The sequence below is a fragment of the Phalacrocorax aristotelis genome, chromosome 1 (genome assembly GCF_949628215.1).
Source record: "Phalacrocorax aristotelis chromosome 1, bGulAri2.1, whole genome shotgun sequence".
Lineage (NCBI taxonomy): Eukaryota > Metazoa > Chordata > Aves > Suliformes > Phalacrocoracidae > Phalacrocorax > Phalacrocorax aristotelis.
Window position 1 is genome coordinate 192,464,118 of NC_134276.1, and position 72,089 is coordinate 192,536,206.

The following is a 72,089-nucleotide window of genomic DNA, read 5'->3' on the forward strand; positions in this document are numbered from 1 at the left end:
ATGCTAATGCAATAAATCTGTACAATCTGAGTGTTAAGTTCAATGTCTACTGTGCCAGTGCTTTCCTTCACTGTTCTCAAAAAGCTGCTCACCACTTCAGTGAGTAGCTGGTGTTGCGCTAAGGTGAGTTCATGGCAAAATTCATTACATATCAATGCAAAATTAATTCATATTTGAAATCTGTTACAGGCCCTGAAAATTATTGAGTTAAAGTCTGCTAGAAAGGGGAAGATATGTGGTCATGCCATTGCAGTATTTTGGGCAAAATTTAGTTGAAATACCATGTCTTAAATTTTATTGTTGTTATATTTTCAAAATATATAACTCCAACTGTAGGAAACTAGAAAAATTTAAAGAAAAAGGAAAAAAAAAGATATTACTTTCTCTAAATCTGGTAACTTATTCAGTATACAACACTTGTGGTTCTTTCAGAAGCAATAACATTTTTTGGTTTAATAGTACACTTTTAAAGTGACTCTTCTGATTATGCCCTCTTACCACATTTGGCTCATGGGGTCATCTCTGAGCATGTGAACTGAGATGAGAAGGTGTATCCCAGGAAGGTTACAAATGCAGTTTCAGATCAGCGCAGGATGTGTTGTGCATCCTTGGGTCTTAGATGTGCAAAAAAAAAAAATAAAATTAGAGATTTTACTCCCTATAAATGTTCAGCTGTTGAAATATTTGACCAGATATTATTTAATGCACTGCCACCCACATATTTACACACTCAGCTATCACAGGGACAAGGCGCAAAGACTGTCTAGTGAGATAATGACAATATGGGAACCATCCTTCGCGTTCTTTTTCTGTTCTCCTATTCTCACAAATCTCAGTTCAAGGAAAAGTCTTAGTGCAGAATTTATACTAGAAAGTGTGGTGAGATAGATCAGGATTTTCTGTATTATCAGTAGATGATGGGAATGGAATGGTATTCATGGGCAGTTAAGCAGGCCAGTTATGTCAAACCCGGTCTAACTATTTTTACTCCATATAACAAGAGTGGAATACAAACATATCATCTTTCCAAATAAAAATAAAAAGCATTAATCATTTTAACCTACTCCTCATTTAAGAGTATTGATTGCCATTAAAGTATATTGTATAGATTGTCTCTTATGGCTTCTTAAATAAGAGACAATACCTTTCAAATGGTGGGATTTTGTAGTCAATCTTTCTTCCTGAGATAAAAAAAGAGAAAGAAGTAGTTAAGGATTCTTTTTCTCTATAAAGCAGAAGATTAAAGGACTACTCAGATAAAATCTTCCCTCATTTTCTATGTCTTTGCTTCTTTTTTGCCAGAAGAAAAAAAAAAGATCATGTTATCTTGACTTTAAATGTAGAACAATCCTTTAAATCCTCATTATTCTTAAGACTACAGAGATTACAAGTCCATACAGTATTTCCTGAAAACAGATGCAGAGAAATGACAAGCAAGTATCTAACTCAGAGGCCGAGAATTCTTTCTTTCAAACACTGAAAAAGGTAAAAGACACATAGCAATACTGGTTCTTTGCCATTCCGCCGTCACAGCAGTATGGTAAAGATAAACATGAATCAGAGAGAATAGCCTAAAAGGATTTTAAGTAGGCTTCTTAATACAAAATATGCTAATTTTTAGATAGCAGCTTCAGCTGCACTTTCAAAAGTGTCTTGTGTTGAAAAGATATAAAGAGCAAATGGAAGTAAAAATCTTGCTTAGAAAAATGCATGTGCAAACTCTGTATTCTGAACACTTACTTGCTTTAAAAATCTGGCTTTTCCAGTTTTCCTTATTGCAATTTATGATTATTTGAGGTCAGATTCTGCTTTTGTTTCATATAGAGTAGATCTTGGCCATTGAATTTACTACAGAGCAACACAACACTATTGCTGTAGGGGATGATTTGTTTCTTTTTCAAAGTTATTTCCAAATTTTGCTTTGAAAAGTGATTTAGCAACCAATTCTAGCAAGGTTTTCATTTGTCTAACATGCTGCAACATTTATTGAAGTAGTTTGCATCAGTATTGCACAAATTAGAATGTACAGAACATGTCATAGCACTAAGCTGACTTGAGTTCTTGTTCTCTTATGCTTAAACTACTTTTAGAAGAAAATAAATTGAAATCGGTGAAGAAATGATTGTGTATTTTGAAACTAATACATGTACTTTCTAATAAACAATCAGGAATGCCAGGCCATCCTGCTAAAAATCAACAGTTCCTGGAACATTTGCCTGCTTTCCAAGGAAATTAACAGAAATGGTGTGAAATGCAGGGACTCGGTGGAGTTTTAAAAAAATAGAATTCACTGACCTACAAAAAAGTATAAAAGAGCAGTAATATCTGTTACAATTCTCAAATAGCAAGTTGTTCCTGGGGTTGTTTTTTTTTTTAGGTTCTTGTTCCTGATCAACTGAAACTTAAAGCCCCACACTGTGAGAGGAAAACCTAGTAATGGAGTCTTGATGTTTGATTAATTAAGAAAATTAAGTATGCTGGGTTGCTCTACCTTTTGCATCTTCCCATGTAATTTAACCGAGCAATTTCTATACAAATTAAAATGTAAAAATCTTAGACACAAAAAATCTGAAAAATTTTGTGGAGATTTGGAGGTGAGTAGAATCATAGAATCATTAAGAAAGTAGTAGGAGTAGAGAATGGAGACCAAAATAAGGAAAAGGAGGTATGAATTTGGCCCAGTGAATCATTTCAAGAAGAAAATAAACACATATATACCTCTGAGGTACTGATAATATATCCTGACACAGGAACACAAAAAACTAAGACAAAGCCAGCCCAGTATCATGGCAAGGGACTTATTAAGGAGACCTAAACACAGTCAGTAGGAAACAAGTTGTCACTCATTCTCCAGCTCATGGGAATACCTTGGCTTTAAATAATTTTCCTTCTTGAAAACATAAAAAAAAGGTCATCATTATTCCACTAGACTGACTAGTGCTTTTTCTGAAAAGTCTTCAAGTGTTTATGATTTTGTGTCTGTTACTATTCATGGCTGCTTTATATGTTTACAAAATAACAATACTACTTAAAGTTAAAAGGATTTATTTAAGATTTTAGAAGTGCCATATATATGGGGGATGATGTATGAAGTCAGTTTCTATTACCGTCTTTTAAGTAATGTGATAGAGATATCAGGAACCTAAAAGCTTTTTTTTTTCCTGTGGTTTACCTTTTAGTTTTCTTACAAAAACTGTGGCAGAAGACTTGATATATCTATTTCCCTGATTTAGAGGTCTATTGGAAAATGGTTATCTTATAACCTAAAACTTATATTCTAATAAATTTACTGCTTAGACTACACATGACTGGTTCTAATATATGCATATATTATTATATTTTGTTTGGTGGGTGCTTTTTGTGTATAAAATATTTTCATATGGAGAATAGAAGAATTTCCACTTACGTTGTTTGCTTGTTTGTTATTTTTCTCTGGGGTTGGAAGAGATTATTAGCAGAGAACTAATAACAGAATGTTATTGTTACATTTGAGACGGCAGCCCCTTATCTCAATGACTAAGCTGAAAGTTAAAGACAGAGTAGTCTCAGGGAAGACTATAAGGAAGCAATAGAACACCTGCTGAAGGATGTGAAGTCTTTCAAAATAATTAGTTGACTGAGGAATCCAGAACTTTACAAAAGGAAATCTTTCACACCGATACTTATAAAGAGAAATGAGAGCAGGAGCAGGAGAAAGAGCTCTGCATAGGCCCTAAGATCTTGAAAGGACTGAATAAATCTTGAAATGTAGACGTTTTGAGAGTGGGTTTTCAGTAGAAGGTTTTATTGTTTTTCCAAAAGGCTATGTCCTTCCTGGGCATATCTGTGAGTTATCTGTGGTTGTTTAGAAATCCTTTCACTACTCCATTATTATCTTGTTCTCATTGTTATCTTGTCCCTGAAAGTATCTTAAAAAATATATAAATTTTTCAGAATCACCATTTTGATGGAGCTCTGGAAGCAAGAAACAACTACTTCCCACTTTGTGGGAGAGCTGGCATGAGAGAAGATGGTGTCAGGATGTAGATGGTTAACATATAGAGTCCCATCCTTTTGGGAAGGGGTGCTTGACTGTGGCTCTGCAGCCCAGGATGGTGTCTATGTGCCTACAGATGCCTAGCCTTGGCCAAAATAAAAATACATGGGATTCTGTGACTGAATTTGTGCAGGCCAACTTGATAAGTATTGAGACAGTTTATTTACCATTATAATAGTCAAAATTTCATGGCAAATATGTACTATCAGTTTTCTCTATAGGGGTTTTCAAAAAATTTTACTTTATATTTTGCACGAGTAATATCCTTTGAATAAAATACCTGCATTTATTGACTATCTGAATATACTGTAAGTATGAGGTTTCTGCTTACTCTTTTAGAAAACATCAGTCCTTGATTTAGTGATACAACTTTATGCAGAAATTAATTCCAGTGCATGCTGCTTTTTCTTGCAGTAATAGAGCCATTGTATGCGCGGATTCCTTAGCAATGATCTGGATAACTAGATCCATATCTCTTTTTCAGATACATCATAACTACATGCTCTACTGGAAGGGGCTAAAGTGGTTTGGTTGTTTGGTTGTTTTTATAACTTGAATTTAATTTTCTTTAATGGAAATTAAACTTTGATTCGGTTTTAGAGGAATAACAAGAACACATTCCTCTCTGACACATGTCAAAAATATTTACAGAATCAACACATAGAAAAGTGTTGAGAAACAGAACTTAAATGATGACCATTTCCAAAATAATATAAATTCCATGTATAGATGACTGTCTCCAGTTTAACAACATAACAGACACTCATTAAAACATATTTCCTTCTTTTTCCTTCCCAGAAGTGAACAAAAAGCCACTACAAAATGCCAGATTGACAGCAGTGGAATTAATTCTGTCTGCCTAGTAGACAAAGCATAAAAACCAGGCAAGATTTCTTTAAATTTTTATTACCTTTGTCAGACTTGGCTTTTTCCTGTGCTCTACAAAAATTGGCTCTTTGTCCATTGAAATTAATGATATAATTTCCATTTACTCCAAAGACTTTTAGTTCAACTCTCAAACACAGGAGTTAACAGCATGCTAATTAACATTTCAGTTACATGCACGTATGCGAAAATATATGTTTGTCAAAATACAAATATATGAGAACTAGAAATTGCATTGTTTGAGATTATTGGTTAAGGTAAGTCCTATTCTTGGGTCTTCCACTTACTGCTAGTAATTCGAAGTACTTCATAGCACATTATTTTTGAATAGTGACTCTACTAAGAAGTAGGAAGGGTAATCCATTAAAAAATAACTTGGGTCTTGCAATAGTGGGTAGAAGAATGACTAAGTATATTGACATTGAGGATGAAAAGTTTGTGTAAGGACACCTCTAGCATAGCTGTGAATAGAAAAAGTTTCTAGGATGACAAGTATCTTATTCTTTCCATTTCTCACAGAAGGCGTTGAAGTATTTTAGATGTAGGAATGACTCCCTGGAGAGCTAAATACTAGCTAAGAGTAATTGGGAGGGAGGTAAAGAAGAAGGGAAAGGAGTTCACATTTTTTGCCAGTGAAAAATATAAACTCTTCAATAATTTTGGATAGTAAATGAAAAGAGTAATAATTTCTGTAACTTTTAATAGTATTAAAATATACATTTTAACTAAATAAAAAAGTTAAAATCTTCAAAACTAACCAATGACATATAACTCAGATGCAAACACTGTGCCAGGTTCCACACATGCTTTACAAGCAGCTATTTCCCCCTTTCCATTAAAACTTCCTGTGGATGGTTCTGTTACATTTTTCTTATGTCTCATCACATAAACCATTATGATTCATATTTCCAAGGGAATAGAATTAAGGTTGCATGAACAAGTTGTGTTTTACTTTTGCCTAATCTGAGCATGCTTGATTATGAAATATTAATGTACTTTTAATACAAGGTGTGGGGAATATTTCTCACTAAATGTAATCTTTAATTTTATATAATTATCCTCCTTTTTCCTTTACTCTTGCAGAGCAGCAAATTGGCCTAAAGTTTATCTGGCAAGATACAGATTAGATGGGTGGTCTGCAAAATCAGTAGGAAATTGTTTGCAGGTCACTCTCAGAAGGTGGTGATCAATGTTTTATTCTCAGGCTGGCAGCCTGTCGCAAGTGGAGTCCCCCAGGGATCGATACAGGCCCCCCGCTGTTCAACATCTTCATAAACAACCTGGTCTATGAGATTGAAAGCACCCTCACCAAGTTTGCTGACAGTACCAAACTGGGTGGTGAGGTGAACGCTTCAGAAGGGAAAAATACTGTACAGAGAGACCTGGACAGACTGGAAGAGTGGGCTAGCAAGACCAGTATGAAGTTTAAGAAAAACAATGCAAAGTCCTGCACCTGGGACAGAATAATCAAAGAGTCCAGTACAGGCAAGGATCTGGGTGGCTGGAGAGCAGCCTTGCTGAAAGGGACCTGAGGAGAACAACAAGCTGAACATCAGTCAGCAGTGCACCACTGCAGCAACAAAGGCAAACTGGATCCTCCGCTGCATTCGCAGGGCATTACTAGCAGACATAGACATGCAATCATCCCACTATACTCAGCACTTGTCAGGCCACACCTGCAGTACTGTGTCCAGTTCTGGTCCCCACAATTCAAGAAAGATGCATACAAACTGGAGGGAGTCCAAAGAAGGGCTACGTAGATGATCGAAGGGCTGGAGAACCTACCTTATGAGAAAAGACTGAAGGAGTTAAGTCTTTTCTCTCTGGAGAAGACATGTCTCAGTGAGAATGTCATCACAGTATTCCAGTACTTAACGGGTGGCTACAAGGAGGACTGGGGGTCTCTCTTCACAAGGCACCACATGAAAAAGACAAGGGACAACAGGTACATCTTGCACTGGGAGAGGTTTTATCTCAACATAAGAAAGATATTAATTTCAAGATGCTATTAGACAGGACACTAGATAATCTCATCCAGGCTCCTTTTCCCATGAAAGTTTGAACCACATAATCTTTCAAGGTCCCTTCCAGCCTGGGCTAATCTATGATTTTGATTCTTTGATTCTTTGAAGGTATATGCTATACATACTTTTTTTATGCATACTTTTTTTTCTTACCCCCCCACCCCCCGCCCCCGAAAATAATGTGCAAAATTTTCAGGAAGACAAACCAGTTTAGACAGTTTCTTGGCATCATAACACTCCGTCAGACCTAGGATACTATAATGACTCAATTGCCCTGCCAGCAAATTTGGAGTGGAAGTTACTGAGTGCAATTTTTTTACAAATGTTCCTTTCCCAATTTATAGAGGGTTGAAAACCTGAAGAAAGATTAGGATCAGAAACTAATATTTGAATTGCAATCCTATATCCAACTGATTATTATTTTTAACTAGCTTGATAATCTGACTAAATAATACTTCATTGGACACTGAAACAACTAATCTATTTTTCATACTTGGTTATGCATGTTCTTTTCAATTTCTAATCTTGGTGAGACTGAGTTACAGAAGTTTATTTACAGCCACACCCCTGTAATAGACTTGCAGGATTGCAAGCAACAGCACCCTGACTGAAAAAAAGTCTTCCCTGATAGGTCATTGGAAGCAGCTTTTCAATAATATTCCCTACAGGGATATACTGGGAGAATGAAAGACAAAAATTGAGCCATTCTGCTGGTAATAACTTTAAAGTTAGCAAAACCAAACAAACAAACAAAAAAGCCTAGATCAAAGTCCATTAATGTGACCGGATATCTTCTCACTGGATTCAGCAGGCTTTAGATCAGATAAATGGAAATGAATAGCAGAAGTTGTCTCTTCCAGATAATGAAAATCAGGAAAATTTCAGAAACAGACAACAGAAGGAAGTGCGAGAAGTAAGATCCAAATCAAGCCTTTTATGTTATTTTTCTTGCAAAATATTAGACAAATAGATCTATGAGAGCTATTTAACTTATAAAATGCTACCTGCTTAATAAGACTCTGCTGCCAGTTTGGCAGTCTCAAGATCATTTAATATTTTCTAATTAGGGGCTTATAATATAAATTTTTACCTTACAATGTTAAAGGTAATTATGTATATAATATAAATAATTATTATACATATACAATTATCTACATAATATCAAAATTTATATTATGTAAACATACATAATATAAAGCTACAGATACCAGTTTCTATTAATTGAATGTATCATTTTATCTGAGAAAAAAATAGCGACTTTGACCAACCAGTTTCACACTAAACCCCACAGAATTTCTTTCTGTACTCTTTATCCTTTTCATTCTTGGTTTCAAGAGCCTTAGATCATCCATTTTACTATTTTACTTGGGATGATGTCAGAATCATAAGATCAGTCCTTCTGATAAGTGATCAGTCCTTCACAGGAGTTGAGGTATTCCAGTAGGCTTAGAATCATAGAATCATAAAATGGTTTGGGTTGAAAAGGACCTCTGAAGATCATCCAGTCCAACCCCCCTGCAATAGGTATGGACATCATTCATTAGGTCAGGTTGCTCAAAGCCCCATCCAACCTGACCTTGAACACTTCCAAGGATGGGGCATCCACAGGTTCTCTGGGAAACCTGGTCCATTGTCACATCACCCTCATCATAAAGAATTTCTTTCTTAAGTCCAATTTAAATTGACCCTCTTTCAGTTTAAAACCAGTGCCCCTTGTCCTGCCACTACAGGCCCTGGTAAAAAAGTCTTTCTCTATCTTCCTTTTAAGCCCCCTTTATATATTGAAAGGCTGCAATAAGGTCTCTTGTTCTCAAGCCTGAACACCCCATCCCTTTCAACCTTTCCTCATAGGAGAGGTATTCCAGCCCTCTGAACATTTTTTTTGGCCCTCTTCTGGACCTGCTCTAAAAGATCCATGTCTTTTTTATACTGGTGACCCCAGAGCTGGATGCAGTAGTCCAGGTGGGGTCTCACAAGAACAGAGTAGAGGTTTCTCAGTCACCTCGGCAAAACTGTTGAGTGCAAGACACCAGATCTGTCAATTAAGAGAATAAATAAAACCATTCTGAAAGATGCTGAAAAGAGTCATCAAGCAAAAAGATTATATTTTTGTTCTAAATATGGAATGTATGTCTTTACTGTAGAGAAAAATCTAAACTACTGTTGGTACTACTTTTGTTTGCATTGGTCTTAGGCACAAGAAGACAATATAATTTTTAAAGCCCCATACTTCAGGGAGTCCTTACCTACTAATCACTTCTATTTTTCCTTCTAACTGGTTGCAGTAACTGAATACCAAATGCTCAGCATTGATCACCCATATATAAATAACTATATACACAGACATCTACATGAGGACAATAGCTGATACACTCAATTTCATTGAATCATAGAATATCTTGAGTTGGAAGGGACCTTAAGGTCCCAGGACTCCGGGAATTTAATATCTGAGAGAAACAAGAAGTTTCTGTGGAGTTTAAAAACCCCTGGCCCATGACTTAACTTTTTCTTTGAGTGGAAGGTGTGTGATAGAGGACTGATGGAAAGACAAAAAAAGTGTAGGGAGTGCTGGACTACAGAAGTAGAAGGGTGGACATGAAAGCATGATTGTAAGAGATATATTAGGATTATATGAACACCAGAGAATATTGAGCTGAGGTCCTGCTTTGAGGAAAGAGAAACAGAGGAGGAGGAGAAAGGCAGATAGATATAGGGGACATAGGAAGTTGGAAGCGTGATGGAGCCAGAAGATGAGCTTCCAAGGATAGCATCCTATGCTGTATAAGGCCATGCCTGATGTATAGATAGATAGATGTACAGACAGAGATATGTCTGCTGATGTTTGGATTGGCAGTTCAAGAACAGTGTGGAGAAACTGGAGACAGTCCAATGGAGGGATAGCAATATGGTCAGGAGACCAGGGCACATGAGCTATGAGAAGATAAGCTATTTCACTAGAATACGTATATTAACTCCATTATTTAAGCTACTGCTGAACTTGATCTTGCATACAGCATCCGTCTTCCCTTCTTTAACAGAGCTTCCAAAGAAACTGTCTTTCAGATGTGATTAATGTCAAGATTAAGTTAGGTGAAAGCTTCCTAGAACAGTAAATAAATGTAAAACAAACCTAGTAAATTACTGCATCCCTTCACAGCTCTAAATTCTGTCATTGTCAAAGACATTTATTTGCCTTTATTTCATTGAGCCTCTAGTGAGGTGTTTTGAGCAAGCTGTTGAAAATTTACATACTGAAATACTCAAAAGGACTGTATAACATGTCTGAGGAACTTCCATTTACCTTAGATAGTTTTAAATGACATATAAAATAGCCATTGAAATCACAACTTACACTCTGTGTTATGACATTTGTGGTGTTCCCAATACTGTAAGAATCAGTGAAGTAAGCCAACGTGTCTCTTTGAGAAAAAATATAGGTTTAAACGTATACATGAAACATTTTGGTAGGACACTAACAGCAAAAAATCTGTTAATATTGAGGCTGAAAAATGGGAAATGTGTACCTCAAAGATTCTGAAAACTATAAATATGAAATCTTCTTTGTGAAGTGAGGTTTCTTAAAGGATAAGCCTAAGCCTTTGGGCCACATTTTCTGTTACAGTATGGTACATTGACATAAATTGACAGGTCCATTGTGTTTGGGTGGGTTGAGGAGGTATGGTTTTAAATGAAGATGATACATGGGCTTTCAAACCTCTCCAGTTGCAAAAGCTGAATATGCAAATTATTTTTGCACATTGTCATGTTTCCCCTGTACAATACCTCCCCTGGCCACAGCATCTGCTTTTTGATGCTAAAGGCAGCCATGATCAGTCATCGGGGGGAAGAAAATCTTCAGTACTCTGATGGGGACAGCTGAGACTGGAGGTGGTGGAATGAGGTTCCTCTAGGGCCATGAAGGCGGACAAATCCTCCAGCATAAAGCTTTCACCTTCCTCCTGAGGTGTCCACCAAAGCTGCTCTATCACTCCCCCTCCTCAGCTGGACAGGGGAGAGAAAATAGAATGAAGAGGTTGTAGGTCGAGATAAGAACAGGAAGACATCACTCACTAGTTACCATCATGGGCAAAATAGAGTCAGCTTGGGGAAATTAGCTTAATTTATTAACGATCAAATCAGAGCAAGGAAATGAGAAATAAACCCAAATCTTAAAATACCTTCTGCCACCCCTCCCTTCTTCCTGGGCTTAACTTTCCTCCTGATTTTCTCTACCACCTCCCGCCCAGAAGTGCAGGGGGACAGGGAATGGGGGTTGTGGTCAGTTCATCACATGTTGTTTCTACTGCTCCTTCCTCCTCAGGGGGAGGACTCCTCACAATTTTCCCTTGCTCCAGCGTGGGTCCTTCCACAGGGTACAGACCTTCAGGAATAGACTGCTCCAGCGTGGGTCCACTGTGGGGTCACAAGTTCTGCCAGAAAAACCTGCTCCAGTGTGGGGTCCTCTCTCCCCAAGGGCCCACAGGTCCTGCCAGGATCCTGCTCCAGTGCAGGTTTCCCACAGGGGCATAGCCTCCTTCGGACACCCACCTGCTCCAGCATGGGTTCATCCATGGTCTGCAGGTGGATATCTACTCCACCGTTAACTTCCATGGGCTGCAGGAAGACAGCCTGCCTCACCATGGTCTTCACCACAGGCTGCAGGGGAACCTTGGCTCCGGTGCCTAGAGCACTTCCTCCCCCTCCTTCTTCACTGACGTTGGTGTCTGCCAGGTTGTTTCTCTCACATATTCTTACTCCTCTCTCCAGCTGCAATTGCACAGGCTTTTTTTGGTCCACCTTCTTAAATATGTTATCCCAGAGGCGCTACCACTGTCACTGATGGGCTCCGATTTGGCCAGCAGTGGGTCCATCTTGAAGCCAGCTGGCATTGGCTCTATTGGACATAGGGGAAGCTTCTAGCAGCTTCTCACAGAAGACTCCACTGTAGCTCCCTGGTACTTAAACCTTGCCACACAAACTCAGTACACCTGCTTATGTAAAACAACTTACTTGCAACTATTGGCCACGCACTGTGTTCTTCAGGCATGTAACTTGACAAACCAGTGTGGTGGGTTAGCCTGGGCTAGCAGCCAAACTCCCACCCAGCTACTCCCTCACCCCATATAGGGAAAATAGGAAGAACAGGGATGAGAAAGCTTATAGGTCAAGATAAAGACAAGAAAACTGCTTACCAATTAATGTTGTGGGCAAAACCAATTTGACTTGGGAAAATTAACTTGATTTATTGTCAGTTGGAGTAAATACTTAATTACTGATTCAAGTAGTGGGAAACAAAAAGCCAAACATTGTAATAAAACTTTCCTCCTCCCATTTGAAGGCTTAACTTCACTCCTTCAGTCCAAACTCCTCTGCTTATCACCACAGATTACACTCGGTACATTCAGCGAGCAAAAACATGAGGAAGGGCACCATATGGTCAGTCCTTAGTAGTTTGTCTCTGCCATTCCATTCTTCTCAGACTTCTCCTCTGCTCCAGCCTGAGCTCTTCCATGGGCTGCAGTTCTTTGGGAAAACCCTCTATAGAGCAGGTCCTCCATAGGTGGCAGGGAATATCTGCTCTGCCATGGAATGACCTCTCCGCACCCTCCTCCAACTTTGTATTTCTTCTGCTGTTTTGCACTACTTTTGTTCACTCCTCCTCTCTCTGTCTGGTGTTTTGCCCTTTCTCAAATACTTTCTTTCAGAGGCACCACCATCATGGCTGCGGGGCTCATCTGTGCCCTGGGCCGGGTGGGTGGAGGCCAGCTGGAACTGTCCATGTCCAGCACAGGGCAGCCCTGGCTTCTCCTCACAGAGACCGCCCTGCAGCCCCCGCTGCCAGCGCCTGAGCACCGTCACCCAGTACAAGCAGGAACACAATGTCCTCATGAAGATGCACCAAACCTCATCTGGGAATTCTGGGAGGTTAAAAAGCCAATAACCAATTATCTGCTTGATTCCTTTAAATATATATGAATAAAAGAAAATTGTTTTTAAACCAATTTACTGAATTTTATTTACAGATAAGATACACTATATCTCTTTTGCCATGAACAATAAAAAATTAGTTTATTACAGCTGGGTGTAACAACCCTTGACACACCCATTGAAATTAGACAATAGAAAGGTGGTGTTGTTCACTGAGAAAATTCTTTCTCAGTATGTAAGGAAAATATTCAAAGGCTCACAGACTTCTTGCAAGCATACCTCTTCAGATTTGTATAAAATTTGACATGTAAATTAGTTAACATAATTTTTTTTTCAGAGAGGGGAGCTGAACAAGAACAGAGGATGGATATCAACTAATATATCTGGTTTAAATGCAATGCTGAGTAATGGCTTGAAAAATGAGGCAATTAAGGTTTGTTTGTGAACAATAAGCTGTGATACAATGGGATCACGAACTGCTCAGATGAGCAAAAAAAGTAAATTAGGTACATAAAAAGAGTATATAAGAATAATATTAGATTTTTTGAACCAAGGAAGGATAATTATCTAGGAATTTATCCTGAAAACTCTGGATATGCCAATACTCTTATGTGATAAATGTAACATGAAAAATAACTGAAATATGCATAAATTATGAAGAATTAATAAATACATTTTCAGGTTAAGCCTAGGTTTAAGGTTTTCAGACACTGACGAAAACAAGAATATCTCAAATACCTGATAGTGAAATTTGTCACTGGAATATTTAGTTCTCAGTCACCTTTTCCCTAATGAAAATTTATCCGTTTCTGAAGAACTTCACAGAATAGACTCCCAGAGGTTTACTGGTTAGGCACTTTAAGGAATATGGAAAATCTATAATCAAGTCCCAGCACCACCTCATCCATAACTGGATCTGGACCTATGACATCCCTAGTAACGTCTAATCACTTGGCTATTGATGATACTGCAAAGATGACTGAATCTTCTTTTCTTTGAAAAAAATTTCTGATGTAGTACAGAAACTTTTTTGATCTCAAGGAAACTTAAAATTACTATTTAATAATAATGTTTCAATTATTTACTGTTTAACAATAATACTATATAAATAATCATAAAATGACAGGTGGACTGTTTGGTGGAAAAGGAATTGGTTGGATGATCACATCCAGAGGGTAGTGGTCAATGGCTTGATATCCAGATGGAGACCGGTGATGAGTGGTGTCCCTCAGGGGTCTGTACTGGGACCAGTAATGCTTAATATCTTCCTCAATGACATACAGAGTGGGATCGTGACTACCCTCAGCAAGCTTGCAGATGACACCAAGTTGAGTGGTGCAGTTGATGCTCCAGAAGGATGGGATGTCATCCAGGGACACCTCAACAAGCTGGAGAGGTGGCCCTGTGAGAACCTTATAAGGTTCAACAAAGCCAAGGGCAAGGTCCTGCACATGCATCAGGGCAACCCCAGGTATCAATACACGCTGGGGGATGAAAGGTTTGAGAGCAGCCCTGGGGAGAAGGACTTGAAGGTGTTGGTGGATGAAATGCTGGATGTGAGCCAACAATGTGTGCTCGCAGCCCAGAAAGCCAACTGTATCCTGGGTTGCATCAAAAGAAGCGTGGCCAGTAGGTCAAGGAAGGTGATTCTCCCCCTCTACTCTTCTCCCCTGAGACCCCATCTCGAATACTGCATTCAGCTCTGGGGCCCCCAACATAAGAAGGACACGGACTTGTTGGAGCGGGTCCAGAGGAGGGCCACAAAAATGATCTGAGGGCTGGAGCACCTCTGCTATGAGGACAGGCTGAGAGAGTTGGGGTTGTTCAGCCTGGAGAAGAGAAGGCTGCAGGGAGACCTTATTGTGGCCTTTCAGTACTTAAAGGAGACTGTAGGAAAGACAGTGGCAACCTCTTTCACAAGGCCTGTTGTGACAGGACAAGGGGTAATGGTTTTAAACTAAAGGAGGGTAGATTTAGACTGGATGTAAGGAAAAAATTTTTTACAATGAGGGTGGTGAAGTGCTGGCACAGTTTGCCCAGAGAGGTTGTCAAGGCCCTATCCCTAGAAACATTCAAGGTCAGGTTGGACGGGGCTCTGAGCAACCTGATGTAGCTGAAGATGTCCCTGCTCACTGCAGGGGGGTTGGACTAGATGACCTCTTAAGGTCCCTTTCAACCCAAACCATTCTATGATTCTATGATTCTGAGAATACAGAGACAATAAACAGGGATAAATAGGGGGCTTGTGAACACTGGACTCTCAGTTGGTGAGTTTGCTTTATTGACTGATTAGAAATCTAGTGAGGACTGAGGGCTGATTTAGCACAATGTCTAATGGTTTTAGGATGATTCATCCACACTGCATCTTTGCTAGCAATGACATTTATGCAAGAACTTGCACCTAACTCTTGGAGGACCTTGGATCCACTTGGCCCCTGATTCATCTTCTTTCTGATTTCACCAAGAGGGAAACTACTTGGAGCACATCATTGGTGCCTTTGAGTTAGTGTTGCAATACTCTAATATAGACATAAGCTGTTGCAATATAGACATAAGAAAACCATGCAGCCGAAAAGAATGTCACTGGCATCCTAAATCACTGCATAGATGCACCCCATCCCATGATTAAAAAGAGACAAAAATTTTGCCTGTTGCTGTTCTCTGTGGTCTGAATGGAATGAACTATCTAGCTCAGGGTGCAGCAAAGAAACTCACAGAAGCTGCAGTTCTCAGAAAACAGCTTTTAAATTATGGATGGGAACATACCTTGTTTAAAAATGTCTTTTTTTAATAAAAAAAGATTTACATATCCTTGGTCCCTCCTTTTTCCTCTTTTGCCCCACATTTCATGTGTTTTTGCCCCTTTGCTCTACATTTCATTTTTTGCTTTTAATTTATTTTCTTCCAGCCATTTATTTGTTCCTGAAAGTATTTGTGCTGATTTCTATTTCAAGGGCACTTGATGCCCACAACTGGCTTAACCTTTGCTACACAAGATGATATTAAGTAATGTGAAGAATGAAAACCACAGTGTGTGATGTCCACTCTGAAAAACACAACAAAACAAAAACTATTTGAAGAAAGGTAAAAGGAAATAATTTAAGGCCTGGCACTGATCTATACTGGGCAAAAAAAGGCCTTTAGCCTCCAGTGAAACAGAGGTAGGCAGAGGTCTCGAGCTGGTGTTAACCTTGCAGCATTGTTTAGTGGACCTCTGGAATTTATTCCCTCACCCAACCAATTTCAGTAGTTTGTACAATCTGAATTACTGTAATACAAGGGCTTTTGGTAATTCCTGTGGTTGGTTGTTCTTACCACCAGCTTGTTCTGAGTAGCCCACCTTCTATACAGATGACATACATCCAGAAAAAAAAGTCAGTAGGGAACCATGATAATTTTCCTTAGAAAATGCATTTGATAAGTTGATGTGAAAGGATACTTAAGGGTATTTTGATAGGTAGGAATTGGTCTACTAAACCGGCTTCATAAAGGAGTAATTTGAAGTGAGCCAAGACTGGCATTTTGAGCCTACCCTAATAACTATGTTAACAAAGAATCTAGAAATCATTGAAGACCTATCTTTCTGGATCTGCCAAAAGCCCTTACCGGTAGTTTGCAGAAGGAGACATGAAACACAGGATCAGAGAATCATAGAATGGTTTAGGTTGGAAGGGACCTTAAAGATCATCTAGTTCCAACCGCCCTGCCATGGGCAGGGATACCTTCCACTAGACCGGGTTGCTCAAAGCCCGATCCAAGCTGGCCCTGAACACTTCCAGGGATGGGGCATCAACAGCTTCTCTGGGCAACACATTCCAGTGCCTCACCACCCTCACAATGAAGAATTTCTTCCTTATAGCTAGTCTAAATCTACTCTCTTCCCCTCTTTTAGTTTAAAGCCATTACCCCTTGTCCTGTCACTGCATGACCTTGTAAAAAGTCCCTCTCCAGCTTTCTTGTAAGCCCCCTTCCGATACTGTAAGGTCTCCCCGCAGCCTTCTCTTCTCCAGGCTGAACAACCCCAACTCTCTCAGCCTGTCCTCATAGCAGAGGTGCTCCAGCCCTCAGATCATTTTTGTGGCCCTCCTCTGGACCCGTTCCAACAAGTCTGTGTCCTTCTTATGTTGGGGGCCCCAGAGCTGAATGCAGTATTCGAGATGGGGTCTCAGGGGAGAAGAGTAGAGGGGGAGAATCACCTTCCTTGACCTACTGGCCACGCTTCTTTTGATGCAACCCAGGATACAGTTGGCTTTCTGGGCTGCGAGCACACATTGTTGGCTCACATCCAGCATTTCATCAACCAACACCTTCAAGTACTTCTCCTCAGGGCTGCTTTCAATGCATTTTCTGCCCAGCCTGTGTTTGTGTTTGGGATTGCCCCGACCCATGCGCAGGACCTTGCCCTTGGCTTTGTTGAACCTCATGAGGTTCACACAGGCCCACCTCTGAAGTCTGTCAAGGTCCCTCCGGATGGCATCCCTTCTCTCCAACATGTCGACCGCAACACACAGCTTGCTGCCATCAGTAGACTTGCTGAGGGTGCACTCAATCCCACTGTCCATGTCGCCGACAAAGATATTAAACAGCGCTAGTCCGTGTCAGTCCCTGAGGATGCCACTCATCAACTGGTCTCCACTTGAACATCCAGCTGTTGACCACAACCTTATAAGTGTGACCACCCTGCCAATTCCTTATCCATCGAGTGGTACATCTGTCAAATCCATGTCTCTCCAATTTAGAGGCAAGGATATCATGCAGGACAGTGTTAAATGCTTTTAAAAACCTGTGGGATGGTTTTAAGAAGTTCCTTCCAGGGCAGTTCTCGGTTATTCCAGACAGTTAAGGCTTCAATAGCCTTTATTAATGCAGCTCTGTGAAGGTGTCTGGGTATACCAATCACAAATTTCATTTGAAGGCACCCACTACTGTAATAATACATTATTCCTTGAACTCTTGTTACAGCACTGGTTCTCTTGGGCTTCCAAATTGTTTGTGACATCCTTGAGATCTAAGTTTGCTCAGAGGACTCCATGCAGTCTCTGTTCTTCACCTACAATCTATTGTGATCACAACATGTACAAATTAAAACAGTGGCAGGAATGATCGAAGTGACCTGCAATATTTCAGCTGCAATGTGATATGTCATTAAGGTTTTCCTTCATCTACTGGGGAAAAAAAAAAATCAATGAAATGATACACATTGGTTCAACAACAATGTATTTCAAAATAGTAGAAGTAGACTACCAAATTATATGACTTATACTTGAATTCTATTAATTCTATGCAACATAGAAAAAATAGCATGGAATGATTTAGCAAAATCTAATTTTGATTAGCAGCTTTCAAAGAAAAAGCAAGCCATTGGTTTTCTCATTCAATATAAAATCTCTGCAAGTCAAACTGACTTATGCAGCTGAAAAATGAACTAAATGAAGGACTGTTTCTCTCCTTCGTTGCATTACAAAGGCACAGACGGTCTTTAAGATGGGCTTGAAAGAAACAGATGATATGTTTTTGTTGGGTGCCAAGTAATATTTAGTTCCAAAAATTACTGGTCTAGAAAAATAAGGAACAAAATAAATTTTAACAAGTCTCTGTTAGTGCAAATCCAGGGTTGAGGCACCATTATTTTAGCTACATTAAGTTCTTTTCTTTGCCTTAGGGGACACCATAGTTAGATGAGCAATGTAACCACAATTAACTGACTTATTAAAAAGGAAACAATTTAAACAAACAAGCAATAAACAACATTTTTTTCATTACAATGTTTTCCTTATGTCTTTTTTTTTTTTTTTTTGCAGGGAGGTTTTAAGAGGGATTTCAGCTTTGAGAACTGTGAGAGGAAAACATATCATATTGGATCCAGCAGCCTGAGAGACCAGTCTGTGTCCACTCTGTGTCCCCAGGTCCAAACAGTGGTGAGGCTGAATATGTGTTCTCAGCAGATGCGCACACACAGAGCACATATATATACCGCATATACAAACACACGTATGTCCATACATATATAAAAATATATACGTGGTCAGCCACAGATCAGACAGATCTGCAGAGCACACACACGAACACAGGGAGCACCGACAGCCTCATCCTGTTCCCCTCTCTGGCTAGACAGAATAGAGGTCCAGTAGTGAGAATATGTATATAGATATGTTCAGTGTGGGTCCCTCCAGCAGCTGCGTTTACTCAGTGTGCTCAGTAGCTGTCCCTGGATCCCAGTCTGTCCAGTTGCTGGCACCTGGACATACAGATCCCCAAAGCCACTGCCCCACTCCAGTTGCTGGTACAGTCACACAAACATAGCTGGCCTAAATGAATTTATTAGTGCAACAGCAATCTTACAACAAGGCTGGTGAACTCTGTTGATTTCAGGCAACCTGAAAGGTAAATTATTTTCTGTAAAGGTCACACACAATATGACTTTTAAAATGTAACGGCAATGATAAACACAAACTGCAAACCAGACAACCTCTGATCAGCTACTGTCAGCTCCAAGCTCCCCACATCAATAATCAGAATTACCCCTCTGTGCACAGCACAACAATTTACCTCACCTCTAAACCTGATCAGAATTAGACCCACATACCAGGATTTCATACCCCAGGTTTCTTGAGGGGATCGAGCTGTTGAACATTCTTTGAGCACAAGTAGTAAATGCGGATGCAATTGCAGCCAGTGTTTTCCATAAAAATTGTTTGTATGGCATCAGCTTTTCGTAAATGACTATAGCTATTCATCTCCCCAGGAAACCGCAAACTCAGCTCTTCCTCCCAAGAAAGAAAATTCAAAGTCCAGTCCTGTCCTACAGCTATGATAAAAGGATTAAACATGATTCCCCCTTTGCAATTCCATGAGCAAAGAAATGAATTTAAAATTCACCGAGCCAGAGATAGTACGAGTTTGTAAACAAGTGGTTCCAATTCTCTCAAAGGGATAGTGAATTGTGGATCCTAATTCCTACCTAATCTTGTTTGTGGATTTTATCCAGTGACTCGTTAACATAAAATATAACAATCCTAGGGCTGGGAGGAGAAAGGTGGATTTTAGCTGCTCTAAAAATCTTCGTTGTATCTGGTTGTTAGTTCTCTGAATAAAAGAATATCTCAATTCACTTTCCAAAGAGCGTTTGAGACATGAGTCCACAGAGACATTTCAGAAAGCTCTTGATCTTGCTATCTGTTTTTTCTAAGTTATCACCTTCACTGTACTCCAGCAGTCTATTTTCTAGTGATTACAGCAGTTGTTGACAGGTTTGACATGTGTCATACTACACTAAGCCTAGCCAATCGCCTCTCACCTATGTGAAGCAAGATACAAATCTCCACAACAGTATGACTCAGTCAGATTTCATATCCATTTCTCATGCCGCCTTCTCAGGACTTTGATTAACAATCTATAACATGTACCGTTGCCTACTGTTTCTTATTTTCAACAAAAGAGTATTTTTACATTGCACTCCCTGAGTTTTGCTCAAATTTCATGTCTTTGAGTTAACATTTAGGTTTTGATAATCTTGTCCTGACACTCTTAATGTTTTCATTCATAGTTAGTATTTTCAGAAATGCACTGATTGCATCATGTTTACAGAAGATGCCGGCACCCATTTTGAAACAATTTTCTGCTGGAAACTCTTTCTGGATAGTAATTTTGAGGAAAATAATGAACATTTTGCCACAATTCTCTAATTTCTGGAACATCTGTCCTTGAACGAATCCTTTGCTTTTTTTGATCTTCCCTCTCCCACCACCCACCATTATCAGGGAGGTAGTTTTGCATCAGATTCTAAATGTGGCTGTTCTGGGCACTAGTTTATTTCCTTAAGGGCAGTAAAGATGAAATAAGAACTGTATTTGATGACTTTGCAGTTTTCAACAATCATATGAGAGGCAAAATGTGGTGCCCATCTGCTAAAAACAAAAGAAGAAGGATCTGGGTATTTATAAACCCGTAGGTGAACTTCAATTCCTAGAAGAAGTACTGGTATAAATAATCAAACTGTTTGGTAAACACCTACAAAAGCACAAGGTGATGAGTAAGTGTACATAGGTCTGTCAAAATCGGGTACTGTCAGACCAATCTTCCTTGCTCATGTGACAGGGTAACAGGCATTGTGAATATAGGAAGAACACTGGATGCCAATTATCTTGGTGTTAGTAAGGCTTTTGACATTGTTTTACATGACATTTCATAAGCAGACTTAGGAAGCAGTGTCTGTTTTTCAGAAAGAACAGGTGCAAAGCTGGTATGAGAGCTACATTCAGATAGTGATTATCAATGAGAACGGTAGGTTTCCACGGCAATCTGGTTTGATGTTCTACTTTTCAGTAATATTTTTCAACATCTAAGTTTTAGATAACAAGAAATTAAGAAGAGTGTAGGCGTGTTGCAGAACACTAGTAAGGTAACAAGAATGCTAGAGAATAGGCTGGCATCCAAAATATTTTTTTAAAAGTGGAGATATGGTCTAAAAAAAATATTGGATTCTCTTCAAATAAGGACAAGCACAAGATCATTTACAATTAATGAAGAACACATCTAGGTGTGCTGGTGGATTAGAACATGAAAAAGAAAAAGAAAACAGACGTCAGAGACTGCATCAAGGAAAGGCATTTTCAGACACAACAACTGCAAAAGTAGGTTTATGTAAAAAGCATTGGTGATATACACAGTACTCGCCACCCATGTTTGCAGAAGATTTATTCATATTGAAGTAGATTCGACACAATAATGCTTCTAGGAACATGTGGAGAAAAGGATGCCTGCTTTGAAGAAGAAAAATGGGTTTCCTTCTTTTGCCTGCAAAACAAAGGGTAACAGAAGATATAACTGAGGAGATAAATCACTTTCCTACAACCTACATTACATACATAAACTTCAGGGAATAAGAAAAAAAGCATGATTTAAGGTAAATGATGATGTTGACACAAGAACATGATGAGTATAAACTGCCCATAACTTAAGTTAGGTTGTAAATTATAACACTTCTAACCGTCAGAGGAGTGGCACTCTGTGGGGGGTAGGGGGGGAAATTCAAACCTAATAAGCTGATTAAACTCCACCTTGAAGCTAGTTAAAGAACTTATGATGAAGCAGTTGCCTGCTCTAGTAGCTGCGGCTGGTTTTCATGCTTCAGGAGAGCCCTTCCAGTTCCAAATTCTTCATCTTAAATCCAAATTTAAAGTAAGCATATATAATGGCTGATATACTTCCTTTAGCAGTATGTACCTATATGCCCTCAGTAATAAAAATCTATCTCTATACTCTGCCACTCCCTGGCACTTCCCTGGGAGTGCAGTCTGGGTTCAGGCCTCTGACGTGCCATCAACTGCAGGGGGTAACATGCCTTGGCATCTCACCACCACCCCTGCACTGACTTCAGCAGCCTTGTGTAGCAGCTCTGGGCCCCTATGCACCCCCTCCCATGCTGATACCCAAATTAATTGCCTTGCATTAGTTTGCACATACTGATGGCAGCACTCCTGATCACTCGTGCTCCCTGGGCATGAGTTAAATAGGAAGCCAGACACAAATCTGCTAGTCCTACCTGTGAGATATCCTGCTCAGCAGGCAACATCTCACATAATTTTTTGTTTCCTGGTTGCAACTGACTGTGTCCACCTCCCGCTTCTTCATCCGGTGCTGTGCACCAAATGTGCCTGAGTGTGCCTTTCTAGGATTAAATTACATTCCACTGAAATCGGTGCTACTGCAGTTAGAGTGCTTTTGGTAAGCAGGATAGACAGATTTAAGGTGAGGAAGTGAGGGATGTCATATAGGAAGTTGCTTACTGATAACGTGATCTGATCTTCTCAGTTAACAACTCTGCTGTGGAATTAGCTGAACACTTGAGAGTGTTGGAACAAGTGCTGCCATTTCAATTAAAGAAAAGCTCCTTCAGCTGTTCTTTCAGCTCAGAAATTTACACTCAAGTATTTGGTGCTTCTTTTATTATTTCAAGGAGAAAGACTTGTGTAATTAATATTTTTAATATTTTCAGCCTCAAGAGGCGCAAGAAAGTTTTGGGAGAGGTTACACTTTTAAAGTTTGAAAACTTTCTGAACATTAATGAATAATTAGTTTCTCAATTAATATAAAATTTTAACAAATATGGATTGTTGGTATAGTAATGAAAATATTAACTCTTTGCTATACTAATACGCAAAACTTATTAGATACATAAATTGCAAATGTAGAACTCAAAAATATATTCTTAACAATGTAAGAAGCAAAAAAATGCAAATACCTTGGACATAATGGAAATATTTTCAACCTACTCATGTTATCTTTTAAAGCAAAGAATTTGAAATAAGAAATTATTTTTGCTACAATATTCCTGAAATCTTTTGCAGGAATTTAAATTAAGATAATGCAAAGTGGAAGACTCTATTTATTGCTTCTGAGCCTCCACTTAAGAATTATTCATTCCTACATTCTGTACTTCAAGCACTTCAAAGTTGCAGCTGCGGATTTATCACTGTTCCATGCAAAGTTACTCCCAGTAATTAAAAAGTATATATATATACACAGACATATCACTGAATCACAGAATGGTAGGGGTTGGAAGGGACCTCTGGAGATCATCTCGTCCAACCCCTCTGCTTGAGCAGGCACACCTAGAGCAGGGGGCACAGGAATGTGTCAAGGCAGGGTTTGAATGTCTCCAGGGAAGGAGACTCCACAGCCTCTCTGGGCAGCCTGTTCCACTGCTCTAGCACCCTCACAGGAAAGAAGATTTTTCTCATGTTTAGCTGGAACTTCCTGTGTTCCAACTTGAGTCCATTGCCCCTTGTCCTGTCATTGGGCACCACTGAAAAGAGTCCAGTCCCATTGTCCTGACACCCACCCTTTAGATATTTATAGGCATTGATGAAACCCCCCCTCAGTCTTCTCTTCTCCAGGCTGAACAAACCCAAGTCTCTCAGCCTTTCCTCATCAGGGAGATGCTCCAGTCCCCTGATCGTCTTCGTACCTCTCCACTGGACTTGCTCAAGCAGTTCCACATCCTTCTTAAACTGGGGGGCCCAAAACTGGACACAGCACTCCAAATGTGGTCTCACTAGGGCAGAGTAGAGGGGGAGGATATTCTCTCTTGACCTGCTGGCCACACTCCTTTTAATGCAGCCCAGGATACCGTTGGCCTTCTTGGCCACAAGGGCACATTGCTGGCTCATGGTCAGCTTGCTGTCCACCAGCACTCCCAGGTCCTTCTCAACAGAGCCGCTTTCCAGTAGGTCAGACCCCAGCACGTACTGGTGCATGGAGTTGCTCCTCCCCAGCTGCAGGACCTTGTGCTTGCTCTTGTTGAATTTCATCAGGTTCCCCTTGGCCCAGCTCTCCAGCCTGTCCAGGTCTCGTTGGATGGCAGCACAGCCTTCTGGTGTATCAGCCGCTCCTTCCAGCTTGGTATCACCAGCGAACTTGCTGAGGTTACGCTCTCTCCTATCGTCCAGGTCATTGATGAATATGTTGAACAGGACTGGACCCAGCACAGACCCCTGGGGAACACCACTAGTGACAGGCCTCCATCCAGACTCTGCTCCATTGATAACGACCCACTGAGCTGCTCTGTTGAGCCAGTTCTTTATCCATCTGACTGTCCACTTATCCAACCTACACTTCCTTAGCTTGCCTATGAGGATGCTGTGGGAGACAGTGTCAAATGCCTTACTGAAGCTGAGATAGACAACATCCACTGCTCTTCCTTCATCCAGTTGGTGGCCAGTCATGAGTGGTGTTCCCCAGGGCTCAGTGTTGGGGCCGGTCCTGTTCAATACCTTCACTGATGATCTGAATGAGAGGATTGAGTGCACCCTCAGTAAGTTTGCAGGTGACACCAAGCTGGGTGGAAGTGTTGATCTGCTGGAGGGCAGGAAGGCCCTAGAGAGGGACCTGGACTGGTAGATCGTTGGGCAGGAGCCAATGGCATGAGATTCAATAAGGCCAAATGCTGGGTCCAGCACTTCAGTCACAACAATCCCATGCAACACTACAGGCTTGGGGAAGAGTGGCTGGAAAGCTGCCTGGAGGAAAATGACCTGGGGGTGCTGGCTGACACCCAGCTGCACATGAGCCAGCAGTGTGCTCAGGCAGCCAGGAAGGCCAATGTCATCTTGGCTTCTATCAGGAATAGTGTGGCCAGCAGGAGGAGGGAGGTGATCGTGCCCCTGTACTCAGCACTGGTGAGGCTGCACCTCGAGTACTGTGTTCAGTTTTGGGCTCCTCACTACAAGAAGGATATTGAGTTGCTGGAGCGTGTCCAGAGAAGGGCAACGAAGCTGGTGAAGGGTCTGGAGAGCCGGCCTTATGAGAAGAGCTTGAGGGAACTGGGAATGTTTTGTCTGGAGAGAAGGAAGCTTAGGGGAGACCTTATCACTCTCTACAACTACCTGAAAGGAGGTTGTAGTGAGGCGGGGGTTGGACTCTTCTCCCTAGTAACAAGCAATAGGATGAGAGGGAATGGCCTCAAGTTGCACCAGGGGAAGTTTAGGTTGGATATTAGAAAAAACTTCTTCACTGAAAGTGTTGTCAGGCATTGGAACAGGCTGCCCAGGGAGGTGATTGGGTCTCCATCCCTGGAGGTATTTAAAAGAAGGGTAGATGTGGTGCTTGAGGACATGGTTTAGTGGTGGACTTGGCAGTGACAGGTTAGTGGTTGGACTCGATGATCTTAAGGGTCTTTTCCAACCCTAACGATTCTATGATTCTATGACCCATTCAATCATGCCATCATAGAAGGCTGTCAGGTTGGTCTTCTGGCATGATCTTCCCTTTCTGAATCCATGTTGACTGTTGCTGATAAACTTCTTGTCCTCTACATGCCTGGAGATAACCTCCAGGATGAACTGCTCCATCACCTTTTGCGGTACAGAGGTGAGGCTGATCGGCCTATAGTTTCCCAGGTCCTCCTTCTTGCCCTTTTTGAAGATGGGAGTGACATTTGCTGTCCTCCAGTCCTCGGGGACCTCTCCTGTCCTCCATGACTTTTCAAAGATGATGGAGAGTTGATCAGCAAAAACATCCACCAGCTCCCTCAGCACGCATGGGTGCACCCCATCAGGGCCCATGGATTTGCAAGGATCCAGTTTGCATAGGTGATCTCTGACCCAATCCTTCTCAACCGATGGTAAGTCTTCCTTTGTCCAGATTTATCCTCTCTTCTCTGGGGGCTGAGGTGCCTGAGGGCCAGCCTTAGCAGTAAAGACCGAGGCAAAGAAGGCATTCAGTAACTCCACCTTCTGTGCATCCTGCATTGCCAGGGCCCCTTCCCTGTTCAGCAGTGGGCCCACTGTGTCCTCAGTCTTCCTTTTACTGCTGATGTATTTGAAGAAGCCCTTCTTGTTATCTTCGACATGCGTTGCCAGATTTAATTCCAAGTGGGCCTTGGCCTTCCTCGTCGCATCTCTGCATACCCTGACAACATTCCTATATTCCTCCCAAGTGGCCAGTCCCTTTTTCCACAGACTGTGAACCTCCTTCTTCCATTTGAGTTTCTCTAATTTGAGACCTCTTTGCTCATCCATGCAGGTCTTGTCGCTCCTCTGCCTGACTTCTTCCTCCTGGGGATGCACCAATCTTGAGCTTGGAGGAAGTGGTTCTTGAATACAGTCCAGCTCTCTTTGACCCCCCCTGCCTTCTAGAGCCCTATCCCATGGGATTCCTCCTAGCAGCCTTTGAAGAGGCCAGAGGTGGCCCTCTTGAAGTCCAAGGTTGTAACCCAACTTATAGTCCTGCTTCTACCTTGCAGTATCCTAAACTCGACCATCTCATGGTCACTGCAGGCAAGGGTACCCCCAACTTTCACATCCTCAACCAGCCCTTCCTTGTTTGTTAGGATAAGGTCGAGCAGCACATCTCACCTGGTTGGCTCCTCCACCACTTGCATCAAAATGTTGTCCTCGATGCTCTGCAGGAACCTTCTGGATCGTGCATGGCTCACCATGTTCCTTTTCCTGTAAATATCAGGGTGGTTGAAGTCCCCCATGAGGACCAGGGCCTGCAATTGCAAGGCTACTTCCAGCTGTCTGTAGAAGGCTTCATCAACTTCCTCTTCTTGATCAGGTGGCCTGTAGCAAACGCTCACCACAGTGTTGTCCATATTTGGCTGCCCCTTAATTTTTACCCACAAGCTCTCAACTTGTTCTCCTTCCACTCCAAGGCAGAGCTCGATGCATTCCAGTTGCTCCCTCACATAAAGAGCAACTCCCCCACCTTGCCTTGCTGGTCTGTCTTTCCTGAAAGGCCTGTAGCCATCCATGACCACATTCCAGTCATGCAAGCTATCCCACCATGTCTGTGTGATTGCAATGAGATCATGGCCCTATGACCGCACACAGACCTCTAGTTCCTCCTGTTTATTCCCCATGCTGTGTGCATTGGTGTACAGGCATTTCAGAAAGGTGCTGGATCACATAGCACTGGGAGGTGGGGGCTGAGGCAGAGCCCTGCTTTTGTGGGTCACCAGGGTCCAAGGTGCCTCCTCCTTCTCAGTGGTGTCTGCTACGGGACCGTGGTTCTGAGACTGCGTATCTATCTCTGCCTAAGTTCTACTAATATTACTCAGCCTTCTAACTGTCTCCTGCAACTCAGTCACCTGGCACAGCAGATCATCAACCTGTGCACACCTTGCGCAGGTACTTACCTTCTCACCAGGCGAGGGGTTGGGGCACAGGTTGCAACCTACCGTCTCTACTGAAGCCTCCTTCCTTCCCAGCCTCATCTGGGTGGATGCATCAGACCTCTCTGGGGCTTGCACCATGGGAACATTGGTATTAGCTCTGGTATCACCATCCTGGCAGAGACCTAGAGAACTTCCCGGGCTGTGGACCTACAAGCTGGATGCACTATTTCTGATTTAAAATCATGTATTTTAAATCATGGTATAAATGGAAATGATAAAGAATTATAAAGAATCTTTAAACAAAACAGTTGTTCTGGACCTGTATGTCTGAGGTTCTATAACCAGGAATTATTTTTCTTGACTTTCTGGGAACCTGTCATATTAACAGAAAATGGAAGTCTCTAGGAATGTCTGCAATTAGACTTACATTTTATATAGTTAAATATGGAACTAAAATAACCATTCGAAGTACCATAATCTTCAAGAAGCATACATGTATATGTGCATGAAGAGAGAGAGAAGTATCTCTTAAAACTGTCAGTAAAGACAAACTGAATGTTGCAATATGCAACACTGTAAAACATAAGATGAATAAATAATTTGATTTTCCATGTTTAGATATACAATCTACAGATATATTGAACAATGCCAATGCAATCAAGGATTGGCTGGTCACTGGACCAGGCTTCCTAGGGAAGTGGTCACAACACCAAGCCTTTCAGAGTTCAAGGAGCATCTGGATAATGCTCTTAGACATATGGTCCAGTTTTATGTAGTCCTGCAAGGAGCAGGGATTTGGACTCAATGATCCTTATGGGTTCCTTCCAACTTGAGATATTCCATGATTCTATGATTCAGTAATGAATTCTCAGCTTTTCCAGAGGAGAGACAGAAATGGAAAGGTGATCACATTTCCCAAACTATTCTTCAGTGCTGATAAAAGCAAGCAAAAGAAAATACCTTATATAGCTTGGAATATATGAGAACACTAGTAGTATTCATATGGCATAAACACAGTATGAATAATACCGACATTCTTGCTAAAACCACAGATAACTAAAGCTCCTGTTATTAACTTGCCCTGTTTAATTAGTATACACTTTCTGTCAGTTAGTTGATAGGAAATATTTGGGAACTGATTCTTTTCTCAGATGTGCTGCTATAAATCAAGACTTATTCTATTATACACAGCTTGTAAAATAAGTGTGAGAGGAGAGTAAAGCCCAAAATAGCATAACAGGACAGGGCGTAAATGTGAGAGTCTGCACATTTTGAACAGGTAGTAGATTTTCAAAGACAAATGTTTTTTAAAAAAATGTAGTTTGAAAAGTTTTTTGATTCTCAAAAGGTTTATATGTATATGCACACACGTATACGCCGCTGGCCACACAGAAAAACACAGACAAAAAGCACAGCACTCATGCAAACATAAACAGCACAAAGGGACTCATCCTGTTCCCCTTTCTGGCTAATAAGGATGAAAGCCCGTTATTAGCAAATATATATATACACAGCTTGCCCTCTAGCAGCTGGGCTCAGGCACTCAGGCTGGCCAGTAGAGGCCCTGGATCCCAGCCTCCCAAGTTGCTGGCAGCTGGACGTAGGAGCCCCCAAGGTCACAATCTCACTCTGGTTGCTGGTACTGTAGCCTGCATGCACACACATGCACACACATTCCCCCCTACACTATAGATCCCCCCAGTAACCATCCTTGGACACTCAGTTTGTTCAGTAGCTGGCCCTGGACACCCTGATGTCCCAGCTGCCTCACACATAGATGCACACACAACAAATGCTCTGCTAGCTGGGTCAGATCCATGAGCCCTCCCGCAGCCCACACCCACACTCCACGGTCTCTCCAGCAACTGGCATGGACCCCCTCATCCTTCAGGTAGCCAAAATTGAGCCCCCTGGTCTCTCCAGGATCCAGCCCAGACTTACGGCCACTGTGATACCCATCTGTTGAGCCTCTTGTTCTACTCATCAGCTACTCCAGCTTGATGCACACCAGTGATTACACACTGAAATGCACACCTGCACACATTGCACACATTCTCTGGTGTCTACATTTCCTACCACCATAGACATGGAGGACCCTGAGACCTGTGGTTCCACTCCAGCTACTGCACTCAGACTCCTAGACACACATGTGCACACAGAATAAAGTTCCCTGTACTTGAAAAATAGAAATGGAGTGTAGTGAGAAGACAGGACAGACAGCAATGTTCAGGTGCAGGGCATAGCCAGACAACAATGCTGACCAGCCCACTGCACATGACTGGACCTTTTTATCCCCTTTTTCCTTTGTTTTCCCTTGCTCGTTCCTCACCAGCCCTCTTAGATCCCTTCCTTTCCTTGTCTTTGATCCTTCTCCTGTACACCCCACAATAAATCTTGCACAATGGCAGTAGGCTATTCCTGATGTCCTATAATGACTCCCACATCCCCAGAGGCAGTAATCACCTCCTGTTGGTTGACTGAAGGATCAGGTTGGTGGGTGCCACCCTGGGGCCACAGGCTGAGGCTCCCCTGGGATCTCCTGGGGAGGAGCCACTTTAAGAGATCCTTTTGCCCTGATGAGGCTGTTTGGGCTCTTCCAACTGTCACTGTTTCCCTGAGCTCCATTGGGTTCATGGAGATGAGCCCTTAATCACACAAACTAAGCATTACATGCCCACCTCTAATCTCTGATATATACCCTTCTGTTTTCAACATGAACTACTTAAAGGCTTTCCCAATGACAAATATTTCTCTTTGAAAAAAAATCAAATTTTGAAAGAAATCGAAAGTTAAGGAAGATAGTACTATGAGGGACAAAAATGGATGAGAAAGATATATTGAAAAATGTTATTATATCAGAAGCCAGAAGCAAGATTCATGTCAGTATCTGAAAAGAAGAGTGATATAGAATGCCGAAACGTAGTATTCCTAAATAAGCAGGTAAAAGATATTTAAGGCAGTGAATCTGTGTGAATGCAAACATATCCGGAGGAAAAAAAGACAAGTGAGAATATAAAAACAAGCAAAGAGGATGTAGAAAAAACAAATTGTGGAAGGAAAGTAAGGGAAAAGGACAAAACTCAGCACACTTGGAAGATATTTCAAACAAATCCTTTAAAGACAAAGAATAAAAGAACACACAAGGCAAGTTAAAATTATTACACTGATGTGTTCACATTGTACTAGAATCTGACACGGAAATCAAAAAGTACTTCGATGTGAAAGGTACTAAAATAGATACATAGTCATATATAGATACATCAAAGCTCACTGTTTGTTTATGGATAACAAAAACAAGGTTAACGCTGCAGAGAGGAAGGATTACTAGAACCAAATTAACAATTATTGAATAGTTACAAAAAATGGGATTCCTTCATGGGTAGGTATGGTAACATAGAAACAGGTAATTAGAAGTAAGGTCCTGTGGGGTAGATTCACTGGTCCAGTGCCTGTAAGGAGCAGATACATAATACTGAATATGAGCAAACTTCATCTGAAGACAACTGAAATCTTTAACAGCTACCATCGGCCAATCCTGAAGCCATCACTGTAATAAACAGCTATGAACCTGGGTGGGACTTTATCAATGGAGAAGAAAGTTAAACCCCTTCTTCCCCAGTTTCTGCCCTAAAAGGTTGGTGTCACTCAGCACGAGTGTGCTCCAAGGCAGTGTGGTGTGGTGTGAGCCACCTGCTACGCCAAACCTGGGAAGACCAGGTCTGTAGCCGACCAGGAAAAAAGACACCTTGGCCAAGAGTTAGAGAGGCAGCAAGGGGAATCACAAGGCTGCTGGCGACTTGTGGCAGGCAGTTAGATACCCAGCTGTGACCTGTTAGCTGAACCAAACCAAACCTCATATAAATCCTGCTGTAAAAATAAACTGTTTTTGAAATTAAGCATACAACTTATAAAGAAGCTGCTACTGCGTGGGCTTCCTGGTGCTTGTCTTTGTCTCTTTGTACAATCCATACTTTTCTCTCCAAGTTTTGTGTATGTTGTTAGATGTGTTCATTCAAGGCTAAGATTAGTTTTCCTGCAGCTGACAATGAGCTGTTCTTATACTCAGTAACAGAGACACTTACTTCAACAGATAAAGTTGCAGGAATGGGTATGATAGATGAGAAGCTTTAGAAACCAGCCCAGTGTAGTTCTATTACTTTCACTGTGAAAGCCGCCTAGTAAAAAGCTACAAAACAAATTGCCATGAAGAAAAATACTGAGCAGAAAATGAGGGCGAAAAGGGAGAATAACAAGCTTACAGGATAAAAATTATCCAGAATTCTTGCACAGCACTTTACAAATTATTTACGCAGTGGTGAGTGTGCTTTGGACTCTATCAGGAATATTTGCAACTATAAGGGGGAGCAGATATTTTGTAGAATATAGAAAGGCAGTAAGCCTCCCAGAATGTAATTGGAATAGGACAGATAGGACCTGCCTGCTTAACTTCAACTGCATTGGAGGCCAACGCAGGAAATAATATCAAAGGGATTGCCTGCTTTTTTAGAAGGGTGAGTTGCCTGTCAGCTGTTCTGTTGCTACATATAGCAAACATTTTCACAAGGTGGACACATCTTATGTCTGATAAAATAATCATTTAACCATTTCCTGTGGCAGGTCTAAAATCCTAACTTTCTTCCCTTCTCTGTCTCTGAAAGGTAAAACACTTTCCTCAATAATGGAGGAAAGAAAATTGACTTTTGAACAAAAGTAAAATTCAATCAAAGGTGAAAGACTACTTAAAATCAATAGAGCACTGCAGATGGACATTTTACATGTGAAAATGGAATAGAAACAGTGAACTGACTTGCACTTAATGCAGTAGAGACTGATGAAGAAAACTGACCTAGAGACATCTTTAAACAAATCATAGAGATTAATATATAGCTGTAAGGGAGTTTCTAGTGCTGAGTATGCTCACTTAAATAAATTTTAAAAGAAATTTTAAAATTAGATTAATTAAAATTACAGAAGTATTAATTCTGAAATGGACATACTAGAAAAACCTTGAAACATTTCTGCCACTGGCAGCAGCACTGTAGCTCAAACTCCACTGACTTTCTTTTTATTAATATTCTTTTGGATGACATTAGTATTTCTGCAGCTTCAGACTTCATGAGACTGAAATTTAGCCTGTCAGTTGAGTAGATTTAAATAGCTCTATTTAGCTATTTGTCACTTTGATTTAGCAATTGGCAAAACATTAAATTTTTGAGATTTCAAGCACTTTTATGGCATCTTAATTTTGAAAAGTAAAATTTAGTAGACAGACTCTAAAGCTTCAGTTGCTCTTCTTAATTGTATTCCTTTTCTAAAGTGTGCAGCTGTACAAAAGGCTTTCAAAAGAGTTCTTGAACATGCAGTTGAAACTGATTAGCATAACATTTGTCCATTTTATCTTTGGAGAATCATCACTGTGCTTAAACGCTAATAGGCAGAATATGTATTTTCAAACTCCTGTGGGGTTTTTTTGCCCCATCTAAAATGGTTACACACACTGGAGCATTTTCATAGGTTCGTTTGAGGTAAATGTTGGAGCTGTTGTTACAACTCTGCCCGTATTAACTTGGTGCAAGGCAGCAACGCTGTTGCAGTATTCTGCGCAGTGACCTGATTAGTCCAGCATTTTCAGAACAATGAGGGGAAATTGTAGTGGAAAGCAATCATTTCTATTAGGTTTTTTAAGTGCACAAGAGACATTACCAGCTCTAGATATGGTGTGAACAACAACAACAACAACAAGTACTTTTTCCCCATCCTGTCAACTTGATTCAAGAGCAGACACAAAACATTCAAGTGCTTTCCATGATATATGAATTTCCTTTTTGAGCAGCTTTCCACAGCTCTGTGCTGAGGGTTGTTTGAGAGGCTTTTGTGAACACCACATAGAATTTGTGTGTTTTTTTTTTTGTTGGGTAGCTTCTGATATGACACAGGGTCAATTTTTATTCAAGAGTTTACAACTGATTTTGTGGAGTACACCTTCTAAAAAATGCAAACATCTGTTAGATCCCTTGATTCTGAGGCTGTCCTGAACATTGTCTAGCAATAAATTAAAATGAGTGTGAAATGAAGGAGAAGGTTAAGGCCTCGTCAGAGTTTAAACACTTTAAATAAAAAGGGTATGTGAAGAAATTTTTTTCTCTGCAAGTGAAAGTTACCAACACAAGGGTTAATAGTCAGAAGTTAATAGTCATCACGTCTGGCAATAACTGATTCTGAAGTACTTGATCTAAAACGCATTCATATTCACAGGAGTAGAACCCAGGACACCTTCCTCAGTATCCTAAACTCTGGACTATGCAACATATCTTTCTTGATTGGTGCCTCATTCTCCAATGTGCTGGCATGCTGGGATACCCTTCTAAGACACCAGCTCTCCCTGTGCAGCATGTGTTCTTTACTGTAGAGTGACACAGATTTAGCAGGAGTGTTGAAAGAGTAGCAGGCTGACAGAGAGTGCATTTTCTCAACAAACAAGAAAGAAGCTTGAATACCTAAAAAGTAGATAAGCTATGGGACCTGTGTCTAAGTAATAATGTAAATGGTGAGACTGCATTTCCTTACATTAGGATCTCTTCCATTTTTTACAGGTTCTCAGACTTAGGAGGATCTATGTACACTGGAGCTCAAGAGGATAGAGGCACCCAAGTCTTTTTCAGATAAATTTCAATTCTAAGCATTTCCTCCAGGGAATCTCTAGGCAGGTCCTCACCAGCTGATGCTCTGAGGCATCCTCCAACCCTGCATATGCACTAGACAGGGGAAAGTTTGGTACTTAACTTAGTGTTTCACTCTGGGTTCCTACCTCAGAAGCCCTTTGGCCATGATACATAAATATTTAGGAAACCATGTATATAGCTAGTTCCTTTGACAGGATTAGGAGTTAAGCTTGGCAATGTTTATAGATCTTAAAACTTGTGTCATGAAGCCTTGCGTAAATTAATAGAGACAAACCTTGGCACTCCCAGGACTTTTCATTCTTACTTACAAAGAACCTTGTAATGCTGCTGATACTTCTCAATCCCATCTCACCTTTTGGTCCTACAGAGAAGCTTATGCCATTAACTACTGTTCGTTGTCTCCATTCACATCTAACCCTGTACCTTATGCCACTCTTTACGCCAGCAAGAGATTTATAACAAACCTACCACAAAAATTAATTCAACATATTCTAAAAAATATTTCAGACATAGGGGCTACACACTATTTTGCTATTGTTATGCAAAACTACTGTCTATGAATATGCTTAGCTACTAAATCTAACAGGAAAAGTAGATGTGTGTAACTGAGTTTATTTCCCTCAATGAAATTTTGAAAATGTCTGCTGAACTACACGTTTAAGGATTACTTCAAAGTAACACTTAAGGATTTTGAAATATTCAGAGGAATTTATTTCTTTATTTTAGTTATGGTCACTAGACAAAGTAAGAAATGTGAAAAGTTGGATAATCTGAAAAAAAAATTTTCTTCTTCCTGTAGTTCTAGAGAGGTACGGAAGCACAAGTCCAAAAACACAAAAGGAGTGATAACACAATTTGGAAGAATCCTCAGATTTGGAAAAACATCTCAAATGTTTTGAGTGCTCAATAACCTATTGTGATGATTGTCAATGACACTGAAGACAAGAATTTTATCTATGAGTAATGCACAACATTTTTGAGAGGCCTCAAATAGAAAAGTTCCATTTTAAGAGTAGATATCGAACATGCAAAGTTAAAGGGGTTTCAATATACATTTGAGCATCCTCTATCAATCCTGGCAATTACCTTCCTCTAACATTATGAGATTTGAATAGCGCTGGTACTGCTGCAAAATCGTATCAGCTCTTATTTCACTATCAGGACGGTAATTTTCCACCACTATGCACTGGTTCAATTAGATCCCCACTACCTATAATGACAGCCTCTACACGACCGAGAGGCATCAGGGAAACTAAGTGTAGGGACCATATCCTTTGATGGTTGCATCACAATTTACTGATTGTTGAGCAGGGCTTGGTTTAGCACTTAGCATTTGGAATTAGATTTAGCTAGTCAGGGAGTATTATGCTTGGTGAAATCTGAATGAAAAAGCAATCAGCCATATTTTAAAACAGAAAGTCACAAAGTTAAGTTTTGCAAGGAACAAAATCCTTCAGGCACTTTTTTTCCCTAGCAAACCAAAATGAAGAAAACCCCACCATGTTTCAGCCACACTTCTGAGCCAGACAATAAGTGTCCCTTCTGTGAAGGGACATTCTTTACTTTTTTCCCTATTGAGGAAAAGACTTTAAAGTCTTCGAGATGTCATAAATGAGAGAACTGTAAATTCCACATGACAGGGAGCAATGCATGGTGCCTGTGGTCCCCTGTATCTGTGCCCTGAAATGGGCACCGGACAAGAAAATTCTGCAGGCATTAGTCCATGAAACATGAGATGTTGCAGATTTCAACTGCTCATGGAATAAGGTAACTTTCTATGGAGTTACTTTGACACCACTATGAAGCATTTCACTGAAACAATACAGGTCAGCTCATTTGTAAATAGATTCTTCACGTGTTATATTTTGAATAAATGCCATAGTTTGCCTGCAGTTTGAAATTTTTATGAATTCACCATTTTTGTTGTCTCATATCCTTCCTGATCCTTCTCCCATCTTTTACTTACTTCATCTTCTGTTCCCTCTCCTTATGACTCTCAAAGTCTGAGGGTGTTACTCAATAATCAGTTACTCAGTGGGCATTTACCTTTACATCTCATTTTAAGACTTTTATGTAATTTTAAGTCCTTTTATTAGAAGGACTTTTATGTAATTGTGAAAGACAGAGTTTACCACAAAATATATTTCTTTTATATGTATACTTATATAAAATAAATGCATTTATGTTACAGTAATGTATTGGACGTAAATGGCAAGGTGCTGGCAGCAAGCAGTGGGGCTGCAGGGGTGGTCTCTGCCAAAAGAAGCCAGAGGTTACCCTGTGCCAGACACAGCTGGTTCCAGCCAGTTTCAATGGACAGAGCACAGGACACAGCTGAGCACATCTGCCAAGCTGGTGGCACCTCTATAAAAACATCTTTAGGAAAGGAGAGAAGAACACCAAAGAAAAAGAACAATGCAGCCAGAGCAGTAGGAGGTGATCCACAGTGGAACCGGTAACACCCCAACAGGGCCCACAGATAAACCCATGACAATGCAGGTACACTCCCAGGGGTACCATTGCCCATGGACAATCCCCAAAGGAACCACAGGCTCTGGAGGGCCCATGCCAGAGCAGAGGAAACAAGTAAGAAGGAAGGAGCAGTGGAAGAACAGAATGAGAAATGATGAGCAACAGAAAGAAACCAGCACGCTCTGACCCAACCTCCTGCACCATTTTTCATCTCAACCACAGGACTGAGCATACCCTGCAGTGAAAACAGGAGGAGTGGAGACTTCCAAAGGGGAAGAAGTGGTGGCTGAGTGAAGTGGGAAAGAGGAAGAAAACATATTTTCCCTAACAGTTTAAATGTCTGTCTTCTTTGTTTTGTTACTCAATCAGTGGCTAAATGTTTATGGTAATTGTCAGTAAATTAAGTCAAATCCCCCAAACTGAGTCTGTTTTGCCCATGACAGTAATATATGAGTGATTTTCCTGTCTTCAACTCGATCCATAAGCTTTTTTGCTCCTGTTCTTCCTACTTTCTCCCCATCATGTGGGGTTGGGGGGAATCAGAGAGGAGAGAATGAGCGGCTGTGTGGGTTCTTGGCTGCCAGCCAGCAACAACCCACCAAGTAAAGTATTCATCTATGAATGCTGAGATGCTTTCTTCTCTTAGATCATTTTCTGGTTTATTTATGTTCATTAAAATCCATGGCTACTATACAAAGAGGTTAAAAATAAGTCCAATAAAAATGCTCATGCTTTCGTCAGCCTGAATTCTTTTCTTCACAGCTAACTTGTGAGTGCAGTTCTGAATGGCTTAAACTTTCTGTCTATCTCTACCACTGTCACCAGGCCAGTAAATCCCACCCCACAAAAAAAAAAAAAAATAGAAAGAGAAGAGAAAAGAAATTAAGGAATTAAATTTGTCTCAGTTCTTTTAAGTTACAATTTTAAACAAGTAAAAAGAAATACCTTCAAGATTTGGGTTTTGCGCATGTACACTGAAAGTATCCAGCTGCTTACTGAAAAAAGGTACTATCGTAAGACTAGTGGGATGATTATGACTACAGAAGTATTGGCTGATGGATACATGGTTCACCGAAGACTTGCCTGGGAAAGGCACAGATCCAAAGAACAGGTCCAAATGGTTCTTGTCTATTTTTCTGCCTAACTAGAAATGCCTGACTATAATAGCAATGAAAACCATATTTTTAAACAGGGGGAAGAAATTTCAATCTAAAATGTAACCTACGACTTCTGGTCATTTTCAGTGCATATCTTTTAAATCTAATTATGTTTCTTAACTAAATCAAGAGTGTTCATATAATTTAAAATAGCAAATGAATGCTGTGGTATTCTGGAGGTGTTTCTATCTTTTTCTCTTTTTGCAAAGTCAATCATTCTGCTCTTGATATCATATGTATATAATAATCATCTGAGTCAGAGAGATCCAATTTATAGAGAAAGAGTCACTCTCCCAGTTTTTCTCTTTTCTCTCAATAGACTCTCTGCCCTCCTCTGTTCCTGTGAAGTTCAATCTTTATTAGAAAACTGGGGGAATGAAAAAGGCCAAATGTCCTGTAAAAATGTATTTAGGCAGATGAAAGAACATCAGACTAATATTTCTGAACTTAAACCCTGGCAGCTTGGTGCTTAATGAGACAACTATGCTCAAAGATTTTCTCTCATTCACCATTCAGGCTTTGAAGAAAGTTTCCTGGGTTACATCCAGAAAAGGACCTGAAGTGGGGCTTGGTGAGATTTAACAACGAAGTCTAAAGCAACAACTGAAAAGCCCCTGTTTGGCTGCTATATAACCTCCATGGGTTTGTATGTTTTCTCAGGGGTCCTGCTGGACACTTAAGCAAGGGACTCCTTCGAGAAAGGAGTCAGAACTCTTACAGCTTATTTTCCACCCTGAATTGTCTCTGAAAGAAACTCTATTTCCATTGATGGTGTCAGAAACCTACACAGGTGAGGTCCTGCATATTGCCGTTAGTGTCTGTGCCTAGAAGATGTGGCTTTGTGTGTGCCCTGAACTCTTTGCATCACCACAGTTCAGCTTTAGTTCAAACATAAATTTCCTTTATGCACCACCCCTAAAAGCTGGTGCCTATAGCTGGAATCACAGAATCATAGAATCCTTTAGTTTGGAAGGCACCTCCTGAGATCACCTAATCCAACCTCCTGCTCAAGAGGGGTCATCTGGAGCAGGTTGACCAGTACAATGTCCAGTACGGTTTCAAACATCTCCATAAATGGAGACTCCACAACCTCCAATGTATGTCCAGTTTGTTTAGATAGTCCCTGATCTTGTCCTTTTCCACTGAGGGTAAGGCTTTCTTGCTCCAGACTTCCCCTCTGATCTCAGGTGCCTGGGATTCCTGAATGGTGGTCTTACTGGTAAAGATTGAGAGAAAAAAGGCATTGAGTACCTTGGCATTTTCCATGCCATTTGTCACCAAATCCCCTGCCCCATTAATCGGGGGGGCATATTTTCTCTTCTCTTTCTTTTGCTGTTTACGTACTTGTAGAGTCCTTCCTTGTTGGCTTTGCCAGATTCAACTCCAGGTTATCCTTGGGTTTCCTAACTCTATTCCTACCTGCCCCTGTGTTTACCTCTAATATTCTTCCTTTTTTTATCTAAGTACAGTGAAGAGCCTCTTGATCATCCTTGCAGTCCACACACTAACTTTGCCTTATTTCCTACTTGTCGGTATGACTTTCTTGATCTTGGAGGAGGTGATCCTTGAATACCAACCACGTCTCCTGCACCCATCTTCTCTCTCAGGCTATATCCCATGGGATTCTTCCAGGCAAGTCCCCGAAGAGACCAAAGTCTGTTCTCCTGAAAGCCAGGATTGCCATCCTGCTTTTTGCCCTACTGTTTCCTTTTAGGATCTTGAACACCACCACTGCAATCAAGGCTGTCTCTGACTTTAACATCCCAACCAGTTCTTCCTTGTCTGTAAGTATCAGAACCAGGAGAGATCCTTTCCTTGTTGACTCCTCAATTATATGTACCAGGAACAAGAACTGACTAATGTACACTAAACAGCTCAGCCTGTTGCTGTTCTCTTCTCTTCCAGGAAGCAGTGATATCCATCTGTTACAGAATAACCTAATACTTTGGGCACCTGGATCCAATTTTCTTTTTAATGTGAGGGTTTTCAAAGAATTCATCCAATCTAACCAGTTATGTACCTAACTGCTCGACTATTTTTTACAAAGATGATATCATCATGATGTAATTTCTTCCTCTCTCTTTTCAAAGAGCAAACTTTTTGTCAGTCTTTGAAAGGATAGCTGGAAGATGCTATCCCATAGAAAGGAGTATTCTCAGGAAAGGGCCAGTCAAAGAGCATTTATAAGTTCATGCTCCAATTTATACCCATTTATGTCTTTAATTAGGCTATGAAATTGCCTATTGAAACTTATTCTTCCCCTGTAGCAATTCTGGAGCTAACACAATGACCTGTCTTAAGCAGACAGTGAATAAATGAAATGTAATTAACTAACACTGTTGTGGAAAGTAAAGATAAGATAAAAGTTATTAAAAATAATGTTGAAGATAAAAAATAAGATCCATAGGATTTTTTTTCTTGAAAACAACGATGCAAACAAGCTTTGGCAGGTTTGGAAAAAGAGGAATGTTTATCATTTATCTATATCCGAACTGGTCATCCACCATGCTCAACAGACAACAGAGAGGTGTAGCAATTTTTAAGGTGTGATTCATGATTTATCTGACCTAATTTGGGAATCTACATTAAGAGGTGGTGAGCTGCATTCTAGAAATGGTTGTTTCTCCCCATTGGCTATAAAGGGAATATGCATTGCTGGCTCAGGCATAGAGATCTGTATTGCAGATGCCTACATCAGATCAGATGAATCCCATGCTGGATGTACGAACGAGGTACTTTCAGCAAGCCAAGCAACTCTTAAAATAACTAGAGAATGTAACCTACATCCTTGTGCTGTTATGATCTAATGAAGCTTTGATGATACTCAGAGCTTCTACTGTGTAATGGTAGAATAAACAGCTAAAGGATATATAATAATAGGAGTTATGATGAAAGATATTGCTTAGGTCTCCAAGGAAGATGGAGGTAAACAATGGCAATTGTTTTCTCCAAGTATTCTATCTGTCTGTGCAGGAAGAACAGAAGTGGTACAAAAAATACTCAAATGATCTCGTGAATTTGGTTTCCTGAAAAGTCTAAATAAGACGAAGTGTAAAATGACCACTTTTCAGTAACAGTAATAGTTAAATATATGTTATAAAAACAGCTCTAGGTAACCTCTTTTACTTGCAGGAAAAATCCAGGAACCTGTGAAATTGTTTCTTTAATCTGAGCACTGTTACTGCTGGCCCTTTCCATACCAAACACATATTCCGTGGGAATTTTCAAACTGTGTAAAGGACAGAGAGGGAAAGAACAGAAGAAATTACTCTCAGTTATATTAGGAATATTGAACTCAAATACACCTCCAAAATTGCCTTACTCTCAGTTCACCTTTTCTATTATTTTCCTTTTTCAGGCATTTTACTATCCAAGCACTTGATTATTTAAGTATTTGTTATTCCTCTCTGTCATTCCTACAGCACTTGGCTGGCTGTAAACCTGTATGACTTCATAGGCAAGGCAGCTTTGTGATGTTAGCAAGAGCTCACTCCAGTTTTTCACTGTCCATAAGATTTTTCCAAGCTTTCCTGGAAGAGGTAGTAACAGAATAAGAAGATTCCATTGAAATATTCTATTCCAGTGAAAGAGTTTTTTGGTGTTGGCTGGGGTTTTGTTTTTTTGTTGGTTTGTTTTTTCTGAGTAACAGTCAATGCCACTTCCAGTGACATATAACTTGCTGTTGCAGGGGAACCTAATCTGGAATACTGAGTACCCCAAATGGAGTGTAAGAAAATTTTACAGTGGCCACTGAGTGCTTGGCAAGTAATCTCAAATGACAGTGCAGAATCACTACTACTACAAACTATAGCAAACCATAGCAAATCCTCATTTAAATAATCTACCTCTTCCATATTATGTTATCTGCACTTATGTTACTAAACAATATTTTACAGCCATGTAGAGAAAGAGTCTAAAATCACAGCTGGCATAATGCCACCAAGCTGGTTGATTTGCAGTAAGAATAACATTTTTGGTGGGATCTGTCAACAATTACCTTGTGGAAAATTTATATCGAGGGCAAAAAAAATGGTTTTCAGAATCTGAGTTTTAAACATCATAGCTTCTTTCCATTGCATGGTTATTCCAACCATTATTTTTCTTTTTCTACTCTTTGTTTTTAACAGCATACCAGGCTGTTGACCTATAACCTTAACAAATAAATCATGGACATTGCATGAGTACATGAAAAAAACAATCTGTACCTTCAGTCATCTAACTGCTCAGAGAAACATGTTGCTTTTTATTTTTAAGAGTAGCATTACTTACTGCTTGATTATAGCATGCTATTTCTATTCCTTCTATGGTTTTTTTACTTATAGCAATTTAAAGTTATTAATTATGCTGTCTCATAGTTTGCTACATTATAGATGCAACGATAGCAGACTCAGTGTTCAGAATACTTTGAGACTTGAACTTAGAATAGAATCACTATTCTGTTTCATACTAAAATTTAAATTTAATTTAAATATTTACTGCAATATTTCTAAAGAAGGCTATCAAATTTTCTGTGAGGATTGGTAGGGTTTTTTTCAGTGTTAACATTCCCTAAGTTATGCAGATGCCTAAACTTCTTTAAAAGAATGATCTGTTACAGAGATGTAACATTAACTTCTAATTTCTTCATATTTCACCACACACATATATTCTACAAGTATTGTGTATATATCAAAAAAAGATCTTGGGCACAGATAGAGTTAAATAGATGCGTGCATAGTGAAGGGCCTATAGCAGGATTAAGTGGAAGAAGAATGGCTTGTTAATATCCTTTATTTATACTGGGTATGGGTGGAAGGATTCCAGGGGAAGCTTCTCTGCATTCACACCCATGCCTTGTGGACTGTGAGGTACTTTCCTCTGCAAAGTAGATAAAAACCACTTCATTTACTGGACTGGGGAAACAAAATGCCTGCTCTGAAAAAGTGTCTCGTAGTCTGTTGTCTCAGCACTAGTCTCCCATCTTCTTAGATTTTATGACCACTCCTCATTCACAAACAAGAAAGTTTTTGCTTTTCACTTGCTCCTCCCACCTGCCCATCTATATCCTGTTTCTTTCCCCCACCAGAGTATCCATCCATCCATCCTTCTCCTGCCAACCCACTGAAGACAGAAGGCACATATTTTAGACCATACATTATATATTTAAATACATTTCACACCTACATGTCTTTTAATCATAATGGTATATGTGTACTGTTAATTACATGTATATGTACACAAGGAAATCCACACACATACTGACAAGATGATTTTTGCTCATTTGGGGGATTTTTTTAAATCTCTTTGATTGTGGCTGTCCAAGGAAGTCTATAATGGTATGCAAAAATTGCTTAAAAATTGAGCCTATATTTGTGAATAAAAAGTAATAAATTGTGTCATAAAATATCTGTGTAAAGGAGAAATATAGGATCCTTCTTGCAAGAGACTAGAAAACATGAGCACAATATTTTAGACCTTGAGCTGACATATATTCAATAACTATTTGCAAACACCTAGCAGTGGGATAACACATCCCTTAAAGAAACAGCAAGTAAGTTCATCATCAGCATTTAGCTAAGGATAAAAGGCCTCATGGGCTGCTTTGCAGTCTCCTAGTCCTTTCATGTGAATGCAAAGTCCCACTGTAATTATGGCTAGTAATTTAGGTTCCAAACCACTCTCACATTTTGTTAATTTTTGCTACATTGTAAGCACTCTGACGAACAGATTGCTTCTTCATAAATATTAAAAATAAACTGAAGTAATTTCATTTATCAAGTCTCGATCCCAAAAGTCTAATCATAACTGTTTGTTATGTTTCTTTTCCCGAGATTGCCTGCAATACAAGTGTTAATTTATCAAGGGTTCATCTCAGCTGAAAAAGAAAGGAAGGAAAAAGAAAGCCTTTTTGCAGAAAAAAACCCTGCATGACAATAGATAGAACAAATACGCAAATCTTTTGTGATTCAAAGAATGAACATTCATGGCAGGCAATATTTTTGTTCAAAATAACATCCAAATCAGAGAAGAAAAATAGATTTATTCAATATTTAGACTATATCAAAGTTGAAAATAATAAATCAAACGTGCTAACTGTACCAACAAAATGCATAAAAGACAAAATCTGCGAATATGTAAATTGGAGATTTGTATTCTAATAAATGCTGCAAGGCAGAACAAAAACTTGTACCACAGAAGAAACAGCTTCACAGATGCTGTCAGTGCACCCATCAGTAAAGGAACTAGAAAGAGCTGGGAAAAGGAACTTCTGATGTCTAGATACAGACAAGCAGTTGGCTTCTCAACTGCCAGATATCAAAACACACCCATACACACCTATTGAAGATATGAATAGTTCTCACTATGTAATGTCACTGGAGAAAGTCTTCAACAGTGGATCTCTAAGAGCTTAGGTCCATGGGCAGACAGGGCCTGGTAGGCGTACAGCTGTGTATTCACAAATCTAATGTTTACCAGGGAGGGAGGTTTTGCCTAGATGCCCTGCACAGACAACAAAAAAGGATGGATTCCTCCAGGAGAAAGTTCAGGACAGGTGTCTAGTGTAAGTGTTGTGAGTCATCTGGAAAATTTCTTCTTTTGCCATTTTCTGTAGACAGAGCATAGGGAAAACTGGTGAAGAAGGATATATGTTTTATGTTTGCTTACTTGCAGTTTACTGTCTGCTATATTATTTCAGAAAGATTGTGGGCAGCTGAAGACAAGGATAGTTTTATCATGCCTTATGCATAATGGGTTAAACATGCCCTTATTGGAAGGGACTGAGTTTGCCTGGCTGAGAGAGCATCAGGTAGGGAGAAGGGATCTGGCTTACACACTGCTCTCAATAGTCAAGGAAAAAAGTGATCTAGTGATCTGAGAGGACTGAATGGGGTTTGATTGACTCAGGAACATACTGAAAACTACCAATTAGAAAGTCAGGCTGGAAGAAAACTGACTTTGCAGCTGAGGCAGGCAGGAGATAGACTTTCCCAGGAGATACGAGTTTTCTCATTGAAAGTGATTACTTTGCTCTTTGATCACAACTTTAGAGACTGCTGGAATGGTCTCCTGCATTATGGAGCAGGTATAACAGTTCTTTAAAGTCCTGCTCAGCTTGAGACCCATTACCGCTCCCTGAGCACCTAACTTCTTTGCTGGAGCCTAAAGTTATGGAGCATCAAGTCACGATATTGATGTTTTTGTAAATTTTAGCTTGTTCTTACACAAGTGGTTTTCCTGCATGGATATTGATTGTATATGGCTCTATATAGTTTCCTGATATACAAGTATTTGTGTTTTGAGTTGTGTCTTGTGTCCTAGAGGAAACAGCAAAATGTGAAATCCCAATTTGTATATAAGTCTAACAACTTTCTTTTTTTCAAGTCACTAACATAAAATGTAATGATGTTTCTTTAAACTTGCATTCTGATGCCCAAACTGTAATTCTCAGTTGGTGTCTTAGTCTTTAAGTACCTAGGGGAAGAAGGTCATACAAACATTGAAAACCCACTGATTATGCTAAAGAGTAAATCTTGATATATTTAGTGAATATAGTGAATATTTAGTAACTCTTATTGCATTCTACATCCTTACAAGCAAATGGAGTTCTGAATGCTCAGGTATATATTTATTAAATTATAATGTCCTTTGCACATACTGTGATCCTGGGACTGGTTTTATTAAAGTAAATTTAAAAAATATTATCCTACAAATATGTTTCAATGGATATAATACTTCTGGTAACATATTAAAAAAAAATAAAACCATGAGGGAGATTCCAACAGATAAATAAATAAATGTTATTTATGGGGGTTTTCTTGGCCTTTGTTGTGCGTTCTTCCTTTTCCCATACCATAAGGCGTAAATTTGGGAAGGCAAGAAAAACAGTAAATAAGATTTTAGATTCTTACATAATCACAGATGTCTGCTAAACCTGACAATATAATTATCTTGTGTCCCTAAAATTATCTCTCATCAATTTATGGTGCACAATGCTGATGGGGAGCAATGCAAGTATAGGAAAATAATAGTAGTTTAGTTCTCAGAATGTTCCCAGGTAAAAGGTTTTAATACTCTTCAAGTCTGTTTCTAGAATATTGAGTTAAATACATGAAAACAAAGTATGCTTTGCATAGCCCACACCATCTATATACCAAGAGATGGGGGACCGTAAAATCTGAGATTAAGGCAATATGTTTACAGAAGGGAACTGATTGTCACAAGTCTGTGAGCAGAATCTGTTAGAGAAATTATAAAATAGTACAGCTATTTTATTAAACCCCTGCCACTCAGATGAGAGCCAAATAGTCTCATACTTGTATTTGAGAGAGAAAAATATTGCTGCACAGGTGAAGAGAGTGTTTAGGTAGTGAAAAAATATAAGTTGAATCTTGATTGGTTGTCTTGGGTTTGGTTTTGATTTTTCCCTTATCCTTTTGAGTAATAGAGTAAGGAATGGAAGCATGTATCTTCAACTCCTCCTGCAAGTGTTTTTCCTCATTTGTTTTTTCTTTTTTTTCAGGACCTTTCTACAAATACTGCTTGTGAAAAACTATCAAGTTATGAAATTGCCTTTCTGAAATGTGTTCCAGAGTGAATGCTTTGCCGGTTTAGTGTTAAAGGTTGTAGTTTTGCATGAAAACATCCTGTCCTACAGATCATTATGGACAAATGCAAGCAAAAGTGTTTTGGAACTTCTTACAATGCTCCAAAAATGAGTTTAAAATATGGGTTTGAATATAAATTTAAATAACTAGAGTTCCTTCCCTAAATTCTTTATATTCACCCATCTCTTAAAGCAACTATGTAATCTGAACTAATATCGCAATACCTCCTCTGATAAATCAACGGCAAATGGAGTTCAAGTTATGACTGCATGGGCAGAAAATCTTGAACAGCGTATCTCTCTACCTTGGCTCCAATTCATAATAATATTTGTTGCTTTGCTCATATATAAGGTCTCGCAATACAGGGTCACAACATAATTTTGAAACTTAAAAATGGCCTTGAATCTTGCTGACATTTCTAGTGGTCAATGGGTCTTTCCCTGGAAAGTTGAATGAGAAAGGCTGTGGAATTAGAGTTGGAGTTACAGCACTGCCATTGACTGCCAGTAAACCAAATGTACTGCAGAACAACTTTTCAGAAAAATTCCCTTTCCCATGACTTTATACGTTCATCTTCTTGTGTACATATAAATACATCATCAAGGATCTGTCCCTCTTTTCCTGCTTTTCAAGTATTTATGCCTTACTCTCAACTCTACAGTTCCAAATGAGAAAGCACTCAGTCCCCTGATACTGTCTCCTTTTTCAGCTCTTTCTTCTTCTTTCACTTTGTCACTTTGACAGCTCAGAGACTTTTGATTGACTGGCTGTATGCTGGAGGCAATGATAGAACTTCCACAACTAAACAGCCATGCTTTTTTTCATCCAAATTTCAAAAAAAAAGGAAGAAAAGAAAGCTTTTTGATCACTAAAAGAGTCAGGAATTTTCAAACTAAGAAGTGTTCCCCAAACTGGAAATATCTTGCTCATGTTTTTTTTTTTAATTGTTTTAAAAACATTCCTGAATTTAAAAATGCCCTCATTTTTGTGGCACAAGTAAGAGGCAATTTTGAAGGAGACTTCCTTAGAAGGATAGAGATGAATTACATGGACCTAACTTCACTTACCTAATTTTGTCTTTAGCTGGGCTGCCAATGTTGGGAGTCTGTTCACCTTAGGCTCCCTCTATTATTAGTGCAAAAAGATATTAATTTCCAAAAAATGAGTCAGCTTGTGTAAGATATGAATCATTCTGTCAAGATGATTCTCCATAACTCTCCATAAGAGAAGCTTTCAGTAACTAAGCTTCTAATATAATTGTCTCCTTTAAGTACCTAAGAGAAGGTGGGATGAACTCAGGTCATTGGTTTTGGAACTCTAGCAAAAACGAGGGAAGATAACATACCACTCTGCACGTGTCTGCTTGAGATTAAATTCTCACACCTGTAACATAGATATATGCATAGTATATACCTACATATATATATATATATTTCTTTTTATGGCCACAAGGAAAATGGATCAAAATACTGTCACTATCATACTGCTGCTACATCTAATAACAGTAGCAACAAATAAGATAATCAGAAAACGTTCACAATTGAAGAATGTATGGAAATAGTGTGGATATACAGGGGTGAGACAGGACTGGTTGAAAATCTGGGTGTACGGGCCTGGAGGAATCCTGCCTGACAAGTAAAATCACCTGCTGTTGTTAAAGAAAACTGCTTAGTAAAAAGCCTCATACTTAAAAGTTCTTTTAATAAATTGTTGGTCATTATAATGGAACTTATCATTGCAGGCAACAGTGACAATATCCTGAGTCACTGGGGACTCAACTAAATAGAACAAAAACAACCAGCTAGCCTGGGAGCACTGTATATAATCATGTCCCAGCCAAGTTCTCCTGAGAAATTTGACTTGTCTCAGGGAACATCTTCTGTGCTGAGCTGCTGTTCCACACTCTTCAGAGAATGTGGAATTCTTGTGGCTACTGATGCAATTAGTTACCAGTACTATTAAAGACAAAAATCTCAATCTCCCAGGCAGTTGCTTCAAGATACCAGTTCCTTGCAACAACCTTCATCGTACTTTCACTAGGTATTGTCTTGTATTTCACCATTTTAAGGCATTGGATTTATTCCACTGCATCTGACTAAAACTGAAAAGGGTAAAATAATTTAATTAATCTCATCAGTGATGGCTTTTAGCACAAAAATAAATGAAGCCCAGTGGAGGTATGGCATCATATTTTAAACGAACGGTAGTGTGTAATTCCCTGAAATTTTCCTCCATCAGACAAACACGGAAGAAATATCTTTGAATGATTAATGAATTATTAATGAATTTTCAAGTTCAATGTCTTTTGTCCCCTACATAAAACAAGATAGTTAATAAAATCATATGCATGCTCATCCTAGAAATCAAGCATAGCTTACAGGATTTGCTTTCATCTGGCTGCAGCTGGAAGTTTACTATGAAGACAGCTGTAATAGCTGTTGAAATTTTGATTCAGTATTATAGGAAAAATATTCTTATTCACAATTCAAATGCAGAGTGATACAAATCATTACAAAATCGAAGATATTGTTAAGATTTTTTTGCATGTTTTAGGTATGGCACCAAGCTTGAACTGGATGATTATTTACAGCATTTAACTTCTTTCCAATAAGATTCAAGTTTTCCTCTGTGGCCCTTAATGCTTGATTGGTTTTTTTTTTGTTTTGTTTTGTTTTAATCTAGTTACTAATGTTTGGAAACGTCATGAGAAGAAAATTAAAGTTGAAACACCCATAAGCATATGATGCACAAAATGATATGTTGTCCTATAAGACACAATCTTATCTCTGAGTTCTGGCACTGGAAGGGTAATACAGATATTAATTTAGTCTCTGTATGGGTCTCACACTTATCAGACTGCAGAAAATCTACTATAGAATGAAATAGAGCCAAAAGACAGGAAAATCTAAGGTATCAACAAACGTTCGATTGTTGCTTTATCTCAGTGTGTATTAAGGTATACACTGAGGCATATTACCAGAGTCTTTTTGTTCTTGAGGCTCATATATAGTTCTGAAGAGTAGACTTTTTCCCTTAATTTTTACCCAATGTAAATAATTTTCTGACTATTTCCTGGAGGAAAACAACCTAAAAGATCCTTTTTACCCTTATTCATTTTCTTAGCCTGTTCTTTCACTTCCATTATCTCTAAATTCATCACTTAAGCTACATAAATTGCATGCTGTGCTCTCTGTCTTTACCCAGGACACTATTCAGGATCAAAGTCACTACATTTTCAGACAATATACTTAGTCAAATTCTGGTTTTCTGTTTCTGTGGTTTTGGAGACAAAAACATTTTTATCTTAATAGTAAAAACCCTACAATTTCTTGGCCCTTCATAAACCCTGTTGATATATATATTTGAATAAATGCAAGACGATTTGTCATTAGACAACTGCTACTGTTGTACTGAGAGCAGCTTGTTACTGCACTAGAAGCAAATCAATGAAACTGTTGCTTTGTACATACTATAGAAATAGGCTTCTAGTGGCTGAGGAAGAGGGAAAATAAAAACCCAAAGAAACACTGAATTTGTCTAGAGAGAATAGAGGCAGAGATTGTGTTTGGATTATGTTTCAAGGGTCAATACCTAAAATTTTCAGAATTGCTTACAGCCTCAGGATCATGTTAGACCCAGCATTGCTTGTGGACTCACCAATACAAATCTTGAAACTTCTATTCATTTTCATTTTATGCCAGGCAAATAAATGATACAAAGTCAATATTACAGTATCTAAGATTTTAGATAATGTCATTTACAACTGAAAGATGAAGTTAATCCTCTTAAGTGATGACTCTATAACTGTCACTTTGTTTCAAATACTAAACTGATTTCTGTATTAGACTCACATTAGAGGTATCTTAGGATACCACCAGAGATTTCTTTTAATGCAGAAGAAAGCTGCTAATGTTTTGAAAGAAGTGGGTAGCTTTGAGCACACATACCCAGATCTGTGCTCACCTTAGCAGTCATAGATATGGATGGGCAAATAAGAGCAGTCACTGATGCTCCAGAATCTGAATGACTGTACTAAGCATTGATATTTTAGTAATATCTGCAAATTGTCAGTCTTCAGCTATCGAGGGTATTTCCATGCCAGCTTTCTCTGCAATCTGCAAGAGCTCAGAATATAACATCAGGTCCATTTATTTTGTGTTGATTATGAATATCTGTGCCTGCTACTTGATTTAATCACTGCTCTGAATCACATGATTGCCTTCAGAAACATGCTGTGGAAATGAGTCAATTAATATAAATGACCATGGACTTTGTAGGTGTTTTAGAATATTAAATGAGCAAGATGGTATAAAATAACAACTGGCAGCTTTCTTAAAGCTTCTCTAAGGCTATTTTGAACTCTCCTTGGTGTTTATTTTTCTAGTTGATAGATGATGTCATTGCCCATTGCAGTGAGTAATGATAGATATGGGGATAACTGAGTGTGGTGCCTGCCAATTTGTCAACAGCATTATTTATTGTGGGGTTCTATTGCTTTCAATATTCTCTCATCTCATTTGAACAGGAAAATCTGGGATAAAATTTTTGAGACTATCTAGCTGTCTTTAATTGGCTGATTTTCAACAGCTTAAACTCCTGCATCAGTCTCACACAAGTGATGCTGTCACTTTTACTTTGTTTAGGGTCTATGAAATGTGTGTGGTTTTGTCCTATTTTGCATAAAAGCTGTGTTTTAGGGATTTGATTCAATCTCTACATGAGACAGGAAAAAGGAAGCTCTATCAGCTATTTATGAAACTATCAATATAGATATCAATATTAATAGCTATATAGAAACTCGGTTCTATATTATCTGAGTCAGGCAAACTGTAACTTTGGCTTTATAATACAAAGACTGGGTCAGTCTGGTTGTTGATGGGGCTCTCCTACTATTGTATCAGCCAGCAGTGATCCAGGCTCTGTGTCATTAGGAAGTTCCCCTGTCTTTTCTAAAAGATACTGATTTACATGGGATAGTGGAAAATAAACAGGCTTTCATTAGCAAGGTTCTGGAAGAACAATCTGCTCAAAACTCAGCTCAGTGCATAGTAACCAGGAAGCAATACATTCAACTCATTTTCTGTCCCTCTCCTGTAGTCAGCAGGCCCTGCTAATTGCAAGTAATTAGAGACCTGTGCCATCATGGGATTTTAGCCTGTGCTCTCTCTCTTGGAATTTTGGCACTTTGAGCAGATCAGATTTCACCAGAGAAAAAGACCCACCTTGTTATAGTTAATAAACTCCTGAAAGGTGGGATCCTGAGCCACACATTAACAGTTATAAAAGGTGATAAGATTTAAACATCAAAACAGAGGTCAGGTGCATTTAAGTATCAATTCCATCTTTTATTCTGATTTGTTCTCAGTCAGGGGAAGATATTTACAATATTTATGAAGTGTATTTTAAGCGGTATAGTTGGGTCAGTCAACTTTCTGGATTGTCAGAATTTTCTGAGGTAAAAAATCTAGAAGCAAACTATCCTGAAAATTCATTGCGAATCTCTGAATTTCATTTCCTATATCCTGAGGAGAATTTTACTTAATTTCTTTGAAATTAAATTGTAAAGATTAATTCTTTTTCAAATTGTAAAGTTCTGTATGTAGAATTATTCCACTAAAATTTCAAGCTTTTTTATAAGCAGATAATTTTTCATTTGTGCAGCAGAGATCAATTTACGTATTTTGAAGATCATGCGGTGTTACCCCAGAAAATGAATTAATATCCAAAGTGGGTTTATGTACTGAAAAGACTGCTGTCACTATTCATATTATTTCTGTGTGCTTCAGAACATTTCTCTTATTAAAGTATCATATTATTAAATCACTCTTGTAAAGTCTAGGAAAAGAAAGTTTCATTTAATGTGGAAAACTGGTTCTTAGCTGTGTTCAAACATCCATCACAAAAGAGTTTGCTTTAATACCTAGGTTCACATAAAGTCACCTCTTTTTTTTTCTCTCACATGATTTATTCTTCCTTATAAAAGGCAGAAGACCATGGACAGAAACTAATATTCTATCTTGCACTTCTTTCAGAGCTATCATCCTGAATACAGCCTATCTCTGAAACAAGCATGAATGTCTGGGAAATAAAACCCTGTAAAAAGACTAATATTCAAATAAATGATCCATGAAATAATTCTTCCAGCAAACAACAAAAACTCTGAACTTAAGGCAAATAGGGTTCTCTAGTCTCTCATCCTTCCTATTAGTCTAGAATTCAGGTATTTTCACTGAAAACTTGCAGTAAACTTAGCTTGCCTCTCAGATAGATACATATGACTAATAGGGGTTTATGTCTATCATAGAGCAAATTTATTTTTTTTAACAGATTTGTCAATGACTACTATGATCAATTTGTCTATTATCCTTATTATAGTTCCTGATTTTGTTCTTTAATGCCAATAGTTTCCAGCTTTCAAAAATTGCTTCAGCTATCTACTAAAGTTACTATTTGCATCATTTCCCCAAGTATGCAAAGTCCTGTCCTACAAAACTGGTCATCATACTTTTTGAAACACTGATATGAAAGTCACAGACCACCATCACCAGAGATGAATGTCCATAGTCTTTCCAGGGCAAAGCAAGGTAGCCAGAAGGTAAAACACTTACCAGAATCTGCCATTTTCAGTAGAGCTGAATCCAATCAATCCAAAGGACATGGAAGAGCAAACGAATGCAAATGTATAGAAAGACATGTAAAAGGGTAGGCAAGATATGTCCTAAGAAACAAAGCAGATTATGAAGTTGGTAGGTTTTCCAAAATTTGAGCAGCTGGGTGGCAATTACGAGATGATAAGGAGATATTTAGAATGAGACAGCTGAATATAGGAGGGATGAGGCACTTTGGGCATTTCTCAAGGGAAATAGGAAATCAGTAGAACTGCTTGTGAGGTAACATTCATGAGCATGAAAAAAGAGCACATTTAGATTCTCTGTGACATTCACAAAAGTGAAATTTTTAAAAAATATAAATGGGCTTTTGCTGCAGTGGAAGTTCAGCAGGTTCTGAGTATGTCACTGCTGTGGGTTGCCTTTGAAAAACTCTCCACATTTTTATGTAATTTTATGCAATTATCAACAACTTAGTATAGCATTTATAATTAAATTTGGTCATTCCGTCTACATACCTGTATGCTATTTTAACTCCACAGCCTTAAGTGGATTTATTTTTATTTTTATTCTAATGTCATTGAGGAAACAACCATGAGCAGTGTGTTTACCTAATGGTTTGTCAGAAGCATGCTCAGTCATCTTTAACATCAGCACTCTTTTTAACAATTAGATTTGAGGGTTAGTATGTGGGAATTTTAAGGAACTCCTGGAAACAATTTTGGAATTAGGAGTTTACTAATGACAGTTGCACAGTAAAAGAAAAACATAAATCACAATGGATTCCCATGGTGTGCACACACTAGTAGAAGTATCATGCACTCCTAAAAAGACCAAACATACATAAATATGAGCAAAATGAAACAAAATGATGGATGATACACAATAAACACTTTAGAGTAAAACTTCCAGGCTGTGAACAAGAAGACCAAAGTCATTGCTATTGAAATATATAATAAATACAGAAATACACAAATAAATAAATAAATAATCACCCATGCTGCTGTGAAATTTCATCTCTGAAGCACATTAATAATTAGAATACAACTAATATTTATTGCCATAATAAATGCCAGAAATAGTAGAAAATTTAGTGGAATGGGTGTTTTATAAGGTATATTTACTATGTTTCATAAATATTGAATATTTTCTCTTTAACTTCTGATTTTGGCTTTCCATTTTAACGCCTTTATGTGTGTTGTATTTTATAGTTGTTTGTCATTTACTTGCCTTATTTTTCTTCTGAACACATATTTATCGGTGGTTACATTGTATGTATTTAACAGGCAAAGAACAGGAATGCATGTCTAAAACATGTATTTCCAGACCAAGACGTTCTATTCAAGTATGTAACACCAGTTTTTGTGTTATATTTCTGCTCTTCTAAGTTTTGACCATGTTTGGAAATGGATTTATTGAAATACTTCACTTATTAAACTAGAAACCCCTTGGAAGATATTACACTTTTACAGGAAAATGGAGATTCCCAGCTCTGTTTGTCTGGTCCAGGGAGTGTGGCAGCAGTTCAGCAGCTTTTGTCTCCAGGGTTCTCAGTGTTTTGATGCTCTCTTCCCAGCCCTGCATGCCTCTGACTCAAAGGCTGGACTTATGCTGCCCTACCCAGGACCAGTGCCCTAATCAACAGACACGGGTTGTGTTTCCAGGAGTATCAAACATGTCTGGACTCATCCATGCCGATAGTACACAATGCTGAGATCCTTACTAAGCTGGCTACAGAGCCAGAAACAAAGCGTGTTAGCAGAGCAGTCAGTTCTGCTTTAAGATAGCCTCAATGTTTTCCAGTCTGAGGTGGACCTCCTGCAGGGTACTGCAGCGTGCCAAATTGACATACAGGTGGCTTTGCGTCCCACTCCATTGAAGAGGGTAGGTGTGCAATATGCCCCTAATCTAATTTTATGGGCACTTGAAAGTGCAGAAATTCACTTGCAAGAATGACAAAGCTTTGCCAAATGCACAGACATAATTATAATATTGCTATCAAGCCAATGCTGGGCTGGAGAAAGCTCTCCAAGTCTCTGAAACTAAGCGAATGCACTGAAAGACATCAGGAAAGGTTCTCTTTTTCTGAAACAACTTATTTAGAGTTGTGGTAATGCTAAGTTACATTGCCAAAGCAGAACTGCGTATTTGGTGGTAGAGGTGGTTAATGCAAAAATCCTGTGGCTTTAACCCTCCAAGGGCTCTTCTTTCTGATTCTGTTACCTCACTGGACTTTTCAATTCAGAGTTAGTACCTAGACCAAGGTTTTCAATTACAGATTGAGAAACTGCCAAGAAAAGAGGCTATGTACAAAACTCTGGCTTTACTAATCTTTGATGATAAGAGGTGTAGGGGAAAAGAATCCAGTCTGCTTGGATGACTATGGGTGATGGGGATACATTATACATAGGGATATATTACCTTGCTGTTTTTTCACACATTGTTTAACTAAGACACATAGACTAATGAAATCACAGCTAGCGTGGAAGATTAGTGCTGGCAGGGCACTAAATATTGTGAAATGTATGGTCTAAAATAAAGACATGTTCATGGTTACCGCACGTCATTTTCCTGTAATGCAACTCCTGTTTTAGTTTGGAACAAACTATTCTCTCCTACTGGGGGACCGAATACTGTGGGGGTTATCCTGCCTTGAACTACTGAAAATTATCGTTTCATATGAAATATTAAATCTGCTATTTTTGTTGAGGTAAGTTTGCCAAGTGTCTGTTATAGATAGTAACGGTCGTACTTTTAACTTGAGCCAATATCTCAGAAAGTTTAAAATACCTAAATTGGGAGTGTGTCCAATTATAGACCTTTGCTACAAACCAGGAGACAATGCCAGTCTGATATTCATAGATATATGATCATTTCCCTCTGGAAATTCTGAGTCAGATACCTAGGCTGTGTTGATTTAAGCAGAACTACAATGATATATGCCAGCTGCTGATCTGGGCCAGTAAGTTTAAATAGTATTCCATGTACTCTAGAACTTGTTATTCAAGATTTTCTTACAGGTTAGTGCATAACCAGTCCAGCTTTTTAAGCATGAAGTGAGGTAATGCTGACAGCTGATGATTAGGGGAGGTAAAATGAGAAGTATGATTAAGGTGCTTTTCTTTCACTTTCAGAGCTTGCTTTCCCCTCAAAACAGTCTGGAACACAGTCATTTCAACCTGTGCATTTTTGTATGTAATGGACAGCTATCACTGTAATAATCTGTTCCTTCTCTTTGTACTATTTTTTTAATATTATTTTGGTAATTTAGTTCTAAAATTATTCCTCACTATGCTCTTAAACAGTCCTTAAATTGTTCATTGGATTCAAGTTGCTCTTTCACCCATCCACATATTACAATAACTTATAATAACTTTCCTTATGTGTTGCTACACTCTATTATTTCATTTGGGAGCAATTTAGTCCTTTTTGAATACATAAATCAATAATTATTGGCAAACAAAACACATTAAGAATTAGTTCATCATTAAGAAAGCAACTGAAATTTAAAATCTGCACTGTGATTAAGCATTTTCAGTAGAAAGAAGAGTTTGACTTGATAAGAATTAAGGTGGTATCTACATTATAATTAAGTCAGTGATGTAGTTTTTACGACCAAAATTTTCCAGGCAAAATTCTCACAAATTACTGTAATAGGACTGATTCTCATGGGTAAATAAAATTGGGCCTCTGATCTACTACTTTATCTTGCTGAACATACCCTAGTGTTGCTTCGGATTGCTTTATAATGTGACTAACACGGTATACTCTAGCTACTGAAGCATACTCAAACTTCATGCCTGTTTGCCTCAGTCACAAGGGGATAGTTACACATATTGTCTACACTCCCTAGCTATTTGATTTATCTTATTCTTTGTGCCAAGGTATTCTGTTTTCCTACCCTGTACTTTACATGTCTGGTTTGGGGTATAATGCACAGGGACTAGGTTTTCCAACAGCACCTTCCATTTTGTTGTGTATAACTTCACCTGCTTTTTTGGCACTATTTTCTGTCTTGTATCTTTCCAGCTTGCCTTTGTTCTTTGCAAAATACTCCCAGTGCATTAAAAGGTTGCTGTATTTATCAGGTTTCACTAGGGCATTCAAACATTTCTTACTGTGAAGTATTCTGTTATAGCAGTATCAAACAATTTCGATGATCATGATAAATGACAGCAGGTTGACTTTATTAAGGTTAATGGCTTGATGATTTACAAGTGAAGATATATTAGAGTCAAAATTATTACATTAATTGTCCCATTAAACAATGTGAACTTTGAATATACTGTTTTGGAATGCCCTGGAGAGGTGTCATTACTGTTATATTAATCGTGACATGGCATCTATTTCAGATGTGCGAACAATTTAGAAAAAATAAGTACTGCTGCTTATAGCTGCCCAATAACTTAAAGGTTACTATCTCCTGTCAGCCATTAATTGCCAATAACAAACTGAAAATTACCTTAGACAAAAAACAGAGCAGGTCAATCGTAACGCAGACTGTTGGACCTCCTGTGGCTTTAAGCAATGTTAAAGCCTGAGGTGCCTGGGGTTTGGAGGCAGTGGCATGCACCTGCAAGCTACAGTAACACTTGTGATGGACTGCTGCCACCTTGTCCCTCTCTCCATTGCAGGCCAGTCAGAACCGCTCCAGTCAGAACAGAAGCGTCGGCTGTGATCTCTTGGGTTACAACCAGATGAAAGAATCAACAAAGCAGTGGGAAGATCATCTGCATTTGATGGGATCAGAAATGTTTTTGAAGCAGAATGGATTCCCAGGTGGTACAGTTAATTAAAGGAAAGCCTTACTTCTGGAATTCTGAGACAACAGAATGGGCACTAGGAAGCTCTTTCTAGTACGAAGAATATCTTTTTTTAACATTGGTTGATGGCACCTTAGAATTTAGCAGTCACATATCCATAATTACAAAGGGATGATAATATTAAGTAATTATTTTACTTACTCAAGGATCCTGTTTTGTTTGCCATTTCTTTAATAACAAAATAGTACAGTGAAGCCAGCTGATGAATGCTCTCATCTGAATTTTTGATTCACCAGGGATATATCAAACTGCTACGTTTCAATGTTGTTTTCAGAAGGAAGTTTTTCACAGTAATATTTTGAGTTTCAAGGGAAAAGATCAGTACAATTCAGAGGAGATTTGAAATGGTAAATGATTCCTGAATATTCCTATACTTAGAAATACAGCAGTTATTCTTTTTTCAATAACAGAAGCAAAGTTACCCAACCCAGCCTTGTTAGCTGTACGCAGGCCTATCTTCAGAGACCTCAGTAAAGCTACACCTTTTTCCATTCTGAGTAAGTTGATCAAATCTTCCTCTTTTTTAGCTTCCTTTCCTTTTTGTACGTGGCTATAGAATGACAAATGATTCTGCTGACTGTTTTCAGGACAACTTGGTATAAGATTACTTGTAACAAGTAAAGTAAGTAATAGCAAGTAAATTAGTCTACTTGATTAATAAACCATTTACTTTACTAAGTGATGAGTGACATCAGGATTTCAGGGCGACGGAAGACACATGGTTCAGTGAGGCAGCAAGCATAGTACCATTTAGCAGCAATGCTAACTATAGTTCTTATTTTCATTTCCTCCCCTTTTCCTTTACTCCCAGCACTGAAGAACTGCTGCTTCTCTGTTCCCTCTGTCTTTCCACATTCTTCTTTCTATTTTGGATGATTTGGGAAAGAACAGCAACAAGCCAAGCTGGAAGCTGTTGCTGCTGCTACTGATAGGAAGAAAGGATCTGATAATTAAATTCTGCTTAGTAGCAGTACATGGGCAAGGCTTTCACAGGGTGTACCATGGGAGTGGCAGCTAACAAAAATTCCTATGGAAGACATAATCTTAAATTGTTTACATGGACGTTGGGGTGGGGAAGGAGGGCTGAAGGAAGGGAACAGGGATGGGGAAGCATGGCTAATCTTGGTTCTTCAAAGGATGTGCTGCAAAAATGGTAAAATGCAATTCAGGTTTTTATATTTTCCATCCAAGGTAAAGAATGGTTTGTACTGGAACTGTAAGAATAGATTCAGGAAATGGTAGTGTGCCTTCCTGGGTAAACTTGGTCTATTTGTGGTTTCTGTAATCTGTTGCTGTTTGGACATTAGTCTCGGGTATGACATTGCATGATGAAGGAGGTATCACTCTTTGAAGATCCTTTCACTAACCTTGTCTTGCATGTAAACTATCCTCAACCCTGAGCCTCAGCTTGTCCACTAGGTGGGGGCTGGAGTGTGAATCTGAGCCATAAGTACCATAACTGTGCAGACAATATTTCAGGTGAACACTTGACTGCTAACACACATTTAACATTAATTAATGTGCTATTTGTGAATTCTTAACGCTTCTTAAAAAAAATCAGGGTTTCTAACAGGATAGCAGCTTCTTAGGTGCTCAGCTAATTTCTTAATTACAGTTTTATGGAGTAATGACCTTCAGTATTGCCTTTAAATTGTTTATGGCTCTTATGAACTTAAAATTTATTATTCTACCTTATATTGAGCAATTTGTTAATTCCTTGCTAAGACTTAAGGACTTCTGCAATGGATTCAGTCCCTGGTTTTACTATAATATCCTTCTTATTTCAGGATGCAAGTTCAAGCAGAATATACCTAGAAAAAAGACTGAATATTCAGATTCACTGCATTTAGGATGCCAGCAATGGAATAATAGGGTTCAATGTGTTGCAATATCCAGTTATACCCTATTTTATTGCAATAGCCAATTCACAAATGAACCCTGTTATTGTTTATTATTATTATGACCTCTGAGGCTAATAACTACCTGACACAGCAGGTAAAACAATATCTCTTGTTTATGATATATATTATTTGGATTTCCACATCAGAAAATGAAAATCTGGTGAAAAATTACTAGGAAGGCTTCCATCCTGTCAGGAACATATGGTAATTTTACATTAACTGGTATCTTTTGTAAATGTGACAGCAGAAGCATATGTGGAAATGTTTGCATGTGGAGGGGAGCAAAATGTGTTTTGCTGAAAATAAGGCTTCAGCAATTGTCACAGTGTATCTGATGGTTAACAGTGTTGATGTGCAAATGATTTGCTGAAAATTGCAGACTGAATGCAAGTCCTTTAATACTGAAGCTGAGAAGAAAGACAAAAGAGGTTCAAAGTGAACACCTGGGTTTTGTTTTACTACGATAACACCTAGCTCTGTCTGCAGTCCCCAAATCCAGCATTACTGCAGACTGGCAATCTCAGAATTAGTGACACATGCAAACGCTCACTGCTCCCTCTGTATTCATTGATTTAAAAAAAAAATATGTCATTTTCTCATATCTAACATCTGCTGAGGAAAACACTATTCGAAAATAAGGTGCGAAACGCCTGCGTAGAAAGGGCTGTTTTATAATGTATTATAAGAAGATAGTACAGATGATGATGCTTTACTAATAAAAATGGACTGCTTTTTATTTTCTGTGAAGCATCATAAGCTTTGTACAGCTGTTCATGGAGAAAATATTCTTTAGAACAAGGAGGCAGATTGCTAAACTAAGGGATGATAATAGTTGCATGGATGAGATACGATACCTGTCAGAGAATAAAAAGAAGATAAAAAAAGATATTAAAATATTAGGCATTCTTGCAGTGCAGTAAAAAGAATAGTTTTATATTAGAAAGGAAAGTTGTGATGAAAGTTAGTGTATCTATAAATATATATGGTAAAGGGTGGGAAAAAGTTGAAAATCAGAGAAGGTTAAATTGGAGAAAATGTCCAGACAGGGTGTGCTTGCCATGGAGTTTGTTTGCCTCACTGTATGTTAAAGTCTAGTCCTCATTCGTGGCTGCTTTCTGCTTTTGCTGCTTGCTGTACTGCTGTATTGCTGATCATCTTACTCTGCTGTGCCCGGGAACATTTTGATAACAGCAGTGGCGATGCAACTGGGCTGGCAGATGGCCAGGGCACCCCTGCTGTTTCTGTGCTGCTGTACTGGACAAGCTGGAACTCCAGTGTGAACTCAAGTCGAAGGGACTGTGACCTGTGGATGAGTCCAGTGCGAGCAGGACACCCGAAAGCATCTGTGGCTGTGAATAAGTCCACGGCAGGGCAGGTACATCTGGAAGTGTCTGTGGCTGTGGTTACATCTGTGCCAGCGCAGGTATGCCTCTGAAGGGATTGTGGCTAAGGATAATCCACACTGGAGGAGGTACACCTTGAAGTATCTGTGGCTGTAGATAGGTCCGTGCTGCAGCAGGTAGACCTTGAAGCATCAGCGGCTGTTCATGAGGTCGTGCTGCAACACCTCACAGCATGTGGCCATGGATAAGCCCTCGACAGAGCAGGATTGCAGCCATTATTAAGGCCATGCTGGTGATGGTTCATTCCTGAAGGGACTGTGGCTGTGGGTAAGGCCATGCTGGAGCAGGTATATCTCTGAAGCCATTGTGGCCCACGGAGAAGGCCACACTGGAACAGATGCAGCTCAAAGAGACTGTGGCTGTAGATAAGTCTATGCTGAAGCAGGTGTACCCTTGGAGAGACTGTGCTTCACAGATAGGGCTCCACTTGGAGCACATACCCCTTTAAGGGACTGCAGCCTGTGGATAGGTCCAAGCAGGAGGAGGGGCAGAGAGAGGAGTTTGTTGCAATGTTAAGCCCAATGGTCTGGTCCAAAGGGACCAAAGGTAGAGAATGTAATGGAAATACCTTTCAGTTGTTGTAACCCATGAGTTGAGTTGCATGTTTTAGGAATTACTAAAGCAGGAACCACCTGAACCGATGGAGGACAAGCCTTACAAGAAGTGGTGCAAGTGCATCAGGGACCCTACCTGAGCTGGCTTTGGTGCCCAGTAACGCCACACAACACACCAGCTCTCCTGTCCTGAGTGACCACCAGAACAGATGGGGAGCCCAAAGTCATGGACTGAATGAACTCTGGACATTGTACAGAGGTGGACCATAGACTGAGGGGACAATATCTGTGCATTGTATCAAAGGATGGGAAGCAGAGTGGTGGATACTGAGGATGTGATGGATAGTGTGGGACCTGAGCATGACATAAATGGTATGGAGTAAGGGGTGGAGAGTGTGCTGGTTTTGGCTAAAGTAGAGTTAATTGTCTTCCTAGTAGCTAATATGGGGTTACGTTTCAGATTTGTGCTGAAAACAGTGTTGATAACACAGCAATGTTTTAGTTACTGCTGAGCAGTAATTACAGAGTCAAGATCTTTTCTGCCTCTCACCCCATCAGTGAGCGGTAGACTGCCAGTAGGCTGGCAGTGCACAAGAAGTTGGGAGGGGACATACCTGTGACAGCTGACCCCAACTGACCAAAGGGATATCCATATAATATGGCATCATGCCTAGCAATATAAAAGCTGGGGAAAGAAGGAGGAATGGGGGATCTTTAGAGCTATGGCGTTTGTCTTCCCAAGTAACCATGACACATGATGGGGCCCTGCTTTCCTGGAGACGGCTGAACACCTGCCTGCCCATGGGAAGGAGTGAATGAACAACTTGTTTTGCTTTCCTTCCGTGTGCAGCTTTTGCTTTACTTATTAGTCTGTCTTTATCTCAATCCATGAGTTTTCTCACTTTTACTCTTCTGATTCTCTCCCCCATCCCAGCAGGGGGAGTGAGCGAGTGACTGTGTGGTGCTTAGTTGCCGGCTGGAGTTAAACTATGACATGGGGGGGAAAAGCATTCTCCTTTCTATTCTTGGGATATCTTGTTCTTTCTGTTGTTTTTCGTCACTTACTGAAGAGTCAGCTTCAAAAGGCTTAAGTGTTGGGCTGTAGTTTTCAAATTCAGCCAAATGTTAAAATACTTGTCCCAAACTTCAAGCTTTCCGGCTTTGATTTTGTAAAAACTAGTATAAAAATGACAGGAGAAGGATCTTCTTTTAACAAAGTTTCCAGCATATAAACAGTCAAACTAGTCTAAAAATATTACACTTTCAGCATTTTTAAATTGGTTTACCATTTATAGATATAAAATAAATATTTCAGGTTAAAACCTAAGTTAATTTAACTTTCTGAAACCACACAGAAGTGTAACTCAGATTCATGAAGAAGATTTTATTTTATGCAAGTCCTTCTGTCAATATCTTTTGGGGGCAATCATTTAACACCACAGTAGGACAACTCTGCTCTGAAATAATATCTTGCTGCTGAGTGCTAATATGACAACATTAGTTTCATACGCCTGCAAAATCCTGTCTAAAACTAGGGGGGAAAAAAGTTTGTATCTTCTTTTGCCACTTTTAGTTCATTACAACTGTAGCTCAGTTTTCTCTCAGTCCAGCATTTTTACATATATTCTACCTGAGAAGACCTCAGATATTCTACAAACACTTTTAAACACTAAGATTAAAGACTGCGTATTGATAACTCTGTGAAATCTGTTTAGTCTTTTTTCTGCTTTGTACTAGTAAGCCACTCTCCCTGGTGAAAATCCCAAAGGCAACTGCAGAAGTGGTGGTGTCTGGCAAGATCAGTGTTTCCCTGATGTGGTTCATCCCCGTTTCAATTCTAAAAAAGTTATTTGATTTTTGTGAGACCAGAAAAGGAAACCGTTGTAGTAATGATCTAGAAAATACATGTTCAAATGCAGATTTCCAAGTTTTCTTGGAAAGTGTATAATTGAGTATGTACTCAAATATATATAGTCAAGTATATAGTCAAGTATATAATCAAGTTGGAATTGGTGTGTGCTGTTACCAATTAATTGTTTTCTGTTAGAAATGGAAAGGCATACCTGATCAAAATGCGGATCCCAGACTGCACTTGTAGTTTAGACTCTGAATGGTTATTTACAGCACAGTTTTTCAATTAGGTCGAGGGCCTGTGTGAGTGCATGAAAGAAGTGAGGCTGGCTGTGAACAATATGTAGGTTTAAGTGTTGGAAGATGTGACTGCTACCTTTAAAAAGACGTAGCATAACAAGTGGACTACCCTAACAGAGCAGAGACAAACAAGACAGGCTTAGTAGGGTTTGTTTTACAAGGCTAAAGCACTTCTGCAAATGCACCACTTGTGACTGTTCCTCTCCTGATCTAAAATATGTTGCTGCCTTTCATTTCAATCAAAATGTCATCCACGCCAGGAGTAGAGCATGAGCATCTGATACGTCACTTCTGCTATTACATAACAGAGCAGTGCACTGCTTTAAATGATGCTCTGAAGCATCTAAAGATGCTTCGTTAGATGAAGCTCTAAAGAACTATAGTGCACTCTGAATAATGTTAATGGCATTGTCTTTAATGGTGTAAAGTTTCCACCAATAAAAGGTTATGAAGAAACTAATATCTTTATATGTACTTTGATCATTTGGTGGTGAGGGGATGTGTGTGGAAATGGGGAACTGTTTTCTGCAAATGCTATGCTGAAACCTTTTCCGTAATGTTATAATGGCCAGTAAATATTTAACAGAACAGCATCTCTCTTCCACAGATTTAGTGACATGCCCAACCACCTCCCATATTTCTTGTTCATTTTGAAATGTTGAAAACATCTCTGTCATCTTTTTGACTAGTAGCTTTTATCAGAATAGCTCAAAAATTCTAAAGAACAGCCCATCCCTGTTACCTGTGTGTTGATTCCAACCATATTATGCGGGTAAATTTAGGCATCACAAATAACACTCAAATGAGACAAAGAATCAGCTTATAGTTTCCAGTAGAATCTTGTATTTTTCTTCTCAAAAGGTATGTTCAGCTTCTGTGTGATTTTTCTTTTAGTTACGAAACTAAGGCTGCTTGCCTCCTATGAATTCACTTTATATCAATAAGACCTTTAATAATGAAGGGATTCAATTTGAAAGAGAAATGCTTTTGCAGTGCACCTTGATGAGGGAGAGGGACTAGATATGTTAGCTCATCTGTTGTCTTCATGAGCATTTACAGAAGTAATAAATAAAAATTGGGCAGAATTTTTTAGTTGTATAGGGTATTTAGATTTCAGATCTCGTGCTTTTGACATCATGAGTGTGATAATAGATTTTAGTAGTTTAATCTGAATTCTGTGATTACCATGCTTAACTTTAAAAAGGGCTACCAACTCTAGATGGATGCTCCTGTAATCTGTAAATAAAGGTAAATAAATCATTATGTTCATGATATCAGCTTTGTATCAACTTGCTCATATGCTATGGTAAAATTACACTTCTAAACAATGTCTGAGTTGTTGAAGTTTACAGTCTAGCTGGCAGAAGGTGTATGTGAAGAGAAACAGGATTCAAAGCAGAATTATGAAATCATATAATAAAAAGCCTTGCAGATAGGAATTTTATCTTCAAAAGTTGGAACCACAGTTTCCCTATCACTTAGGCTTATTTCTACATTCTTACTTGTGAAGTTCAATTGACTAAATGCACTCTGACTATTGATGAGGGATGAGCATACATACATAAAGGCAGTAAAAACTTACTGGTGCTTAATTACCTGATGACAGCATTCTCAACGAATAAGAAAGATGTGTGCACTAAGTTGTGTGCTTAGTTATGTACAAGACTAATGATTGGTCATACAAGCCTGTGAAAGTAGAAACATTTCAGGAACAGAGAATTATATCTTTAAAGTGAATTTAAAACTGTACTGTAGTCAATGTGTTTTCAAAAGTACTGAGAGCTGTGGACTTTGACTGGACAAAGCCTAGATGTGCAAAGGAATTTTTAATACTGAAAACTGCCTGAGCTGTGAGTTAGGTGCCTTTATAAACACTTGATTAGAGAACAAGTGTTATGAGGAGCGGCTAAGGGAACCGAGGTTGTTTAGTCTGGAGAAAAGGAGGGTGAGGGGAGACCTTATCGCTCTCTACAACTACCTAAAAGGAGGTTGTAGTGAGGTGGGTGTTGGTCTCTTCTCCCAAGTAATGAGTGATAGGATGAGAGAAAATGGCCTTAAGTAGCATCAGGGGAGGTTTAGATTGGATATTAGAAAAAACATTCTTTACTTAAAGGGTTATCAAGCATTGGAACAGGGTGTCTAGGGAAGTGGTTGAGTCACCATCCCTGGAGGTATTTAAAAGGTGTGGCACTTAAGGACATGGTTAGTAGTGGACTTCACAGTGTTACGTCAACAGTTGGACTCAGTGATCTAAAGGTCTTCTCCAACTTAAATGACTCTATGATTCTATTTTATACAAGGCATAGCAAGAGAAATGTATCCAAGATGGGAATTCAATGAGGTGGTCAAAATGGACCAGGAACCCTATAAACACATAAGGAGTCCTCAAGGAGAAATACTATGATTCACACTCCCTTTCACAATTTGTTACCTATATTAATCCTTCCAAGAGGGTATGTGTAGAAATTTCATATTTAATCTGACCCATTTTGTACAAATAAATACTTCTTTTTTCTCAGAGACTTGAATTAGACTCCATGTATCCACATAAAATGTCCTACCCGTTAGAATACAGAAACCCTGTCTTACTAATACAGATAAATATTATTTCTACACATTCAAGCCTCTTCAGCTGTGAAAATGCAAAGATGCTCACACTAGAGCAACCAGTGACATTGTGGTGAGAAACTATGTGCCATTATCTGGGTTATCTGTATGTTGCAGATTGGACTGGTCACTGTCAAATATCAAATAATGTAGAGAGTTGAACTGGAGCCTTCCACATGCTGGGATAATAAAATAACCATTGACAGATGAGGACATGCACATCAGTCTAAAAGTTTTGTTCTTTATATTCTTTTATGCAGGTTGAGACTTTCTAAGCAGGTATGTAAGGCAATATAATGCAAGGAACACCTGCTCAGAAAATTCTGTAACACCTAAATGGCATTACTGTCTTCCAACAAAATCTTTTTCATATGTCCAAACTTGTGGATGTTTTGAGTTATAAGGACTTTTCACATTCAGCAGCAAAACAAGTCTGAACAATGGTTGCCTGAAGAGGATATTTGGAGCCACCTCCTAATTATATGGTTCTCCAGAATTCCCTCAGTTTCACAAACAAGAACTATTTGTGTCCTGTGGATAAAAGATCATGCCGTATGTTAACTTTTTTGTTAATTAAAGTTATATTTACAAGCTTGGCTAAGCAAAATGAGAACCATTAAGAGAACCACAAGACCATGCTGAGACAGTGTTTGACCTGAAGACTTCTCAGTTGTGTCCCAGTTCCACAGCAGGACAGGATACGGGCATGCACTATCTGCTCCTATTTCTTCTCTTCTATGCAAAGGAAACCCAGGTGGCACAGGTCCAAAGTGGCAATACATTCCAACAGCCTTCTTGGTACAGACATTAGCAGCCTGTGTGGCCCACAGGTTACACACACCTTGGAATATTTGGAGTCTTGCAGAAAGAAGCTCTACTTTTGTTAATGCAGTGTGATTTGTCCTGTAAGAAGCAGTTCTGTAAGCACTTAGTACTGACATAAGACTTTCTTCTGGAAGCCATCCCCACTTGACCTCAGTAAGCCTGTGGAAGGCAGTTTCTTCAATATATACTTGTAGGCTAACACCAGAAATTAATTTCTGTGATATCTTAAATTCTAACTATTTCCCAGTCTGAATTCCTGCATAACACTTCCTGAAGGAAGGACTAAAGAATCAAATAAATCCTCTGTACTTGTGAGTACTGATTCCTGTGTTAACCTGTATGCGAATCACAGTCTCTGTTCAATGTGGTAAAACGTTTTTCATTCCCTTCATTCACATTTGCTTCTCTAAAGAAATTTTTATAAATCTTTGCTATTTCAGTCACATTCTTATAGCTTGTTCAGAATTCAATAGCATGCATGCCATAGTACACAACATATTGTGTGAAAGTCCTCTACAATACAGTCTGTTCCTTTTAAAGTGTCTGCCATAATTTTTCATTATAGATGCTGTCAAAACTAAGTTAGACAATATACTGTTCAATAAAACATCTTTTTTTTTTTTCAAAATATACCAAGAATATGCAGCTAAAGCCAATGCAAATGGGTCTTGAGGAAGTAGATTTTCTTCCTCATGATAAGAAGGAGTCAATGTTTTGATATATTTTTGGCAATGAATTCTAAAATCCAGACCATGAGTGCTAAAGAGCTTGTCAGTCTGGGAGCTAATCCATATGCCAAGGAAGCATTAAACAAATATGTGGCTACTCACTTCAGGGAATGACCAGATATGAACAAAACTTGCGCAAGGAAATCAAGCCCAACTACTGGTAAATGTAAGGTAAAATTTTAAATCACTTTTGACAAGGTGGAAAAGCAGACAGAGTCATAGTGTAACTGCAATATAATGTGCATGATTAACTTACTGTGGACCAGTTCCCTGGCAGCAGGGTTTTACACTGGCAGTATTGTAGAGATTTACTGTGTTGTAATTGTTGAGAGAAAACATGTAACTCAAAGTGCAGAGGCATGCAGAAATAAATAAATAAAAAAAGTTTGGAAAAAGTGAACAAGCAATGATTTAATTTTCTAATCACAGGCCTTGGCAGTGGGTTCTACAACACGGATTTATGTTTCCACTTAAAGTCATAGCTCTGTCTTCTCTACTGGAAAATAGGTAGAGGAGCTCAACTATCTCCAGATATACTGTTTAACAACAAAACTTTTCTCCTCTGCATGGATAATGCATTTACTTAAATCTTTAACAGAATGCTAGGTACAGATCTCCTTAAGTTCTTAGATCAGGCTGAATCCTTCAATTCTACCAGTGGATGGTATAGTCTTTTAGCATATCTGAAGCTCAAATGATCAAAGGTGGGGGAAAGCTACCTCCTCCTGCAGTTGCTTTCAGTTTTCTCATGCATAGTTAAATCAGTGCATTAAGAAGTAATATTCTACAGGGATACATGCAGAATTAGCCCCTGTGGTCTCACCAGAGTTTAATGGGTGGTCTGACGCTAAAAGCATCAGTTTCTGCCATCTGTTCATAAGGGGACCACTGGCTGTTCAGTGAGCACCTCTGCTAGTCATGCTAAAAGGAATCTGGATTGCTAAAACTGAATTGTGTGAATACCCCCACCTAGAAAGACCATCAGTGTGGTAAATAACTGAGGATAGGAAAAAAATCCAAAATTAGAGGAGCCAAATTATTTAAATACCTAGAGGATTAGTTCCATTTTTCTCAGCTCTTTTGATTTAAAGAGCTATATGCCAAGTACCATAGTAGAGAAATTGTATTTACTCACTACAAATTAATTGTCTGATAAATTTAGACATGTTTGTATAAAACCAATCCTGCTTTCACAAGTATATTGTTTTATTTCATAAGTAGTCTAGAGCAACTATAGTTCAAAGTAGTATATTACCACTTATAGTCTGTTTTGAACTAATGGTCTTGCACAGATCTTGTCTGTCAAATTTCAAATATATATTTTGTTGTTTTATTCCTGATGACTACCAAAATGGAGGAACATTATAATACCAGATGATATGGAAGAATCAGTGATAAAACTAAGAAAATTGCACATTTGCAGAATCACAGAGTCAGAGAATGGCAGGGGTTGGAAGGGACCTCTGGAGATCATCTCGTCCAACCCCTCTGCTTGAGCAGGCACACCTAGAGCAGGGGGCACAGGAATGCATCAAGGCAGGGTTTGAATGTCTCCAGGGAAGGAGACTCCACAGCCTCTCTGGGCAGCCTGTTCCACTGCTCTGGCACCCTCACAGGAAAGAAGATTTTTCTCATGTTTAGCTGGAACTTCCTGTGTTCCAACTTGTGCCCATTGCCCCTTGTCCTGTCATTGGGCACCACTGAAAAGAGTCCAGTCCCATTGTCCTGACACCCACCCTTTAGATATTTATAGGCATTGATGAAACCCCCCCTCAGTCTTCTCTTCTCCAGGCTGAACAAACCCAAGTCTCTCAGCCTTTCCTCATCAGGGAGATGCTCCAGTCCCCTGATCGTCTTCGTACCTCTCCACTGGACTTGCTCAAGCAGTTCCACATCCTTCTTAAACTGGGGGGCCCAAAACTGGACACAGCACTCCAAATGTGGTCTCACTAGGGCAGAGTAGAGGGGGAGGATATTCTCTCTTGACCTGCTGGCCACACTCCTTTTAATGCAGCCCACGATACCGTTGGCCTTCTTGGCCACAAGGGCACATTGCTGGCTCATGGTCAGCTTGCTGTCCACCAGCACTCCCAGGTCCTTCTCAACAGAGCCGCTTTCCAGTAGGTCAGACCCCAGCACGTACTGGTGCATGGAGTTGCTCCTCCCCAGCTGCAGGACCTTGTGCTTGCTCTTGTTGAATTTCATCAGGTTCCCCTTGGCCCAGCTCTCCAGCCTGTCCAGGTCTCGTTGGATGGCAGCACAGCCTTCTGGTGTATCAGCCGCTCCTTCCAGCTTGGTATCACCAGCGAACTTGCTGAGGTTACGCTCTCTCCTATCGTCCAGGTCATTGATGAATATGTTGAACAGGACTGGACCCAGCACAGACCCCTGGGGAACACCACTAGTGACAGGCCTCCATCCAGACTCTGCCCCATTGATCACGACTCTCTGAGCTGTGCCGTTGATCCAACTCTCTATCCATCTGACTGTCCACTCATCCAACCCACTCTTCGTTAGCCTGCCTATGAGGATGTTGTGGGAGACAGTGTCAAATGCCTTACTGAAGCTGAGATAGACAACATCCGCTCGTCTCCCTTCGTCAACCCAGCCAGTCACACCATCGTAGAAGGCTATCAGGTTGGTCAAGCATGTACAAGAGTATACTTGTATAAAAAGCTTTCAGGAAAAAAAAGTATATAAGTGAAAACATAGTTGTTTAAATATTTATTTTAAAAGCATAATATGGTTGAAGAAAATAGTTCTTTTAAATTCAAAGTAATATTTTTACTTACTATGTTGCAATATTTGCCCAGATATAATTTTGTAGAAATGCATTTCAGGAGAGTTCTGTAGAGTATTAAATACAGACATGAAGCAAAGATAAGGATTAAAGCTAATCAAAAGCTAAGCATAACAAAAATCAGGGATATTTAGACAGATTGTTAATTATCTAACTGTTTAAACACGAATTCCCTAAAGAACAGTCAGCGTTAAAGACAACCCTGAGAAATGTGTCTACAGGAAGGAAAGGCCTTTTACTCCAAAAATGTTTATTTGGATGTTCTAATTAGCCATTTAAGCATACTTTAGTTTGAAAGCGGCTACAAATTATATTGTTATCAATAAGAACAGGCCTTTTCAACAATGACCTTCATTGCTTCCATTTTTTCTTTTCTAATTAGAGTCTGGGGAAGCATCTATTCCAGACCAGTTCCCGCATCAGTACTGAAGCAAAGTTAAATTGTTTTCAGCGCTCTTTACAAAAGCTGAACAAGCTCTAGGCTACTGTCTTGCTCCCCCCTCCTGCTTTTATTTATGTCATACTTAATTCCAGCTTATCTGGTCTTCCAGCAATTAAGAATTATATTAGGAAAGTTTGCACAGAAAATGGTGTTAGAAGTTGAGTAGAAAGATCTATTCAGCTATTGTTCATTCTCATGGGCAAAGCTCTCACTTCACCGAGCTTAAAAGAGGATTTCATGGTGATCGTATATCTGAAATGTATCTGGGCTCAAACTGGCCAGCATTTACTCTACAAGTATCTATGGGCATGCAAGTATACCTATTGAGTGCACTGACTATAGAGATGAAATGCAAAGAGAAAAAACTGCTCATAGGAATAAGAATCTAAAGGACTGTACCCTTCAACTATAAAATTATCCTTTGGAAAGAAAGGTCGTTCATCAAGGGTTAGAATGAGAGTTTGCTCTTTGCTCCTATTGCATAAAGGATCTGTGGTGCCCTGAATCTGACCAGAAATGAGATGATTCCTTAGTTCACAGTGTGATGTAATTAGGAGATGTATGGGGTTTATGTGGCAAGGTTTTGGCAGGGACGGTGCTCGGGGGTGGCCTCTGTAAGAAGGCACAAGGAGCAGCCCCCGTGTCAGACAGAACCAGTTCCAGATGGCTCCAAAACAGACCTGCTGCTGGCCAAAGCTGAAACCATGACAGCAACACTGGCAGTGACTCAGGGAAAACATATTTGAGAAAGGATAAAAAAACACTGCGCACTAGTTGTGAGAGAACGAGTGAGAAAAATGTGTGAGAAACAGCCCTGCAGACACCAGACTCAGTGAAGAAGGAGGGGAGGAGATGCTCCA